This window comes from Cupressus sempervirens, chromosome 3 (genome assembly GCF_028749045.1).
Source record: "Cupressus sempervirens isolate cs-2001-9-10 chromosome 3, ASM2874904v1, whole genome shotgun sequence".
Classification (NCBI taxonomy): Eukaryota; Viridiplantae; Streptophyta; class Pinopsida; order Cupressales; family Cupressaceae; genus Cupressus; species Cupressus sempervirens.
This window is the reverse complement of record NC_143120.1, coordinates 790,566,726-790,638,814: the sequence shown is the minus strand read 5'-3', so window position 1 is coordinate 790,638,814 and position 72,089 is coordinate 790,566,726. Positions and strand designations below refer to the sequence as shown.

Here is a 72,089-nt window from a genome sequence, read left to right as displayed (position 1 = left end):
TGACGACTATTATGAGGTTATATGAGAACGTTGTGGGTAGATTCAGGACCCTTGAGGGTTTCTCACCTCCTATCCAGAGCACTATTGGGGTGAAACATGGTTGTTGTCTTTCCCCCACATTGTTTGGCATTTATATTGATGAGCTCGAGACCTTCCTCAGAGAGGCTTTGTTCCCAGGTGATGGTTGCTACTTACACCAAGTATTGATCTCCATTCTCCTTTATGCTGACAATGTGGTCCTTTTAGCATCTTCTCTCGAGAATCTTCAGAGGCTCCTTGATAGCCTAGGCTCCTTCTGTGACTTATGACAACTCACTGTGAACTTGAGTAAGATTCGGGTTATGGTATTCAAACGTCTAAAGAGCTCTGATATGCACTTTTATTTTTAGGGACATGAGATTGAGATCACCTCTTCCTACACATATCTTGGTGTCAAGTTTTTGAGACATCACTTCAGTATGAGACTAGCCATACAACCCAGAGTTGGCAAGGGGATGTGCTCCCTTGCTATGCTAGAGAGACAATGCTTCAGACACCACTTCCAGGATGCAATGTCCAAGTTGTCCCTTTTGGACTCCTTGGTTAGGCCGAAAATGCTTTATGGTTCAGTGGTTCAGGGCCGTCTCTTCTTGACTTAGACTGGGCCTCTATTGGGCGTGTTCAAACTTTGCTTCTCAAACGCATTATTAGATGTCATAGATTCATCCCCCATGACATTATTTTGGAAAAATTCAGAGCTCATCCTTTCAAACTTAGTCCCATTTTTTATTTGATCCAATTTCTTCATTGTCTCCATGGCTTTATGGACTCAGCAGCTGGTCGTCATCGATATTCTTATTTGGCCTATTGCTCCTATGTTGTCATTGCTGCCTCAGATCCCTCCCCAAGTGATCGATGTTGGTATGCTCAGGTGACCTCTTTGATGATCTCTATTGGGATTGATATTGATCACCTCCCTCCCTTCTAGTTTTCATTGCATGCTCCTGCCCATCTCCTCCCATCACCGTAGGAGTTGAATGGGCATGTCAAGACATATATTTATAGACAATATATCACCATGACCTGGAGTAACCCGACCAAGGGATTATGTCCAAAGATGGCCTTTTATGCTGAACACTTCTTGGTTATCACTGGTGGGGTTATTACACATCCTAGCTACTTATTGTGGCATTGGTGCCATGCCTTACGCATATCCCTCGAATCTTTCAGAGTCGGCTCCCACCAGTTACAAAAAGAAATTGATCATCATATGAGCAGAGAGGACCAAATTTGTGGTTTATGCTCCTTGTTTGAGGCCGAGATAGAGACCCATTTCATCTTTCACTGCTCGTCATAGTATGAGATTAGAGGAAGGTTCTATTGCCTATTTAGAGAGTGTAGTTCCCTTACAAATTTCTTCATGTATACGAATCAAAGATGCCTAACGCTCTATCTTAGGGAGGTGATGCATCTCTGAGACTCCACTTTGCAATGCTTGACCCCGTAGAAGGTCACGAATCAACCCCTCATCACCAAATTTAATACTAGTACTACTCTCACTCCTCAATGGCACCGCTCCAACAAGTAACAGTGACAGACCGGAGGTCCTTCATGCCCAGATTCATCTTGTTTGGTGTTGGAGTTCTTTCAGCGGAACAAGGGTCCCTAGTTCTTGCCTCCTTGTTGGCCCCTTGGTTGTTTTATTTATTTTGATCTCGCTTGCTCTTTCCCAGACACCGTTTGGTGTCTTGTAGTCCACTACTTCCTTGTTTGTATGCTTTTAGTCCCTTAGACCCTTGGTGGTCTTTTGTTGGACATTAATAGATTTATTTTATCTTTTCTTATCTCACTTGTTGGCCGCCTTCAGGCTCTTAGTGCAAAGAGGAAGCTCTTCTCTCTCCTCTTCAAGATAAATCTTGATAAAGATCTTACTAGATCACAGGTGAAAAAAATTAAGTAGACTCGGGCTCTTGTTGTAGCTATTTGACAGGAGGGTAAATGGTCAGCGATCAGAAACCTCAAGGTGGTGGTTCAAGACACTTTTCTTGCTAGTTGGGAGTCGAGGTTAGCCTCTACGACCAATTTCAACATGTCCTAGGGATGCATTCTAAGACACGTCCTTGGTGGCAATACTTAAGCAGGCTCGAGTTCTTGTCATGGATGCTTGACTGTTTAAACCTCATAGTTGAGACACTTTTCTTATAGTTTGAGAGTCAAGGTCAGCCTTTAGAGTCAAGGTCAGCCTTTAAGGCCAAATGACGTGCAAGCAACTTCACCACACTATCATGACCTTTTCGCCCTTATCTCTAGCTCAGGGTATGATGCATCCCTAGCATCAACCTCTCCAATTCCAGGTGACCCTGCGATGTATCTCTTCACCAGTAACACTCCTCCTGTTACACTCATTGACATCACAGTGCCCCTGGTCGTGCCCTGTCTGTTTAGTTGTTCAACCTTTTATTTCTCTCTTCTTTGAGAAAGGATCCCTACTCCTTGTCGGGGTGGTTCTCACTCTCTTCTTCGTCGTTTTCTTTTGTTCTTGTCTTGGGCCTTATCCTTCTGTGCAAGACTTCTTTGTACTAAGAAAGGATTGTTCATCTCTCTCTCTCTCTCTCTCTCTCTCGCTCTCTCTCTCTCTCTCTCTCTCTCTCTCTCTCTCTCTTCTTCTTGTTTGCCCTTTTTCTTGCTTTCCTATTTGGTGTTTTTTTTCCCTGGACGCCTTTTGGCGCTCCCACTGTTTTATTCTTCTCTACACTGTTGTATCTTTCAGCCCCATGGACCCTTGTTGGTCTCTTGTTGGACATTAATATCATTATCTTATCTTTTCCTTTAAGTATCTTCTATATTATCATTTTTATATTTCTCATTACTGTTCTTAGCTTAGTTTATATCCTATTTAATCGGTTAAGTCCTTTTTAGTATGGTTCTCATCCCTTGTCCATACAAGACAACACACCTTTCGCACTACTGTCTTGGGACAAAGAGCTCATGTAGTTCATCAATTGGTCTTCAATTCTTTCTTTAAGGTTATGTAGTTTTAAAATCTATACCACCTCATATCGTTATCTCTATGTTTATTGTTTATTTTCTAGTTAGCTTATTTCTCTTTAATTTAATTGTTCTCCCTAGCTTAGCAAAACATTATTAAAATTAAATTAGTATTGGGATATTTATCACTCGGGATTTCATTAATCTTGCAACTCCCCTTATCTACACTATTTTGTTGTAAGCATTTTAAAAAAAATCTTTCACCTTAAGTTGATATAATTGAGTAATGATATAAATGTTAGTTACAAGATTAAGTGGTTTGACTATTTATACAACTCTTTCAAATTGATGGATTTGATTTTGTATCACAAGAGGAGATTGCCTCAATGTCTTTACTTTATGCAAATTTTTAGATATGTAAATAAAATCGAGGCATTCAAGTTGAAAGAAAAATATATTGTTTCCCTGAGAAGGGTTGACTTAGGTTTAAGGCATTTGGATGAGGGAAACAACCAAGGTAGAGGGAATTTAAATAAATAAATAAATTGGGGTTGTAAATCTTTAAAAGGGAACCAACATATGGTTACTTGGTAGTGATCCCCTAATTAAGGGTCGTAACAAATTATTAATAATAATGAATTACTCGAGGGACATCTCCCTTTAAATGATATAATGATAAAAAAAGGTCATGCCTTTTCATCCTACCATGGAGGATGTAACAAAGAGGAATTCTTGATCGAGAAAGGCGTTAAATGACCAAGAAAGGGATACAAATATATATAATTTGATCTAAGGCTAGAATCAAATATCGATTAGCACCCAATAGATTAGAGATAATTTATGTTGATAAAGTTAAATTTTAGGTGTATATATACGTATTCATGCTATATTAATGTTCACAATAACTATTAAAACTTGAGTAATCTAAATGTTTCTCTTACTTATATGTAATAAACATTTTGTTTCATATTTTATTTTGAATTTAGGGAAATAGTTTCCAAATAGGAAGGATGCACAACCTTATGAGTTCACAAGAGCCATGTACACTACCTTAAGATGAATGTCATGTTCATGGTCCAAGGGGCTTGAAGTGCCCTTAGGCTCGAGGTCCCACCAAGTACACCACCTTGGGATGGGATGGATGACCAACCTTCCATGCACACGGACAAAGAGGTGAAATGGAAGATCAACCTTCCATGCTCTTGGGCTTGAACAAGGAGAAACCTCCAAGGTGAACTCAAAGGTGGAAGAGCAACCCACCTTCCATGTCATCGTACAAGGCCGATCAACCTTCAAAATATGGTTTGTAAACATTTCAATAAATTCCTAATAAGGTTATTATAGGAATCCACATTGGAATGTTATAGGGTTTCATAATTTATACTAATGATTAGTCAAAATAAATGTTATCTTGACCTTTCCAAGTAACTAATACTTTGTGTAATATGGATTTTTAAAAAGTATGAATCAATCAAAGATTTATCTTGTTACAAGAATTTCAATTGGTAAATTTGTACTACTAACTATATTGTATTCCTTATTTATAGTTAGAATTATGATTTTAGGGAGAACTATAAGAATATCCCGAATAGGGAAGTTACAACATATGTAGTGGATCAACCATAATTGTAGGCATGTCTAGGTCTACTGGATGTTGAGTCATGAACATGAAAGGGTATGAGGAATATGCAAGAAAAAAGAACGTGACAAAATCCCATGGTATATTGGGTATTATGATTTTTTTTAAACTAAAAAAATATACTCTTCTCTCAAATTGATCTATTAAATATAGATTTAGAGTGGCTATACTCAATGTGATTAGAGTTGAGAGACCTAGCTTGTGGGGTCCTTCCCTAGTAAATAACCAATACTCTTTAAAGCCACATCATTTGGGAAGATCCAAAAAAATGAGTTAACTTAGATAGAAATAGAAAATAATTAAATATTTTGATGTGTTACTATTTTAGACCTTAAAAGTAGGTTCACTTGCATCTATTTAGTAGGAGAGAAATATAATAGTTCACTTATACTGGTTTTATTGTTTTCATGGTACTTCGTGTTTTTTTTTCATGGTTCTATTAGTTTCACAAAAGAGGGAAGTTTAACATCTAGAAATATAGGAATATTATTTAACAATTGTATCACATATAGTTTTGTAGGGGCCTTAGGAAAAGGTAAAGAATTTCTTGTGTCACAAGAAAAGATCTCAACAAATTAAGAAAAAATATTATACTAAGCTTATGGAAGTGGAATGACTAAAACATACTTTAGAAAGGGGGTGATTCTTTTTGGAAGTGGATCAATTCAAACAATGATTACTATAATTAAAATTTATTACTATAATACAATTAGCCGAGGGATGATGGAAAAGATTGAATCTATTTTTGATATCTAAACCATTAGAGTCATTTCATGAATAAACTATATATTAAGGGAGAAAAAAAGAAGAAGACAACACATAGTCAAAAGTTGAAAAGTTTTGCACATTGCCCTATATACCACAAGATTAGAGGGAGATTTTATTGTTTGTTTAGAGATTGTAGATCCCTCTCAAATTTTTTCAGGTATATAGATTAGTGCTGCATTGCGCCCAATCTATGTGAGTCCTTACAACTTCGTGACCATACTTTACAACTATCATTTCTCGAGAGTTAGACCCAGGCACAACTTATTACGACCTTCTTCTCGCCCTTAGCTCTAGCTCGGGGTGTGAAGCGATCGTACATTTTCCCTAACATTGGCCATCCTAGATCTGTGAGACCCCACAAGGGATCTCATCACCAGCGACACTCCTCTCATAGCACTCAACTTCATCGCAAGGCCTCTAGTAGTCGTACAGATCAATCTTTGTTTGACTTTTTCCCTACGAGGACAGATACCTATTCTTTTCTGTTATGTCTCCTGCTTTCTTCTTCTTTTGTTGTACTTGTTCTTTTTTGGACATCATTTGGTACTCCGTTTGTCTGCTTTCTTCTTGGTGTAAGCTTCCAATCCCATAGACCCACATTGTGGTCTTTTGATGGAAATTAATAAAATTATCTTATCTTATCTTATCTTATCTTATCTATGCATAATGTTATTTTAAAAACATTTTGATTCAAGCATGTGTGATGAATTTCTAGCTTCAATAAGTTGTTGAAGCGGCAAGTTGTTATTGAAGTTGGCAACTTGATGTTTTTTAAAATAACATAAATGATGTTTGAGTAATTCTAGTAACTTTTGTTGTTGGCATAAACATTAAAGCATAAACAATCATACATGTTGCTAAAGCATAAGAAAAATTGCATAAAGGACACCACCAATATGTTATGGTTAAGTTTATTATGTTTTGAAGAGACATTGTAATATAAAAAAACATAAAAGAATTCCAAAATAAGAATTCCAATAAAAAATAATAATGAGTTACTATTGGTATGTTATGGCTACGTTAAGTGTGTTTAGAAGAGAGTGGGTTAGAATTACTTCACATGATAATAATACATTTTCAAAAGGAGGTGATAGATGATAACAATGTTACATTGATATTTCAAGCCATTGTTCGGTGTTGGATTTCTTTCAATGGAGGAAGGATCCCTAGTTCTTTCCTCTTCGTTGGCTCCTTTTGTTGCTTTGTTACTTTTGTTTCTCGCTTGCTCTTTCCCAAACACCGTTTGGTGTCTTGTTTTCCACTACTTCTTTGGTTATATGCTCTTAGTCCCTTAGACCCTTGGTGGTCTTTTGTTGGGCATTAATAGATTTATCTTATCTTATTTGATCAATCAATCTTTTTGTTTGTAATTTGATTGTAGGTAATATTATTCTTGTTAGATAAGTTTGCCATGGTTTGGCTTCAAAATGTTGCTTTATGTGCTAATGTAGTTTTGCCTAAGAAATAAAGGAATTGAGAATCTTAGAGTAAGTCATTGTTTGATTTTGTCTCATTATTTGTGGAAAATTATATTTTAATCATCTCTAGAGATATCTGTTGTTGTCAAGGAGATTAAAGTTTTGTCTTAGATGATGATGATCAATTTGATTGATGGTTTAAGATAAGATACGATAAGATAAGTTAAGATAAGATAAATTTATTAATGTCCAACAAGAGACCAGTGAGGGTTTAAGGGACTAGAAATAGTACAAAGGGCAAACTCTAGCAGGGGGAGCACCAAACAAGAAAGAAAAACAACAAAGGAAACAAGAAAAAGAAATAACAATAGCTAAGAACTTCTCACAGGCTAGAAGTAGTCCAAAATGGAAAGGCGGACATTAGGACAATCAGATACTTTGGAAGGTCACCTCTGAGGTCTACTAGAGGGACGTTGCTGAGTGTAATCTCTGCGAGGTTCGGAGATTTTAGCTATTATTCAATTTTAGATTTGGGAAACCTAGAGTTTGGTGCCTAGTTAAGGATTGGAATCATTGAAATATCAATTTTGAAAATTATATCCATAGTTCTACTCGTTTCTTTTTTAGCTTCTCTTGTAAATATTTTTAGGTTTTATGGCATCAATTTAGAGTTTTGAAGTAGATATTATCTAGAAGCTATCAGTCAAAATCTAGACGATTTGAAGGAAATATATATATATATATATATATATATATATATATATATATATATATATATATATATATATATATATATATATATATATAAACATGGCAAATAATATAGGCTAGAATCTTTCTTTTGCTCCAATTTAGCTCAAATGTTCACTTGACTAATTATTAGATTGTTCCTATTATATAGTTAAAAAGTGAAGAATAAACACACAAATATTACAATAGTTCTTCAAGGGTTCTTTTGGCTACAAATTTGGCCAAACACCAAACCATGTAGAAGCCACAATCATTGGTTGAAGCACTAAGCAAAGTTTCTAGGTTCTCTTTGTTCATAAGGTATTTGGATGAAGAAAGAGGTCTAAAAACTTTAAAATAAAATTCTACTTTGTAAAATGGATGATTTTTATTTTCTTTTGACCCTTTCATTTAATCTAGAAATATTTGTGAAGGTTACATATACAAGTCTCAACTAGCATAGACATGGAGGTTCTCAAGATTGACACTGACTATGGACTTTTTACATAGAATTTGTCCTAGTTTTCTTTTTTCTTTAACTATTTGATTTTCCCATTCACTATTATTATTGGATCAATATTTTTGCACTTTTGAGATCAATGGACACTTGTCTTGAATGTGTTGGATACAAGACAATGTAGATTTTAGATTTGTTTAGGTGTATAGGAATCTTTGGAGGCATTTCCAATGCTAAAGTTTTATTAGTTATTCCTTCAAAGGACAAGCAATAGAAATAAAACAAAAAGAGTAAGGTTGAAAATTTGTTGGATTTTACTCATTAGCAAAGGTACTTTCAAGATAGGTAATGGTTTTTGTTAGTAAGTATTTTCTTAATGGTTGACGAAGTTTCCTCTAGGTTAGAAATACAAGTCTTTACTTGGAATGTTAGGGACTTGGATACCCCTAACAAAAAACAAGTGGTGAAACACCAACCAAGTTGTCCAGATTCGATGCAAATTTCTTAAAGAAACTAGATTTTGAGTAGCAAACTAGGTTTGTGTTAATTGTTGTTTTCCTTTTAATCTTTGGAGGCACCCTTCTTTATGAGCTATGGAACCCTTATTTGATCCAATTACACTCCATCAGCTCACTGATCGCTTGACTACAATGGAGTCCACTAATGTTGTCCTACAAAATGTTGTTGCTCAGTCAACTTCACTCTATATTAAACTCATAGAATGGTTGGCTTTGTTGGAAGCTGAGAACAACACTGTATGAGATACGGTACAATCTCTAGTTGCTGAAAATACAAGCCTCAAGGCTAATCTAGACTCTGCTACCATGCAGCTCAGGGAGTTAGACACTATCAAAGAAAAACAATTGGAGATCGTGGATAGGCATTCTTCACTGTCAATGAAAACTGAATTGAAGGTGAAGTCTTGGGCTTCTTTATGTAACTCTGTGGTTGAGGCTCCTCTTTTAGGGGTTGAGAAGTTAGTACGAGGGAAGATGGATGATGAGTGGGTTAGGCGCTAAACCTACGAGTTTGTGGTCTCCCCTCCAATGATGATCCCTCAATTGCCGGATACTCTTTCCTCAAGGATCAACTGGACATTTCAAGCATCACTCTTGACAAGTGTTGGTTAGGCCCAGATGACACTCTCTTCATTTGGTTCTCCCTCTCTGGCAGGTTGTGGACTCTTAAGGCAAAGATAAAGTTATTCTTTCCCCTAAGATCTACCTAGATGAGGACCTCACCCAATCATAGGTGGCACTACTCAAGCAAGCTCGTGCCCTCGTTATGGTAGCCAGACAAGAGGGTAAATATGCAGTTAAAAGCAGTAATCCGCGACACCTTTTCCTATAGACTAGGTTTCGAGGGTGGCCTCTAAGGCCAAATGACGAGCTTAGCGGCAATTGAGCACAGGCTCTTTGTGCCTCAACTGCTGGAATGGTAATGGCATCCTCTAGCCTATGCTTAGCTTACTTAACGATGCTATTGGTTCTACCGACCTTTTAATTACAGAGACACATGAGTCCCATATGTCCTCTTCCCAATATTTTTGGCTATCTGTGGCTCTCCTCTTTTATAAACGAGGTCTAGTGCTCTAGTGGGGTCAAAGGTTTTGGTGGGGTGGCCTGTCTTATTCAGGACCATCTTTTCAATACTATTTCCTTGGTTCACTCCGACAACTATGCCAAGTTCATATGGATTCACATTGATTGAGGGACCTCACTCTATAGAGATACCTATATCACCGTTTGCTACTTCCCACCAACATCTTCGTACTATGCAGTTCACAACACTAAGGGTGGGGACCCCTATGAGGACCTTCATGAGCACATTACCAGATTCTTTTCCATGGGGGACATCATCATTTTGGGAGACTTTAACGTGCGGACCAAAGACCTACAACCTCCCCTCCTTGATTGTAGGGTTGATTCCATGTGTACGACTGCTTTCGATCCTAGTTTTGTGGGTTTGCATTGGCTCTCTGAGGATCGTCAGGGGCCCTTCACCAAGTATGGTTGATATTTATTTCTAATTTGTGAAACATCTGACTTAGTGATTTTGAATGGGGTCTCTTCCTTTCCTGGCTCCGAACTCTTCACTTGTTGGCCACATGGTGGGGGTGCTAGTGTTGTGAATTATGTTCTCTCTATGGCCTCTGTCATCCCTCTCATTTGTCACTTTAACATCTCTCACCTTCCTCTTGTTGACCATGCCCTCCTTAGCATCACCCTTCAGAGACCCCCCACAACACCTCTCCCTTGCTTATCCACTTCTTCTTGCCCCTCATCTTCTAGTGACCTCCACCCCTCCCTGTCCACCATGCTCACACTTCTTTTCGCTTCACTGATGGCGATGCGGAGTTCTTCATCCATCACCTCAGATGACTTCTTCCCCAAGACCCCTTCTTCGACTCCGAGGACATTAGCTACATGTTCCACTCACTTGCATTCGCCATGTGGGAATCTACCCTTCTCTCCATTCCCCACTGCAACTCCTTGCTCACGCCTCCCCCCACTTGCAGATCTTGCCCCATGAAAAAGTGGTTCAATGAGGACTGTAAATCCTTTCATTGCATGCTTCACTCTAGTCCACTCACTTCTTCCTCCTCTTCCTCTCAGTTGAGGCTCAACTACCGTTGCTTTCTTCGCCATAAGAAATAGAAGTTCACTTTGCTGCCAATGTAGATCTCTTTGTGCCACGTTCTTCTAGTCTCCAAAGCTCTTTTGGCGCACCATGTTTCCTCGCCACCCCCCCTCCACCCCACCAACTACTTTGGAACTTCACTCCCTTGCCTCCCACACCCCTACCCTCTATGATATTCCTCGCCAGCCCCCTCTCCATCTCATTCTCTCCCCCACCCGTTGTCACCTCTTCTCGTTTTCCCACATTTTTGAGCCAGTTAGAGTTATAAACAGTAGCAAAACTCCAAATAAGGAAGGATTCCAAGTTGAATTCTTCAAGTTGGGTATCTCTGTCATGGGTCCCTTTCTTACAGTGTTATTTAATTGAGTGGTTTGTCTCAGCTTTCTCGACTCTTGGTCATGACATATTATCTATCTGATCCATAAATTTGGGCCAGCTTCCAACCCCAGAACTACAGGACCATCATGGTTGGGCATACCTTCGTTAAAATCTATGCGACTATGATGAATGGTATCCTATCCAAAGAGCTCGATCAATGACATTGTTAGGCTAGAGGTCAGGTCGTACGGATTTCCAAGTTATGGGCCATCATTAAGGAGGTTGCCACCGCTCAGCGAAAGTTTACTACTATTTTGTTGAATTTTGCAAAGCCTTCGACTCTGTTCCTCGAGCGGCTCTCTTTTAGCATCTTACAGACATCGAGATCTCAAAGATGCTACTTACAGCTATTGTGAGGTTATACGAGTGTGTTGTGGGCAAATTCAGGACTTCGCGAGGCTTCTCCGACCCTACCCAAAGCACTATTAGGATGAAATAAGGCTTCCCTCTCTTCCCCACTCTCCTTGGCATCTACATCGACAAGCTTGAGGCATTTCTCTGTGATTGCTCACTCCCTAGTGATGGTTGTTACTTGCATCAGCTGTTGATCTCTATTCTCCTATTTGTTGAGGATGTATTTCTCCTAGCATCTTTCCTTAATGGTCTTCAGCGGCTCCTTGATGGCTTGGCCTCTTTTTGCGACTCACATGAGTTTGTTGTAAATCTTGGCAAGACTCGAGTTATGGTCTTCAATTGTTTGAGGACATCACAACTCCAATTTTACTTCCAGGGTACCAAGATTGAGATTGCATCTTCATATGCTTACTTGGGGGCTAAGTTTTTTGGACCTCGGTTCAACTTGAGACCAGCCATGCAGCCCAGAGTCAACAAGGGGCTCGACTCCCTTGCTATTCTTGAGCAACAATGTTTTTGACACCATGACTAAGATGTCCCTTCTTGACTCCCTGGTCAAGCCGATTGTCCTCTATGGCTCTAATGTTTGGGCCCCCTACCTCTTGGACTTTGATTGGGCCTTTGTTGAGAGAGTCCAAACTATTTTCCTTCGACGCATTATCAGGTGTCACTGGTCCACACCACACAACATCATTCTAGTAGAGTTTTGTGCTTACCCTTTTAGAATGGGGACCATCTTTGATTTAGTTTGACTTCTTCACTGACTTCGGAGCTTTGTTGGTTCCTCCGATGGTCGTCACAGATATTCCTACTTGGCTTATTGTTCCTCTATGGAGGTTGTGGGTTCGGACTCTAGACACAGGTCTCATTGTTGGTAAACCCAGGTCTCTGCCCTCTTGGGTTCGATTGGTATTAGTTTGGATTGTCTTCCCCCCTTTCAGTTTCTTCTGGAAGCTCCAACCCATCTTCTTCCACCTCAGCGAGAGTTGAATGAGCATGTTAGACTTGACATCTAAAGAAAGTCTGTTATCATGACCTAGAGGAATCCCCTTGGTGGGCTTCGCTCACATATGGCCCTCTATGCTGAGCACTTCCTTGATATCTAGGACGGGATCATTCTACGCCCCTCGTACCTCACTCGTCTTTGGACTCACACTCTTCACATTTCCTTGGGATCTTTTAGAGTGGAATCTCACCGACTACGTATTCAAACTGATCACTAGATCGACAGGGAGGACATGATCTGTTGGCTTTGTCACCTCGAGGAGGTTGAGACTAAGTCTCACTTTATTTTTCATTGTCCCATTTACTATGAGATCCAAGGGAGATTCTACTATTTGTTTAAAGAGTGTCGATCTCTTCCCTCATTCTTCAAATATATTGACCAACATTTTCTTGCACTCTACCTTCAGGAGACCATGCAGCTTCGCAAGCACACTATATAGCTCTAGCTTTGCTCGACATCGACCCCTACACAGCTCATCACCTCTTTCTTCAGTCTTATAGCCCCTACTTGAGGATTGAAGCGGCCTCCTTGTACTATCTCAGGTCACACAAGATCTGTGAGATCCCACAGAGATCACACTCGGTAATGACCTTCCAGAGTACCTGATTGCTCTAATGCCTACCTTTCCATTATGGATCACTTCTCCCCTGTGAGGAGTTCTTAGTTGTTGTTATTCCTTTTCTTGGTTCTTTTGTTGATTTTTTTTCACATTCTTTCTATGGACACCATTTTGTGCTCCCCCTGCTAGCGTTTGCCCTTTGTACTGTTTCCAGTCCCTTAGACCCTTGTTGGCTTGTTGTTGGACATTAATAAATTTATCTTATCTGATCTTATCTATCTAAAAAAACTATGCTTTTTGAAACTATTAGCTTTGGTGTCAACCTCTTGGAAATACAGGCAAAATATGTTGTTGAATGCCTTTAGGGTCTTTGGAGGTTTATGTAATATGCTCAGCCCCTTTGCAATTCAAGAGTCTTCTATAGGGAAAACAAATAACTAATATGTTCCCTTGTTGTGATAAGCCTTTTTAAGTTTTGAGTTGGTTGGTGACTATCATTCCTATCACCAGGGTTGCCCCTCTGCTAGGTTGGTGACTTGTTTCGCCTAGGTCTATTGTTTCTTTTAAGATAGTGCTTATTGAATATCTTTAGCTTTGTATAGGAATTCAGGTACCCTTCAAAACCTATTTTTCTTAATAAAAAACAAATAACTAATCAGACTTGTTGCTTGTTAAAGTTGCACAAGGAAAATATTTATGGCTTTATGCTTAGTGCCTATGGCGTCATTAACACAATTAGGAAAAGATTTTTTTTGTTGTATTATTCCTAAGTTTTTTGAAAGATCAAAATGTTCTAAGTGGATATTAGCAAATTAGGTAGTGGTGCCAATTGTTTCCAAATTAAATTAGATTTTAGCACCTTTTGAGACCGCAAACAATTGTATCAATAAAAAAAAGTGCAAACAATTGTTGGATATTCACCCCTAAGAAAGGTCATTTGACTTGGAACAATAAGGATATGAGCTTTTGATATGTAAGGGAAGATTGGATAAGTTTCTAGTTTCCCTATATTAGCTTGAGAAATGTGGCTCTTTAAATCAATAGCCCTTGATGTGGTTTTTTGTGATCATTTTCATATTTACTTGAATATTTGAATTAATACTTGCCTATATTTATAAGGAAATGGTGGTTAAAGAGCTCTCGTTTCAATACATATCTTATCTCTACTTGTTAGGAAGCTCAAGTTTATGAAAAAGTGTCATTTTACTTTGAAATAAAGTTGATAGGAATATCTATTGATGTAGTCACAATAGGAGGATCTTGAAAGAGGAGTCCAAACTATGCAACAAGAGTCACTCAACGAAAACAACAAGGAATAACAAGGAACAAGGAGAATGCAAGATAAGTTGTTTTCTTTATTATATATTTATGAAATCATGTACTATCGGCCAACAACATGCATGCTTACACTATAGGCATATAGGCTCGATAACAATTGGAAATCCAAACAATTCTTCAATTTGAACTTTCAAGAGGTTATCCCAAACTTAGCCATCTCGCCCCCCTACACAAGAAACAATTAGATCAATATATAGAGCCTCCACAAGCATCAAGTCAACCAAGAAAGACCACATTCTCCAAGGTGAGGAAAAAGTATTACCAAACATAAGTCGGGACCAAATCATGAAGAACCACCATAACGATCCAAAATGAAGGTCATCCACAAGCATAGGCACATCACACAATGAGCCACAAAGGATCACAAATCATGGAAATAGTTTGCAAGATCAGAAAAATCCATCAAGTTATGAAACGTGAAGAACAAATAGGTTTGAGCCAAGATCAAAGGGATCTCCACCAAACAGATCAAGATGTGAATCTAAACATAGATCCCACATAATGTTTAGCACATGACAGAAGGTTCACACAATAAAAATGAGCCAACTCAAAGGAACACCACAACAAACAAAAAAATTGACAAAATGGGAATATCTGGGAACAAATATTTTTGGTTAATGGAAGATTGCTTAGAACCCAAGGATGCTCCTTCATCAAACACCCCTGGTGAGAAAAGATGTTCCATGTGAGGAACTCATTAACATCTTACAATATTCGGGATGTAAATCCCATGCTCATTCTTGATCCAAATGTCTTCCTCATTTGTAGCTTTCTTCCTTCTTATCTATTTTCTTTCTTTTGTCAAACCCTTCAATTTATCCTTCTCTTCACCTTTTCTTTGCCTCGTATCAACATACGACAGTAATGAAATTTGACAACCACTTTCTTTCTTCTGCTTATTTGAGTTAACTCTTCCACATGACCCCATCTTATCTGCAACCGAAGTCTTCTATTGCATAACTCTACACCTATTACCATCTAGTATCATCTTGTTTTAATATCTAACCACAAGATCCTTATTAAAATCCATGCTCTCCTCTAGGATAATCTTTGTGTTTTGCTTCTTAGAACAACAACTCTTCACAAGACTCATGTTCCTTACTCCCTTCTCTCTTTCCTTCAACAGACCCTAAGTAAACTTTTGTCCATCCTTCTCTATAGTAACCATATTCCTTCTACAAGCATAGATAGATCCTCTACCAAATTGTCAGGGTCTACCCAACAAAACGTGACAAGCACTCATAGAGAAGACATTACACTAGACTTAATCTCTTAAATGGTCAATAGTAAAGTTTACCAAGCATTGTTCTTTCACTTCTACTACATGACCATCTTGCAACCAACTTATCTTATATGGACTAGGATGTTGAAGCCTCTTCAAACTAGGTCGTTCTACCATTTATTTAATACGAGGTTATCAATACTTTCATTGTCTACAAGAACCTTATAACACTTACCCCTTGATTTACATATAGTCTGAAAATTATTATTTCTTTATGTAGTTTTAATCTCCTCTTTCCTTTGCTCCATCAAAACTTTCCTAAACATAAGGGATTGTCCCAGCTTTGGTTCTATCATACTCTCATAGAAAACTTGGTGCACTTGGTCGTATTAGTGAGTGGTTATGAAAACTTGGTTTGGATAGTCGTTTGACAATGCAACGAAAAATAGTCCTTAGACTCATACTTCTCCATAAAGGGTGACTACACGACCCTCCCACTCTTTAGGAGCGTTACTAGCCTTTGTGCTAGTGTATTGTTTATTGTATTCTAACATATTATTTATATTCATGTGTTGTTATAGAGTCATTTATAGCCTATAAAAGCCATCACCCACATTTTTTTGTTGTTCTCTTTGAGGCCTTGGGTAGTTTTTCTCTGTTGTTAGGGTCTTGATCATTAAAAAAATCTTCATAGTAAAATGAAGCATGTTCGTAGATGAAAGGACCACATTCCAGACCTTAAGAAAATGTCATGTCTTGATCCATGTTGCCCATTACAAGAAGGATCCTCTACAAGTGGTGGCCTACTTATTGAATAAGGCAAAACAGGGAAGTAGAGAGATGAAATGGATAAGGTGATCTAGGTTCTCTCATATTTGAGTCTTATAATAAACTTTGGTTTTTTGTCGTGATTACATATAGAATTTGGCTTTTGTTTTGTACTTTTGTATTAGTTTCATGCTTTTGTGTTTGGTTTGCATAAATAGATTGTCTTTAATTAGACCATGTACCCACAATCATATGAATTGGTGTTATAGCCTCATTTGTTGTTACGTTATCAGAAGGGTTAACAATAATCCCACACTAGAAGTTTGCACGTGTTGCACTTCATATTCACCATAAGAGAAGATGGATTACGAAAGAATCAACACAAATCAAAGAGGAGAACATGATGATGAGTAAAATGATCAAGGGGGTGACATAATAATGAATTAGCTAGAATACAAGCAGCCATGCAAAAAAGGTTGACAATCCTTGAGCAAGTTGAAGATGTTAATGAATTTGAAAGACCAATTAGAGAATCATGCAACAAAGCACACTTTGAGTTAGGAGAGGAATTGAGTGTTGAAGATAAACTTGCTTGGACATTGATGAGAATGAGAGATAGAACAAAACTTAATCTCCTTTATTATTTAGTAGGTTTGGATCTATGATCTAGATAAATACTTAAAGAATGAATTTATATTAGAACCTAAAAGACTCAAGTACACAACAACTAAGTTTAAGGGGCATGAAGTCTAAAGTGAACCCTTTCCAATCATTTCTTGATTTTCTCTAAAATCCCCCTTTTTGGGTTTGAAGTCTACGTAGGAATTGTAATTTGTAATGGTTCAAGCTAAGATCGTGTTAGTTGTCCCATAATTATCATATGTTGTTATGCATCTAAATCATATTTAGCAATGATACACACTTAAGCATCAATACTTTACTCATCTTCTAATCACTAACCCTAATGCATATGGCATTACTATTATGCTCGGGTAGAAACAGTCTCCAAGAGGCTTCCTTGTGAACAAAGCCCATTTTGAGAATCTTCTCCACACTGTGATTGGATTACTCTCCTCTTTACAAGTTCTTTGTGCACTTGGTCGTATTAGTGAGTGGTTATGAAATTAGCTTAAGATATATATGCATATAAATATCAACATATACATAAGATAGCTCTTGAATTCTAAATACATATAAACATACTGTTGGAAATATAGATGGAGTAACTGAGAGGGGGGGTGAATCAATTACCACAAAAATATTTCAGATCCCTTGAATTCTAAATACATACATACATAATGTTGGAAATATAGATGGAGCAACTGAGAGGGGGGGTGAATCAGTTACCACAAAAATATTTCAGAACCCTTGGATGTTGACAATAAAACTGATTATTGCCATCACTCGGTAAACACGCAAAAAATGATGTAACTTGGTAAAAGCAATGTGATTTACTTTTAACTAATCTTAAACATTCATAGTGATTAACTTGCAAGCATAAAAGAAATTAACATGAACACATGAGACACCATGATTTAACGTGGAAACCGAATATGGGAAAAACCACCAATTTAACTAGTTACTGTTTTAAGTGTGCCCTGTTAGGAGTCAACCTAGTTAAAGGTTACAAAACACACTGTTAGGTGTGACCTTGTTAAAGTATTTAATCACCTTGTTAGGAGTGGCCTTGCAAGAGGTCTTAAAACAATTCAATAGGATTGTCACCAAGTTAGAGGATTTACAACTGGCTGTTAAACCAACTCTATTAAGAAATTTTCGAATCACTGCTACAATGGTAAGAAAGTAACAATGAAATGACCTAATTGTGATGCAACTGAATTGTTGATTACAGATCTATGTTCATGCTAGATCCTTCCTGATCGAATATTACTGTGCTGCTCCACAAGGATATCTGACCATCCTTCAAGTTCGCTTGCACACTTTCCTTCTCAATCAATCAATACACCTACATACACTCTCACACACATTAGAATCTCAATTTGACCTTTCATTTATACCATCTAGATTATCAAGTCGGCTCAAAATTACAAATTACAATGACCAATAAACATTACCATGGTCAACTAGAATCAATACTTGAAATAATTAAACTTCATATCCCAAATTCACAAAAATCCTTCATTAGTCGACCCTGCTCGATAAGCACTGGTCCTAAGATGATTTCCTGTGTTGACCAACGGATGCTTGGTTAACACTGCGAACTTGCAAAAACCTTTGGCAACCGAGTGAACTCGGTGGACACTGACTCTGACCAACTTTCCTTCGTTAACCATGAGAACTCGATTAACACTACTTTCTGTCGTAATTTATTTTGATGCCCAAGTGAGCTCAGTAGACACTGTCTTCAGAGTAATCCCCAGGAATGCTCAGTAGACAAGAAAAATTGTGTTGTTGACCAAGTGAGCTTGTTAAGCACGATTGACAACTGATATGACATTTGTGTAATATTAAAGACAACACACAATAAGACAATTGTATCCAACACATACATACATACATACATACATATAAAGTTATTTGAATATATAATTCCCAATATATATATATATATATATATATATATATATATATATATATATATATATATATATATATATATATATATAAAATTGATGCTCTTTTGTAGTAATGAAGGATATACGAAATTGGCTTCTTATCTTTTAACCAAAGAAATATCCCTTAGTCTTAAGAGTTGTAATACTTTCATATATTCTTCGTGAGAGTAGTCGTATTAAATTATGGACAATTATCTAAGTTAGACAATCATACTTAAGCTATAATTTTAAGGCCTTTGCAATACATGGGATAGCTAACTATTTACAAGGACTTATCATTGTCACCCTTAAAGTCCCAATCCTTTCTTCTGTCCTAAGGCATTTCACCCTTAACTTCTCCCCTTGCTTACTGTCTTGATTAGATGCAAGAGATCCTTCACATCACTAATTTGAATTATTCCCCATCTATTTGAATATCCTCCTAACTCATGGTAATCACTTTTTGGAATCTATGTTTTTGGCAGTTTTGCTAATATATTTTTGACAGATAAAGTTATTGAGATGAAGAGTGAGAATTTGTTCTTCCCACCATTCTATATTCCAACATATATGCATGAAGATGATGTTCTTTTCTTCAAACTGCACGTTGATCTTAGTATTTCCGTGTGTTTATGCCTCTGTCGCCCATGTGTCTTTTCATCATTTGATGGCTTCCATTATCTACCTTGTCAAGTTAGACAAAAGTCACCAACTGCCATTGAGGGTGATATGCCTTACCACATGTAGCAATGTGACTACCTATTCATTTGCTAGTGGGTACTTGCTTGGTTCTTTGACCGTCTCCTCTTCCTTAATATTGACGCACAAGAGTATATGGTTTTTTATTTGCTTTGTCTTTAGAGTCATTTGTATTATGATAAATTTTATATTAATCAATTATTATTAATATAAATGTTACATTTAGATTACTAATATTACTATTAATTGATAATATGATTAATCTTTAGATTAATATTATAATATGGATTAATATTGTATTGGTTAACTAACAATTATTAATTTGATTTTATTAACTATTAATTAGTTATCCCATTGCATTTTAATCAATTAAATATTAGCATTATATTGGTTAATAATATCATTTAGTATAAATTGTTAAATATTAGAATTTACTTGGATTTTTTAAGTAAAGACTTGGAAGTATTTGCATTAATTTATGTGCATACCCATATCAATTAAGATTTATGACAAAGTCCAAAACAAGGTGAATCTCTAAGTGGGATTAGTTGGTCCAATAATTTAAAGGCGTGGTTTTGGCTACGAATTACAATTTGGAGTTGTTCAAGAAGATTCAAACTTTGCAAAAAAAGAGATGATTATCAAGGAGTACAAAGTTTTATAAACTCGCCATCCAAAGAAGTTCTAAAGAGGATGACAAAAATAAGCTATAATAGTACTTGAATGGGTTCCAAACCACAATCAAAGTTGATCTTTATGTGTTGGCAAATCAATCCATTGAAAGTGCCTACAAATTGTGCTATGGAAAATGGAAAAACTATCCAGTAGCCAACAACGGGTATTTGATTGGCAAATGTGTACGAGGCAGAAAAACTTGATTGCATTTCATATCGAAGGTTATACAAATAAACTTTGGCATGATGTGATTATTGTAGATGCTTCTCTTGTGTTAATTAATAGACTATGGTAGTCTGATGTTTTCCCCACCCATAATGGGAGAAAAAACAAATTCGCCATTATCAAAGGTGAAAATAAGTTTTGAGTTGCAACTTATGAACGCTAAGGAAGAAGTTGCATAAGAGGTGGTCATTTATAACTAGCAAAAGATTCCATAAACTGACAATATCTATTTTGTCAAAATTCACTTCCATTTGTAAAGGTCATGCAAGTTTTAAGGCCTATAAAAGGAAAAACAAATAAATCAAGCTCTTGGTTCCACCATGGGACAACCAAAGCAATGAGTGCAAAATATAGGGCTCTTGGGTCGAGTGGAACTTAATAGACAATAACAGGCTCTCACACCACACAAGATCCAAAAAACCAAGTCCCTAAGGATCTCAACCCCTACTCCAACTCATAGTAGGCCACCACACATTGGAGGGCATATGCCACCACATGTGCATATGTAGGTTGATGGCCTTCCATAGGTTACATGAGCCTTTGTTGAAACTATAACTCATGGCACTAGATAATATAAATAACGAAAAACTCCCACAATCAACAAATTTGAGACTAATTGTTTTGCTCCCACTCCCGCGTCTGGTTCTACCTCTGCTCCGGCCTCTACGTTACTTCCGTCCAGGCAGGCCTCTTCCATGGGCGGTGTTGCTACTGGATATGGCTCAATGTCTTCCACATATGCTTCATTTGCTCTAGACTATGTCTTCTGCAATGCTCCCTAGCTGGATTTCAAATATTGTCTTCTCCCGCCCTTTCTCAAGCAGCCAATGGGGTTGGGTTTCATCTAACCATGGCTTTTGGCGGCCCCTCTGTGGTTTCTGCGCCCATGGGTCTTGCTGGGGTGACTCTTTCCCCAGTTGCTCTGCCTAGTGGTGCTGCGAGAAGATCCGCCATCTCTTGTGCAGATGTGGCTAGCATTGAAAGTCAAGCTATGCATTCAGGGCTTTGTGATGTTGTGCTCGTTGCTATTAGTAACCCAATTATGATTGATTTAGAGTCTGATATTGTTGATGAGATCTCCACTTATGTAGAGGACTTCTCTTCCACCGTTGCTATTTTTCATTTTAGAGGATTTTGGTCCTCTTTATTGGCTCTGCATGCTTGGATTTCCCGAGTTTGGGAGCCCATCATTTCGGAATTAGCTCAGATTTACCCCGTGGCAAGGAGTTTTTTCATTGTAAAATTTGCTACTATTAAAGATAGAAATGTCATCCTTCGTCGTGGTTTCTCTTGGGAGTTCCCCTTGATGGCTAAACCTTGGTATAAGGATTTTGACTCGTCGACAGAATCCTTTAATAAGATTCCTCTGTGGGTCAGGTTGCCAAATCTTCCCCTTCACCTATGGTTGGATCTAGTCTTGAGGCGATAGGGAGGCCCTCGAGGACTTCTTGCTGGTTCATACTACATCTTCCAATGTGTTTCGGATGACGTATGCTCACATTCTTGTGGAGATCGACGTCTCCAAGGGGCTCCCTGAAAAGATTAAGTTGGCCACCCCTCTTGGCTCTTGGATTTAGCTTCTTGATTATGAGGGTATCACCTTTAGATGCAAGAAATGCCATAAGACCGACCACCTTGTTACGTGCCGCTCCTCTGATAAGTCTAGATTGAAGAAGTCACCTTCTTGGTGGAAGGGGGTTTTGGATGATCACTACATGGTTCAGAAAGCCCCCTCTGTTGGGGATGGTGGCTCTTTTCAAGACTCTTTAGTGGTGGATTTGATTGTTGTCTTTGATGGTACAAATGTTGCCCCAACAGTGGTGACCTATTCGGTTCTCCCTCCTTCGGATTTTGTCATTGGTGATTCGATTGTAGCCCCTCTTGTGGCTTCATCTCAAGATGTTGTTGTCCCTTCTTTAGCTGCGATCCTAATGTCTTGTGGTGGTGGTTCTTCTCTTGCCGCAGGGGTTTTGGGGGCTGGTTGTAGTGTTGTTGACTTTGTGTGGCAGAAGACGGCTGGTTTGGTGGAGGATGGATGGAAAACTGTAAAAGGTAAAAAAGTCAAACCCTCCACTCCATCTTTTGATATGGCATTACGTTCTCAAAAGACGGGACCAAGAGGTGAATCTTGAGGCCTCGCATGTTTGTGGCTATACCATTTTTGGATCTCCTAGCTCTTTTGGCCTAATGTTCTTTGTAGTTTGAAATGGTTAGGGACTATTTCTCTATTTCTTTTGTAACCATGGGGTTTTAGGTGCCCGTTCAAAACCTATTTTGGTGGTTGATGAGTACTGTGTTATTTGTGGTGCCACCCTGGTCACCTTGTTTTGCTTGGTGACTTGTTTCACCTATGGGCTGTTGTATTTTTTGGTTTGGGCTTCATTAAAAATATTTTGATTTGTAAAAGGTTTCAGGCACCCTTCAAAACTTGTTTTCCTTAATCAAAAACAAATTTGAGACTTACATTCTCGATGCCCCATCCACTAATTTACAATTCATCTCAATAGGAAAGACCTATTCATAGGAATTGAAATCCTAAAATTGGCAAGATTTTGAAGGAACAATACTAAAGTCTACAAATAAAATGAAGCCATGAAACACAAACTTGCAAAAACCATGCTGACAACCCATTCTCTTGATGCCAAGGAAAATAAAACTGACCAATGGAGGATGGAGATGCTTGACCACCTAAACTTAATATGCAACCCAAACAAATGATGTTGCCAAAAATTAAAAAGGGCATTGCAAATCCCAAGGCAACACATATAGGTGATAGATAAGATAAGATAAATTTATTAATGTCCAATAAAAGACCAACAAGGGTCTAAGGGACTGGAAATAGTACACAGGGGCAAATGCCAACAAAGGGAGCACCAAACTGTGTTCGCCGAAAGAACGTGAAAGAAAAACAACAAAATAACCAAGAAAAGGGAATAATAATAGCCATGAACTCACAAGCGAGTAGTCCAGAATGGAAAGGTGGACAAGAGGAATCAGGTACTTTGGAAGGTTGCCTCTGAGGTCTACTAGAGGGACGTTGTTGAGTGTAATCTCAGCGCGGTCTCATAGATCTAGTGTGAATTGAGATAGTACAAAGAGGCCGCTTCAATCCTTAGGCTGGAACTGTAGGACTGAAGAAAGAGGTGATAAGCTACGTAGGGGTCGATGTCGACCAAAGCTGGAGCTGTATAGTGTACTCACGAAGCTGCATGGTCTCTTGAAGATAGAGTGCAAGACAATGTTGGTCAATATATTTGAAGAATGAGGGAAGAGACTGACACTCTCTGAACAAATAGTAGAATCTCCCTCGGACCTCATAGTAAATGGGACAACGAAAAATAAAGTGAGACTCGGTCTTGACCTCCGCAATGTGACAAAGCTAACAGATCTTGTCCTCCCTACCAATCTGGTGATCAATTTGAATACATAGCCGGTGAGAACCCACCCTAAAAGATCCTAAGAAGATGCGAAGAGTGTGAGTCCAATGATGACTGAGGTACTAGGGACGTAAGATGATATGGTCCTGGATCTCAAGAAAGTGCTCAACATAGAAAGCCATGCACAAACAAAGCCCATCTGGGGGATTCCTCTAGTCGTGATAACATAATATCTGTAGATATCAAGTCTAACATGCTCATTCAACTGCCACCGAGGTGGAAGAAAATGAGTTGGAGTGTCCAGAGAAAATTGGAAGGGGGGAAGATGATCCAAACTAATGCCAATCGAGCCCAAGAGAGCAAAGGCTCGGGTGTGCCAACAATGAGACCTATGACTAGAGTCTGAACTCGCCACCTCCATAGAGGAACAATAAGCCAAGTAGGAATTTCTGTAACGATAATTGGAGGAATCAACGAAGCTCCGAAGCCGGTGAAGTAGCCAAACTAAATCAAAGATGGTCAATCTGAAAGGGTGAGCACCTAACTCGGCCAGAACGATGTTGTGTGGTGTGAAGCAGTGACATCTGATAATGTGTTGAAGGAAAAGAGTTTGGATTCTCTCAATAGAGGCCCAATTAGACTCCAAGAGAGAGAGGCCCCAAACAATAGAACCATAGAGGATAGTTGGCTTGACTAGGGAGTCAAGAAGAGATATCTTACTTGTGGTGTCCTGGAAGTGGTGTCAAAAGCACTGTCACTCAAGAATAGCAAGGGAGCCGAGCCCCATGTTGACTCTGGGCTACATGGCTAGTCTCAGGCTGAATCGAGGTCCAGAAAACTTAACCCCTAAGTAAGTATATGAAGATGCAATCTCGATCTCAGTACCCTGGAAGTAAAAATAGAGATGGGATGTCCTTAAACAATTGAAGATCATAACCCGAGTCTTGCCCAAATTTACAACTAGCTCACGTGAGTCACAAAAAGAGGCCAAGCCATCAAGGAGCCGCTGAAGACCATTGGGAGAAAATGCTAGGAGAATTACATCATCAACAAATAGGAGAATAGAGATAAATACCTGATGTCAAATAACAACCATTGCCAAGGAGCAAACAATCACAGAGAAAAGCCTCAAGCTCGTCAATGTAGATGCCTAAGAGAGTGGGGGAGAGAGGACAACCTTGTTTCACCTTGATAGTGCTCTGGATAGGACTAGAGAAGCCCTGTGGAGTCCTAAATCTACCCACAACGCGCTCGTATAACCTCATAATAGCTATAAGAAGAATCTCTGAGATCCCGATGTCCGTAAGACGCTGAAAGAGAGTCGCCCAAGGAACAAAGTTGAAAGCTTTGCGAAAGTCAACAAAACAACAATAAACTTTTGCCGAGCGGTGGTGAGCCTCCTCAATGATGGCCCGTAAAGTCAAAATGTGATTAGTGGTTTGAAAATTTGAACGAAACCCAGCTTGACCTCTAGCCTGATAATGTCGTTGATTGAGCTCACTGGACAAGATATCGTTCAACACAGTCGCAGAGTTTGGAGAAAGTATGCCCAACCATGATGGTCCTGTAGTTTTTGGGGTTAGAGGTTGGCCCAGATTTATGGATCGGATAGATAATATGTCATGACCAAGAGTTGGGGAATCCAACACAAACCACTTGATTAAAGAGCATTGTAAGAAAGGGACCTAGGACTGAGATACCCAACTTGAAGAATTCAGCTTGAAATCCTTCATCATCTAGAGTTCTGCTACTGTTCGTAACTCTAACTGCCTCACTAATGTGGGAGAAGGAGAAGAGGTGACAACGGGTGGGGGGGGAGGATGAGATGGAGAGGGGGCTAACTAGGAATATTAGAGTGTGGAGGTGTGGGAGGCAAGGGAGTGAAAGTCTAGAGTAGAGGGAGGGGGGTTGGCGAGGAAACATGGTGTGCCAAAAGAGCTCTGGGGACTAGAAGAACATGGCACAAAAAGACTTACAATGCATTAAAGTGAACTTTTGTTTATTATGGTGAAGAAAGCAGTGGTAGTCTAGCCTCAATTGAGAGGAAGAGGAGGAAGAAGTAGTGGGTGGAGTAGAGCGAAGAATGTGATGAAAGGATTTATAGTCCTCATCGAACCACTAATTCATGGGGCAAGACCTACAAATGGGACAAGGGGTGAGCGAGGAGGCGCAGTGGGGAATGGAGAGAAGGGCAGACTCCCACAAGAGGAACGCAAGTGGAACATTAAGGTGATGTCCCCAAAGTCGGGGAAGGGGTCCTGGAGGAGAAGCTTTCTAAGGTGATAGATGAAGAGCTCTGCATCACCATCATAGAAGCGAAAATAAGTGTGAGCATGGGAAGAGGGAAGAGGGGGGCAAGTGTTACAAGATTCAAGAATTGGCAGATTAACGGATTTCTGGATGATTGATTGATTAACAGAGGAACAAATGTGTTCCTTATAAAGAATTACAAGGACGTTGTTTCTAAAAGAAACAACATAGACTGAAGATAAAATTAGAAACAAAATTGAAGACAAGATAGGAAACATTCCTATCTGGACTAAAGACAAAAGAGATAGGATAGGAAACATTTCTATCTGTATTGAAAGATGGACTACAGACAAGTAGTTGGCCATTATAGAAAGTATTTAACTAAGGAGATAATATCTTAATAAAGATATTAAAGATATTATCTTTATACCCTCCCTTAATGGTCAACATATGGATGTCGGAACATTCTGGGATAATTGAGACCCTCCCTGGACCTACAAAATGTTGAAACCAAGAAGCTTTGCTAAAAGAGTGCTATGACTCGAAATAGATTGCAATTACAAAACTTCGTTTTTGTGGAAAAAACGGTAAAACCCAGAATCTCACGCAACCTTGCATATTACAGACAACATGAAATGGATTTTGAGGAGAAAATCAACAAACCCAAAAAAAATAGAAATAGATTCAGAAGGAAAAAATGCAGCTTCACCTTAATCAGGAAGCTTGAAAACTTGTGTTGTTGGCTTGGTCGGAGGTCAGACGAGTCTTTGTGCCTAGAACAAGCTCATCCAAATGACGATACTCGAAGATGGTTAACATGCGCTACTTTCAGTGGTTATAATTGCGGCCATTGTATCATAGATTGCCCTCCAACATCAGATTAATAAAAAATGTCATTTGCATGAAGTTCAAGGCAATGTTGAGGCTAGCCCAAAAAAATGATAAGTACCCATAAGAGTAGACGAAAAACCCAGAAGGAATCTACAGTCACAATGTAAATCCACCGGCCGGAAAATCAAGGAACAAAAAATGAGGTACCTAGAAAATTTTGACGAAGACCTAGATGAGATCTCGAAAAATCCACCAAGAATCTGAGAACAAAAAAAAAATCCGAGTCCAAAAATTAGGGTTTTGAAAAAAAACTGCCCAGGCTGAAAAAAAATCAGATTTCTTGATAACAATGGTGAGTTTTCTTGAAGGATCAATGTGCATGGACGAATGGGGCTAGAGTGTGTTGAACAAACACCAAAAAAAGGCGTGAGTTTGCAGAGCCGAACACAAAAAATCGTCTGCAAAAAACTACATGTTTTTTAATTACTACTCCCATTTTTCACTAGCGGAGGGTCTCGGTTTTGCATCTGCCCTTAAAAAGTCATAACTTGAACACGCGAACCATTTGTAACTGAGTCGGAATCAAAAAACCCATGGTTTTTTTAGCACAAAAAAAAACATGAGTTCCTCAGCCACAAACAAAAGTTCAAAAAACACAAGAGCAAGAAAAAGAAAATTGCGAGTTGCAGATGAAATCGTCCACAATTTCCCTCGATTTGCAGACCTTGCAAAAAAAATCTTCCTACAATTTTAAAAAAAGAGACCTAGCTAAATTTCGAAAAATTTAAGCAAATAATTTTGAACGAAATTATATTTTTTTCAAAAAATTCAAGAACTAGGCTCTGATACCATGTTACAAGATTTAGGAATTGGTAGATTAACAGATTTCCGGATGATTGGTTGATTAATAAAGGAACAAATGTGTTCCTTGTAAAGAATTACAAGGACTTAGAAACAAAGTAGACTGAAGATGAAATTAAAAATTAGAAACAAAATTGAAGACAGGATAGGAAACATTCCTATCTAGACCGAAAGACAGACTATAGACAAGTAGTTGACCATTATAGAAAGTATTTAACTAAGGAGATAATATCTTAATAAAGATATTAAAGATATAATCTTAATAGCAAGAAGATGCAAATAAGCAAGGAGGAGAAGTTGTCAGGGGTCCCCGAAGGGTGATGCTAAGGGTGAATTGAATTGATAAAGGTTAAACAAATTCAATTAATGAAAAGTGAATGGACCTTGCAAATAGAAAAAATAAAAAGATAAATCAACAGTAGACTAAATGAGCATTGACCATGGTCGAAACCATGAATCCAACCAATGAAATTGTGTAGTGCAAATATTGTGATATGTGCAACAAAGCAACCAAAAAAAGTGTCAATCAACCAATAACATTGTGAGTGAAACCACTCAATTGAAGTGCCTACTAGTGATAAAATGTCAGTCCAACAAAAATTTCCACTACACATGGGCCTTACAAGAAATACACATGCCAATGGTCAAAATAGGAAGCGAATGGCATTGGTTGCCTGTAGGAGGGCACCCAACTAAGGAAGACGATTTGGAATTACCAAGATTGATATTCCTCTCTCTCATTGCACTATGAGAAAAACTCTTGCTTCTAGTATCTCTAAAAAGTGAAGACCAACATACCAAAAAGGCTTCCAAAAAACATCAACCATGAACAACACTCTAAAAAAGATCACGTCACACCAAAAACTTTCATCATTTCCAATCCTAGAACATTGCCTACAAGCCAAGACACATATAAATGAATTCTTTACATGCCAACTAGTTAGGGTGAATATTTCACCATCAAAACTAGACCAAAGAGAAAGGGTTTTTATCATCAACTTACAACAACAAAACTCTAAAATTCCATTAAACATCTCGTTAAGTTGACATATATGAATAATGAGAATGAGAGTCAACTCTCATATTTATTGAATGGGACGGAAGAATTAGGAAAACCAATTTGAATTTGATAACTTTCAATCACTTTTCACTTTTTCAAATATATGTAATATTTCCTCTTCTGGTGTCCTATTTTGAGCTCATAAAATAAACTTTGAAATCACCTAAGGTGGTCTCTTTCCCTAGGCATAACAATCAAGGACACAACATGAACACCTTAAGCCACTCAAGTTATAAGATAAATTCATTTTATAAAAAGAAATTAAGTGAAATCAATTAAATATTATTAATCAAACATTAGAACTCACCAAGGAACTGAAAAGAAAGTCACTTCAGTAATAATTTATATCAACACCATATATCTCTCAAGCACCAAAAGTTAGTTATGTTATTGAATAAAATAACTATGTTTTTTATTAAGGAAAATAGGTTTTGAAGGGTGCGTAAAACCCTTTACAAATTAAAAGATATTCAATGAAGCCCATACCAGATAAAACTATAGCCCAAGGTGAAACAGGTCGCCAACCAAGACAAGGTGACCAAGGTGACATCACAGATAATAGAGTACATTACAACCACAAAAACAAGTTTTGACCAGGCACCTGAAACCCCATGGAGAAAAGGGGAAAATACAGTAAGTCCCTACCCTACAAAGAACTACAAGCCAAAAGAGCCAGGAGAGCCAAAAATAGTACAGCCGCATCAACCTTTCCTTTTTGGTCCCTTCTTTTGAGAACGTAATGACATATCAAAAGAAATCAACAACCTTTTGCCATGCAAAATCAGCAACACCACAACTAGCCCCCAAAACCACCGAAGCCAAGGAAAAGACCACAGTAGAAGAAGGGACAACAGTATCCAGAGACGAACCAATAGCAACCTGAGAAGGAGCCACAAGAGGAGCCGTCATCGAATCACTAGTAATAGGGACAGCAAAATCCAAAGATAGGCCACCAACAACCTGAGAAGGAGCCACAGGGGGAGTTTTCGTAGGATCGCCGGTAACAGAATCCGAAAGAGGGTGAATAGACGAGGTCACCACCACTAGGGCAACAGATGGGCTATCAGAGGCAACAGTCAAATCCACCACCAAACTATCCTGAGAAGAGTCACCATCCCACACAGAAGAGACCTTTTGGGCCGTGTAGTGATCATCTGAGACCCCCTTCCACCAAGACGCAGACTTTTTCAGAGGAGCAACTAGCAACAAGGTGGCCTATCTTGTGGCATTTCTTGCAATGGATGGGGATACCCTCATAATCAAGATGTTGAATCCAAGATCCAAGAGGAGAGGCCAACTTAATCATTTTCGAGAGTCCCTTGGAAATGTCGATCTCAACCAAAATGCGAGCATACGTCGTCTGAAATACATTGGACGAAGCCGTATCAACCATCAAGAAGTCTCCAAGGGCTTCCCCCACTACCTCCAGGACAAAATCTACCCAAAGGTGAAGGGGGAGATTCGACAACCTAACCCACAGAGGGATCTTATTAAAAGATTCTATTAATGGGTCAAAATCCTTATACTAGGGTTTAGCCATCAAGGGAAACTTCTCACCCCATGAGAAACCATGACGCAAGATGGCTTTTCTATCTTCAGCAGTTTCAAATTTCACAATAAAGAAACCCCTAGCCAGAGGGTATATCTAGGTTGTCTCCGAAATGATGGGCTCTGAAACACAGGTAATCCAGGCGTGTAGATCCGATTGAGAGGGCCAAAAACCCTTAAAATGAAATATAGCAACAATTGATGAGAAATCATCCACATAGGTAGAGATCTCATCAACTATATCAAGTTCTAAATTAATCATTATCGAGTTACATACTGCAACTGGCATAGTATCAAGAAAACCCAAACGCATAGTCTGACCTCCAATGTCGACCTCATAAGTGACAACATCAACATAAAGATGGTAGAGCTTCCCATAGCACAAGTCGGAACATGAGTTGCCCCATCAGGAAGAAACGCAGATGGGATACCAAGAATAGCACCAAAAGTCGGAGAAAGAAGCCCATCTAGGGCACCGCCATGGCAAAAGGAATTAGGAGTGGAGGAAGCAAATGCAAGAGGCGTTGCAACAGCAACCACACCCTTGGAGAAGGTCCACACATAAACCTATACTAAGCTAGGAGCAGACACCTGTGCAGGAGGAGCAACCTTAGATACATTATGTTAAATATTTAATTTAAGTTAAATATTTTTAAGGCTATTTTAAATATTTCCTCTTAATGGTTTCCTATTTTGAGCTTATAAAATTAACTTTAAAATCACCATAGGTGGCCTCTTTCCCTAGGCATAACAATTGAGGACACAACATGGACACTTTAAGCCACTCAAGTTATAAGATAAATTTATTTTATAAAAAAAACAATTAAAAATAAATATTATTAATCAAAAATTAGAACTCACCAATGAACCGAAAAGTAAGTCACTTTAGTAATAATTTAAATCAACATCATATATCTATCTCTCAAGTGCCAAAAGTAAGTTATGTTATTAAATAAAATAACATTATGTTAAATATTAAATTTAAGTTAAATATTTTTGAAGGTTATTTTAAATAATATCTCAAACACCAAGTGGCCAAGAAATCCTTAAGCAATGTAATCATCGATGATCCTAGTAACACTACTAGAACCAAGTGAAGCAATTAGAAGATAGTTGATGTCAACACAAGGTCATCCTATGAATAACAATATTCTCCAAGCACCAACAAGAAAAAGTCAGTGACATGGAACCATTGCTACTAGTATAGATATCTTAAAAAAATCTATATAAAGAAATGTCAATAGATATCCACTACAAAATTATTAAAATTTAATTTACTGTAAGCAAAATTATTTATATATCTGCAAAGATTATAATTTTAACAAATATTTCATGTATTACAATAATAGATAAGACGTCTATTATTAGTTAATGGTTATCTTGTAAATATCTTTAGCTTTAGTTTGCTTTCGTTTTTTGCTTTCTCTGGAATAGAATGTTTCTATTATTTACGATCGTTTCCTAAAGAAACATCGTCTCTTCCTTTTGTATAAATTGACCTTTCGGTCTCTGTTATTAATAAGCAAGTATTTACCAATTACCTCGTAATATGGTATCAGAGCTAAATACTTAAATTTTTTTGGAAAAATTTATAATTTCTTCTTGAAATTATTTGTTTAAATTTTTCTAAAATTATTTCAGCTAATTTCTCCAAAACCCACCTAGGCTTTTTCTGCTTGGAGAAATTCTCGAATTACGGGTCTGCAAATCGCATGGAAATCGTGGCCATTTTTTGGAGAATCGCATTTTTGGGGTGAAAATCTGCATGTTTCTATTTCAAATCTTCATGCTCTTAGCCGTCTCAGTCTGTCATCGTGCTCTGGGAAGCAGATTCGACCATTTTTCATCAAGAAATCTGAAGTTTTTTCAAGCTTTTTTCAGCTAGGGCCTTTTTTTTCGAAACCCTAATTTTTGGGGTCGAAAAATTTTTTTGTTTGCAAATTCTTGGTGGGTTTTTCGAGAGCTCAACTGGGTTGTCGTCCGTTTTTTCTGGGTGCCTCAATTTTCAAGCAAGCGGATTCAAAAAACGACAGTAGATTCCTTCTGGGTTTTTTGAGCTCTCTTTTGGGTCATTCTCTGATTCTTCTGGGTCTTCCGTATTTTTGCCTCGAAGAATGTGCCTTCACAAATTTTCTCAAATTTTCATTGAAAAACGTGCCATGGCATCTCTAACAAATATTCTGCTCAAGCATAATTCCAAATTCAATGGTCGCAATTATGAAACTTGGAAGCAGCGCATCATCGCAATCTTCGAATATCAAAACACCGATCAACTTGTTCTGGGTGTTAAGCAGCGTCCGACTTCTCCGGGTCCTGGTCAAGATACATGGGATCTGAACAATTGAGAGGCAGTAATGCTTCTCAAACTCTCCATAGCTGATGACCAGCTTTCTCAGATTCCATCCGGCAAGACAGCGGCCGAAATTTGGACACATCTAAAAGGTCTTCATGAGACTTCCGACAAGAGTAGAGCCTTCTTTCTGAAAAACACTCTGTTTTCTATTGTCATGGATGAGCGCACCTCGCTCCAGGCACACCTGAATCGGATTCAAGAAATCCGTGATCAGTTACTTGCCATCGGTCGCAAGATGAAGGAAGAGGATATTGTGGTAATCGCTCTTTGGAGTTTACCAAATTCCTATGAGCATTTTATCGAGACTCTCAACATCACATCTACTGGTGTTGATCTAAAGTTCACTGATCTCTGCACCCTGCTACTTCAGCAAGATCGGTGGAAACAACAGTTCGGTAGCAGCTCCAGTTCCACCTCCACTGAGCAAGCCTTTGCTGCGAAATCCTTTCAGAAGGATAAGGGCAAGTTTCAGCAACCATCTCAGCAGAAGTCTTCAGCTCCAGCATCCGATGGTACCAAAAAGAAGAACATTCAATGCAACTATTGCCACAAGTATGGTCACATGAAGGTTGCATGTCGGAAACGCTTAGCTGCCCAGTCTAAGCAATCAGGTTCGCAACCCAAAGCGAACAGTGAAGAGCACACTGAGCAGGTGGAATTTGCCTTTTACACCTTCATGGCTAAAAGACCCGCAGATCATGTATAGTCATCTGCCTGGTAGATTGATTCAAGTGCCTCTCGACATTTCACTCAATGCAGAGACTGGTTTACTGACTACCAGCCTTATTCAGATTATGTTATCTTTGGTGCTGGAGAAGAGTACACGGTTGTTGGTAAAGGCAACATTCAAATTCAGTCTATTGGGAGGAAGCTCATATTCCTTGATGTGTACTACGTTCCAAGGATGGAACTAAATCTACTCTCGGTCAGTCAGTTGCTGCGGCATTCTCCACACTTGGCAGTCACCTTCAGTTCACATCAGTGCACCATCACTGATCGGGTGACTAAGTCTACTGTTGCAGTTGGTCTTGAGGATCATGGTCTTTTCAGACTTACTGATTCTGGTGATTCTCAGGACTTAGCTATGGCTGCTCGGCGATCTTCCATCAGCACACTTTGGCATCAGCGATATGGGCACTTAAATGTGCATTATCTCTCACAACTTGCTCGGGATGAGCTTGTTCTTGGTTTGCCAGAGATTCAAACCCAACACCTTGGAGTTTGTGACGCATGTCAGGCTGGGAAGCAACATCGCACACCTTTCCCCAGTGGCGATTCTTGGCGAGCTTCTCAATTACTTCAGCTTGTTCATGTTGATATCTGCGGCCCTATGGCCACTCCTTCTGTTCTTGGGTACAGGTATTTTTTGTTGTTTGTAGATGATTTCAGTAGAAAAATGTGGGTGTATTTCCTTAAAAAGAAATCTGATGCATTTATTGTATTTCAGAAGTTTAAACCCTTAGTTGAAAAAGAGTCTGGGAAATCTATTATTACTCTTAGATCAGACAATGGGGGGGAATTTTGTTCTAATGTTTTCTCCAGCTTCTTGGATACACATGGCATCCAACGCCAGTTCACCACACCCCACACGCCACAACAGAACAGTGTAGTTGAACGTCGGAACAGGACAATCACCGAGATGGCTCGTTCCATGCTCGAACACAGACATGTTCCGAAACGTTTTTGGGCAGAAGCAGTTAACACTGCAGTTTATCTGTTGAACCGGTCACCCACAGTGGCGGTCAAAGGTAAAACTCCGAAAGAGGCCTAGTCAGGTCGCAAGCCCAGAATCAGTCACCTGAATGTTTTTGGCTCTCTTGCTTTTGTTTGGATCCCTGATGCTTCACGCACCAAGTTGGATGCCAAGAGTCAGAAACTGATGCTTGCTGGATATAGCAGTCTTCACAAAGCCTACCGCCTTATTGATGTTGAGACATCTCGTCTCATATACAGCCGCGATGTAGTCTTTGATGAGCAGCGAGGACCATTCATGCCTGTTTCTCCTGTTCCTGATCCAGCAGACCAGCCTATGCAGGTTCATGATTTGGGAGTTCGGCTTCCATTAGGTCCACCTGATGGGAGGGCTCCAGTAGCTCCTACAGCTCCAGTCCTGCCAGTGATACCTGTACAGCCACCTCCGGCTTCTCCTGCAAGATCACCTCGTTTTGAAGATGCTTCACCTGAGTTTGATCCAGATTCTTTTGATCAAGATCCTGCTGATCAAGCATCTCCTAGTACTACTGTTGGTCATTCTCCTCTCCAGCCTAAATGGTGGGCTAAGACACTTGTTGATCTTCATGATGATGAGCTCATTGATGGGAGAACTACTCGGAAAAAGAGCAAAACTATATATTCTGTTAACTTTGCTCTTATGGCCAACATTCACAGTGTGTTTGAACCTCAAACATATTCTGAGGCTAAAGGAATTCCAGAGTGGGAACAGGCCATGCAATCTGAACACCAGAGCCTACTGAAGAACAACACTTGGGTCCTTTCTGATCTTCCCCCAGGGAAGAAACCCATTAGCTGCAAATGGGTCTACAAAATCAAATACAAATCAGATGGTACTTTGGATAAGTACAAAGCTCGTTTAGTGGCAAAGGGCTTTTCTCAGCGTCAGGGCATTGATTATGAGGAGACCTTTGCTCCTACTGCAAAGATGAGCACCATCAGATTAGTCCTAGCCATGGCAGCACAATTTGGCTGGAAGGTCTATGAGATGGACGTAAAGAGTGCTTTCCTGAATGGTGATCTCCATGAAGAGGTCTACATGACGCAGCCCCCTGGTTTCAAGGTTGCTGGTAAAGACCATCAGGTTCTCAGATTGGTAAAAGCTCTCTATGGTTTGAAGCAGGCCCCTCGGGCATGGTACATCAAGATTGATACGTACCTCAGTGATCAAGGCTTCAAGAGGAGTTCTTCAGACTCAAATCTGTATATCAAGACTACTGACAGTGACATCATCCTTCTGGTTATCTATGTGGATGATCTGATCATCACTGGCAGTTCGGCATCTTTGATTCAGGGAATCAAACAACACTTATGCCAGTCTTTTGATATGACTGACCTTGGGCTCATGCATTATTGCTTAGGTGTTGAAGTTTGGCAACAGTCTTCTGGTATATTCATCTCTCGGTCCAAATATGCCAGAGCCTTGTTAGACAAATTCTGAATGCAGGATTGCAAACCTGCATCTACACCTATGGAGAAAGGTCTCAAGTTATCAGCCAAGTCTGATTCTCATTCCATTGATGATACTACGTATAAGCAACTAGTAGGCAGCCTCATCTACCTATCTGCTACTAGGCCTGATATCAACTTCGCAGTCTGCTATATTTCACGCTTTATGACAGCTCCTAAGGCTGATCATTGGATGGCAGCAAAGCGTGTGCTTCGTTATGTGAAGGGCACTTCTGATTATGGACTTCTGTATTCTCAGAGTTCTAATCCTAAACTCAGTGGGTTCACAGATTCAGATTGGGCAGGCTCTGTTGATGATAAAAAGTCAACATCTGGATATGTGTTCAGTTTGGGATCCGGTGCAGTCACATGGACCAGCAAGAAGTAGCAGGCAATTTCTCTCTCTTCTACAGAGGCTGAATATAGAGGGACTGTTAAGGCAGGATGTGAAGCTGTTTGACTTCGTCGGATGCGTGGGGATATGCAGATGTCACCAGCAGGACCGACTACTCTGTTTGTTGATAACGAAGTTGTTATCAAGTTAGCACGGAATCCAGTCTTCCATGAACGAACCAAGCATGTGGATGTTCATTGTCATTACATACGACAGCTGGTTGAAGACGAGACTATAGATCTGCAGTATGTTCCTACCTCAGATCAGACTGCAGACATTCTCACCAAGCCTCTTGGTCCTGATAAGTTTGTCAAATTTAGAGGACAGCTTGGTGTGTTAGATAGATTAACCATTAAGGGAGGGTATTACAATAATAGATAAGACATCTATTATTAGTTAATGGTTATCTTGTAAATATCTTTAGCTTTAGTTTGCTTTCGTTTTTTGCTTTCTCTGGAATAGAATGTTTCTATTCTTTACGATCGTTTCCTAAGGAAACATCGTCTCTTCCTTTTGTATAAATTGACCTTTCGGTCTCTGTTATTAATAAGCAAGTATTTACCAATTACCTCGTAATATCATGTGGTTTTTATTGAATTATTTTTAACAGTATATTCTATTTATAATAAAATTTAAAATTTTGATGTCTAGATGGTTGTCATATTTAATATAGAACGATAAAAGTTAACATTAACACTCACATCACCCCACTCCACCCTTTCTGCCATTGTAGAATGCCTATCGACATTAATAAATAGCAACACTCTCTAGGGACCAAAGAGGTCAAACCTAGAAAAATCCAAAAACACATGTAAGCAATTAACATTGTTCAAGCACTTATTATCAATAGCAACTACCATTGAAACTCGCAAAAACTAAGAATTGAGCTCACCCAAAACTTAGGAACATTCCTCGCAAAACTAAAAACCTTTGGGAAACCCTATAAACTAGCTAATGTTGGCAAAAAAGGATGGCATAAAAATGGGGTCGTGACAATCCTCCTTCAAATAATGTTATTGCAATTGCTACATCCAATGGAGATTGAAACCAATAATGATCCTAGGGTCCAAAGTCAATCTCAAAGTAGTCCACTCTAATTTAAAAACTATAAAATCATCATGCAACAACACTCTTCTTTTTGTCTCACCCTAGCTCACACTTGCCTAACTCCAACTTGGTAGTTAGAAAGACCAAGGTAAGGCATCTTGGGCATTGGGTTGTCACGTGGATACCTTTGGCGCAACAAAAAACACTCCTCTCTGATGACCTAAAAAGCTAATCATCATCAAATCTTGAGAAGAGATACCTGAAACTTATGTTATGCTTAAGCATCCCAACAAGGTCCATAACTACAATTGATATACCTCCATGATCCTCGACAACTAAAAGAAGTATCTACTCAACCAAAAATAGTATTCCCCAGTATATCTCCTCAAGGTGTCCTGTATAATTATAATTGCAAATGCGAACTCCTCCAATATTCTTACAAAAAGGAAAGCAATCCTTTGTAGCTCAACAAACTCACCAACATAACACCAATAGATCTAACATACCTCCTTTGCACTCTTCAAATACAACCATGAACACTTGTGAAAACACTTATTGTTCCAAGACCAAGGGTCCTTTGACTAACGAACCAAAGCATGTGGAAGTTTGTTGTCCTAATTCCTCTCTTAAGAGAACACTATCAAATTTTACATCAGAAACCTTTATAAAATGAACTCTTTGAGTTAGAAAGTCTAAAGTAAACAACGACTATTGTTCGACAATGAAATCAGTTAAGTGCAATCTAATTGAAGTGTTCTCCACAAAGGACAACAGTAGTGCCAAAATAATTCCCAAGTATAAACATGCACAATAAGTATTGTGTTGCACCAAATCAATGTAGAAGTTGGCTAGGAAACACTTCCAAGTAATCTCTAACTGAAAACCTTCACTTTCTAGACAAAGAATAATGTGCTAACTCCCTTGAATGAGAGCAAACCAAAAAGTGAATTGGATAACCTGCAACCAAGCAACAAGTTCAAGTCTGAAGTTTGATCCATTATTTGCCAATGAACACACCCAAGAGTATCAATTGCTTCAATCCCTACTTAAAATCTCTCTCTAGTTCACTTGAAGACAAAAAAGTAGGCTGATAAGAAAAAGAGCAACACTATTATTTATGGAAATCGTTACTTCTCGCTCCAAAGATCACTCCTACCATCCTCAATAAACTTCAATTTCTTGTAGAAGATCTCAAGCATTGATACCCAACCAAGATTGATCTCTAACATAGCTAGAAAGGTACACATCATAACTCCAAGTGTCATCCAAAACATCATGTTGAACATGAAAGTTTGTGTCCTCTTTAGTAATCTCATGTAACCCATTCATGAAAGCATAAACCAAAGTGTAAGGAGCATTTTTTGTTTTCATAAAAGACCCCAAAAAAAGATTTAGTATGCGAAACATCTCTCAATCCAAAGGATGGATTATCAAACATGTAGATGTCGCATTAAGTCCTTTCTCCAAAGCATTATAAGCAAAAAAGCTTGAAACCCCCCATGCTTCTTCTTGTTTTAAAAATTCCAATGAGCTAAAAAGCAATGTTTGGAAACTTTTCAAAATCTAAAATATAGAAGTCCCTTTGAATCAATCCATCCTATTAAGAAGATATATTGCCAATTGCAATTGAAGGGCATGCAATACAACTCATCAACTCAAATAATTTGTAAAATGTCCCACCTATTGGCTAAATCCAAAACTCATTAGAAAATGTCATAGAAGAATGATGCAACTCAATGAAGTTACCAACAAAGAAAAAATTCTCAACTAAAATCATTAATTCGCATACTCAAGCTACTTTCGTGTTCCTCATGTGGTAAGGAATGATGATGCCTCCTATTTTCATCACCCCAAACACAATCTTCATCTATCTCATTGTTTGTACATTTCATATACAATGAGCTCCTAGTAGGGAAACCAATCACCTCATGAAGTGAGCATGGACGAAAACCAACCTAGGAACCACACTCCAACTTAAGTCATGGATCCTACACCCTTCTATTTTCACCAAGTCAAATGCTACAACCTAATGATGTTCCATCACCCAACTAAAAAAGTGGATTTCCATGAGCCATGTCAACATGCATCTCAAACAATGGGTAACTTATCAACAAACACCAAGCATTGACTATTCCAATTATTATACTGAAAAGAAACCAAACTGTTGCTACGATGAATACTAAAATCAGAACTTCTATATCTGTCATCAATGAGCCCAAGGTTGTCACAAATCACTTGTGCATCTCCATTATCATTTTCAGCAGTGAACAATGAATACAAATCAGCAAAATCAGCAAAAAAAACTCTACTAAAAGTCAACTTCATTTAATGATAAATCAGATTTGTGCACAAGAACATCAACCAAATCAACACCATCGATGCCATCCTCCATGCATTTAATATGTTTTAAATTCGAAAAATCATCACGATCAAGAGGAAATTCATCTCATTTAGGATCTTCATCACCTTTCAGGAAAGGTATGTATCTCATGTGTGATGAATTCTCTAAACAAATCACCCTCCAACTCATAGAAACTAAAACTATCGTGAACAACTCTCTCCACATGCTTCGTTTGAAAGTCAAAACCCAAAGCCACCTGAGTTAACATCACTAGAATAAGCTAAGGATCATCAAAAACTGTTTTGAAGTTGTCAAAGTTGTTGGAATATTTAATGTTTTGTTTGTCCCGTGAGCCTTCTGGGTGTCCACCTACCAAGTCAGACACTGCAGCAGCAACAATCAGACATTAAATGAGGTAGGTCAGTTTGAATTCGAAAATGAGAGAGAGATTTCGAGTTGACAACAAGAGACAAAAGGGGGGAATGTTCCTTCATTCTATAAGTCAAATTCAGACATTTTAAGAGAGTAAGTCAAGTTCAATAGAATAACAAATGCAGAAAGTTCTATCAAATCCAGCAACAACATGTGTGGATGACTTTCTGGATTTTTTGTGAAAGTGATGTTTTGTCATGTATGAGCAGTGATTGCTCCAAGTTTATTGTATGTAGCCATACATTACTGTAAGTTTGATTTAAGTTTTTAGATATTTTGTTCTTCTACGGTTTATAGTTTATTCTCTAGATTTGTATTAGTTTGATTCAGTTAATAGAAATCAAGCAAGCATACTTGCAAATCTCCAATCTATTGTGTTTTAGATCTTGTCTCCATTGATACATTCTGCTATGCATGTTAGTAGTTTTTAGGAAAATGGAGGAGAAACCATTAACCCTTTTACACTTTTTCTGCAACACCTTTGTTTCTCCGTGCATCACTCAGCTTCTGTTTGAACTGAGTAACTCGGCTTCCACTGACCAGGAACTCAGTCCCCTCTATTGAGCTCCCCTTTTTGGCAACCGAGCAACTCGGCACTGTCTCGCACCCTACCTTGCCAAGCAACTCGGCACTGCTTCAGCTCAGCTCCTTACCCTGCTGATTAGCTCAGCTTGTTCTGCAAGTTTGTGATTAACTCTTCATGTGAAAGTTTCTTCACCATGCTCTGAATAAACTTAAAGGAACTCAACCCAAGAAGCATCATAGAAGTCAGTCTCTGTAGCATCACCAGATAAATTTGAAATTGGATCAAATGTTGTTATGTATTTTCCTTCATGCGCAATGTAAACTGAAATAGCTGCATGCATGTCACAAAGTCCTTGTGTTTCAATTAAGATTCTCCATCCAAATGATTTTCTATGAGCTTCTTATGTTTGGCTCTTGTCACTATCTTAAGATACCTTTTAATGTCAAGATCCCTTCACTATAATAGAGAGGTTTTGCATCCATTTAAATACTTGTCAGCTGTAGACATCTTTCTAATTCTATTATACAATAGACTACTCCACAGGTTGGCAGGTCCACAAGCTATGATACTGATATCACTACAATGTTCACCCCTAATATTTTTGTCTTTGCTGATGTAAAGTTTAGCATCGGATGATTTACCAAAACAAAGGTTTCATAATAATCTGATCTGATTGTTTCCCAAGCATTCAAAGAAAACATACATATATAGAAAGTGGCGTAAACCTCATAAAAACTGAAATATAAGAGCTACAGGTACTGTTGTTCATAACATTAGAAATCTGTGTCTTTCGACTTTGTATTACAACAAGTAAACACTTCATGAGAAAGACTTAAGCATAAAATACATTCAGAAAGGTAACTCTACTCACTGTCTTAGGTCTGACACATCTTCAAAAGGCTCGTACGAGTAGGTATGGGTCTGTAATGAAGTTTCCAACTTATCACTTGTCATAAGTAAAAGAACAAGGTTCAGAATACTCTGAAATGTATCTCGGAGAGTCTGCAACAAGAAGATTTTAGGAAGAGTATTCGGACCACAATGGTCAGAAATACACACAATCAGCTTCCTTGTGCCAAGGCAAGAATGGAAGAAGGCAATTTGCAATAATAAACCATCCCTTCACCAAAAGAGGCATATAATACTTTGAAAAGAGAGACCCAGCTATGAGGAAGACAACTAACAAGCACCCAGGATGACATCTCTCTCACCAAGTTATGAGCAACACTATGGTTTCTATTGTCTCTGAAAATGGAGACTGGCATGCTCAAAAGGCTTCCACAAGCCACAAAACTTAAACAGTCACAAAAAGATCACATCACTCCAAAATCTCAATACCCATCCACATCAGAAACTTTTGAAAAGCTTCATCATTTCCAATCCCAAATCATCACCTAGAAGCCAAAACAGCTGAAACTTGAAATTTTCAACTCACAAATCAGCTAAGGTGGATTTCATCACCGAAAACAGTGCCAAAGAAAAGGGTTTTCATCCTCAACCAACAAAAACAGAACTCTCAGAGTTCATCCACCAGCATCTCATAAAGTTGTCAAATCTGAATAATGAATATGAGAGTCAGCTCTCATATTTATAGAATGAAGGGGAAAAATTAGAGTTTGAAAACTTTACCTCACTTTTCACAATTTTAAAACAATATAGTATTTTCTCTCCTCGGTGCCCCCTTTGAGCTCATGAGATGAACTTTCGCATCATTTCAGTTAACACATAGCACAAGGGAGCATACATGGATACTTTAAGTCATTCAATTTTAAGATGAAGTCATTTTATAAAAAGCACTAAGTGAAATCAATTAAATATCATCCATCCAACCGTAGAACTCAACCAGGCACTCAAAAGATAATCACTTTATGAATGATTTAAATCAACAGTTTATACCTCCCAAAGCATCAATATTAAGATAGTTTATTAAAATACTTAAATTTATACTAAATATTAAATTTAATATATAGATGCTTTTAACATTATTTTAATAATATCTCAAACATCAAACACAAATCATTGACTATCCCAAACTAATAACACTACCAAAACCAACTGAAGCAAGCAGAAGATTATTGATGCCCACATAAGCTGATCCTATAATACCAGTGTTCTCTGTGGACCGAAGAAAACAAACCCAGAAAGGTTAGTATCATGCAAACACCTACTATAAATAGCAATGTTCTTGGACATCACTTGCAATTAGCAACACAACTTCCTTCAACTCAAAATCTTCGCACCTTACAAAGGGAGCATTTCCCAATGCTAGTTTATCGATCTTTTGTTGGTATACACTATAATTAGAAATACGCGAGGAGTCTTTATTGTGTTGTAAACACGCAATCCCCACTACAAATATGGACGCCCTCTTTTGTCCACTTGCTAGCTTAGTTTGCCATGCATGTTAGTTTTGCTTAGCTTGGCAGTAATTTTGATCTTTTAGTCTGCTAGCGGTTGGAAAGGTTGTAGTGTCTTGTCAAGTCTGGAGGGAATTTTGATCAATCAGTAAAAGATGTATCGATAAGTGAGTAAAGCTGGGATTTGAGGACAAAGTTGTGAAAGTTTCACTAAGTGTAAAAAGTTGTCAGAATATTGTAAAGTTGTGGCAAAGTTCAGTATCAAGATCTTGAATATGAAATTCGAAAAAAGCTAAGTGGAAATGAAAATTCAAGACAAGTTGCTAGGTGAATACCAAATCCTTGGTCAAACCATGCAAAAAAATTAGGCAAACGAGAAAAAAACTGGTCCATTTCCAGCTCCATTTCTAATTCGCGCCCAAATTATTAAGGAATTCCAGCATATGGGTGAAAACCAGCCCAAGGTAGGAGGCCATTTTCAGCTACCTAATGGAAATCTGCCGAAAGTCCATTGAAATTCCCAGCTTACTTGATGAAATCCGACCATCCTTGCAAGTATTTCCAGCTTCCTTCCTCAAATCCAACCAAGGAAAATGTGATCTTTTGAGGTGAAAATGAAAGGGTAAGCTAACATTTGATGCAAAATCAAAGAACACAAATGAGATTTTAGATGGGTGAAGGAGGAGATTTCAAAAGTGAAAAGTTGTCCAAAACATCCTCCATTTCCAGCTTCATAAAGGAATTCCAAACACATTTAAGGCTCATCTTCATCTCCTATTAAGAATTCTGCCCAGCATGTTGACAGATCCTAAATGCACTCAAAGAGAATGTTATTTCCAGATTACTGCATGAACCCCCCTACGGAAATGAATGAACATTTCAAGGAAGCAAGTTAAATTTTGATTAAAAAAAAAGTAAATTTCGAGTGGAGAAGTGAAAGGGGGTTTGTCAAGAACATCATTTCCAGCTCCATGTCTCAAACCCTCCCTAAAAGATTCAAGGATTAAAATGATGAAGACAAAAAAAAATATTGATTGAATAATCAATCCTTATGCAATTGTGCCATGAAAAGATAAATTGCATTACAAAAAATCATTTCTAGCTCCCATTAGGAATTCCGCCCTAGCATTTGTGCATGTCCATCTTACTCTTAGAAATCTGCCCAAGCCTTTTGCCATTTCCAGCTTTCCCTCTCATTTCTGCCCAAGGAAATCAACATTATCTGCTGATTTGCATTTTTGAAAGGCCTTAATTAGGCTAGCCATGAGCAAGGGAGTAATCAAATTTTGAATGCAAATAAAAGGTATAGGTCAGCCCTTAATGAAAGAAATAGAAAACTTATGTTGAGAGCTATAGAAGGAAGAAGGAAAAATAAAAGTCAAGCATTATAAATGAACTGAGAGCAGACAAGTGTGAATTTAAGGGAAGGGGTAAATTGGTTGACAGCATAATTAGTTTTAGAATCTGCAAGTGTGAGATACATTTTGGAGTTTGAGCTGCACTTGCATTTATATCATTCGAAGATGGCAAGATTCATGAAGGAATGCTAGCTGACCTGACTTGGAAAATCCCTCCAAAATGTAAAGACAAAGGTGTTTACTTGACAGAAGAATAAATAATGTTTTGTTTAATAAATGGCAATGTAATGTATTGTAGTTCTCAGGTAGTTGTTAGTTGCTGGTGGTTGGCACTCTTAACCAATCATTGAGTGCTATATATTGTTGGCCTGTATCACGAAATGGGACACTATTTTTGTTAGTTGTTACAACTACACATTACATATAATAATAAAGTTACATCTTTCTGCCCATATTGATGTGTTCTTATGAGTCATTGTGTTGAATATGTTCATTATTACATTCCTGTTTACTTTATAAGTTAAAGAACTCATCATATGGACTAAACATTTTTGTGTCGCTGCCTGTTTGAACTTGGAGATCTGACCCATTGACACTAGGCAAGATGGCAGAGTGATGGGTTGCCCATTTGAAGAGCAAGTGTTAGTTAAAAAAACTGACAATCAGGAAGGAGCACTGGAGAATCGGTTGACAAAGGACTTTGTACACTTGAGGGAAGTTTCGGCCATTCAATATGTGTAGAGGGAAGCTCAAGGAGTGAGCAGTCCCTTAAGACACAGTTTATGAAGAACTTACAGTGAACCTTGCAGTCTTCAATCTGCTGTAGAAAATACCGAGGTTGTTGGCACGAAATCTTTTTGAATTGCAAAACCCATGTGAGGAAAGGCACCAAGAGCAAAATTGCCAACAGCTATTGAAACACTATGAAGAAAGGACTGGAAGGGAGGAAATTGAGCGAGATACTGGTTGATGTCATATCCCTTGCAATTAATGCCCCTACAACCAAATAAGGATAAGCAATATACCAAATATAATCAGGAGGAAGGAGCGGTATGAAGATCTCTTTGTCTAAGAGAACAAAGTGAGAGGAGGTGGACTACAAAAAATCACCAAAGAAAGTTTCGAGTCCAATGAGAAGAGTCATAGTGTCAGCTGAAGTTGTAGTTAAGAGAGGGCAAGATTGCGTACGTGGAGTGAGTTGGAAGAGGTTGCCAAAAACCTACCACTCTCGGATGACGAAGTGAGTGAATATCTTGTTGACCAAGTAAGTAACCAAGCAGCAGACTCTGCTTCCAACGAAGACTCCACATCTACAAAAAATACTAACAACATTAGCATATTCATGTTCAGACGAAAGGGAAGAGTGGAACCTCCACAACGAGGTTGCCAATATTCTTGAAACTAATTTACACTCTATTGAGAATCTATCCCTTGAAGAACCTAGTATAGGAGGATCAATGCCAACAACTTTGAGAGATGCAAGTAGATATGTAGTGAGTTTGTGCATGGTCGAGAGAGAGACATTCTAATCTGCTCATATAAATATGGTACCTATTGAGCAAGAATAATAGTGAATACCACAGAGAGGCAAAAAATCCCCAAATTCACAAGGAACAGATCGAAGGATCTCGTACACCATTGCAAAATCTGCGTAACCATATAAGTGGTGAGTGCACAAGATGACAAAGAGTACTAATTAAAAATATTTCCTACCACAGTATAGGGGATCGTCATTCACTAATACATGGATCTAGAAAGTGCACATAAGACAACATGGAACAACCTCAAAAAGGCATTTCAAGAAGAGTTTAAACTAAAAGAAATTACACTGAAATTGTTGCAAAAATCTACAACACAAACGAAGGGAAGCGTGTGTATGTACAAGCTTACAACCGTAGGCTTAAGGAAGTATTGAGCAAGTTAGAGAATCAACTAGCCAATGGATTGAAAAAGAGGTGGTTCAATAAGAAGTTAACTCCCTCATTGTGCAAAAAGATGAAGGTAGCACCTCTATCCTCATACACTGATGCATATAATAAGCCAATGGCAATCAAGAGCAAGAGTACAAGATCGAGGGGAATGAAGATTAGTGATGATAATTCGGATGAGAGAGACAAAGAAAACAAGATTGTGCAAGCCCTATGGAGGTACATGTTACAAATGATAGAGTTGAATGTAGAAAAGGAAAGTACCAAGGAGGGTAAAGAGTTCTAGTGCACCAACTCCAAAGTAGGACACACGAAGGCTGCAAACCTAAATAAACCACTCTTCGACATTTATCAAGGACATTCCATCAAGAAATGCATGTACGATTAAAAGGCAGACAAAAATTCAATGGTCGCAATTACAACACATGAAAGTAGCACACGATGACAATCTTTGAATACAAATGTCTTCACAAAATTGTTTTGGGACTACTCGTGCTACAAATGAAGGCAAAGATCAGGATAATTTTGATGAGCAAAATAAAGAAACTATTATGCTCATCAAACTTTTGATCAATGTTGATCAACTCCCACATGTTCCTTTTCGTAAAAATAGTTGCACAAAGTTGGAGTCATCTAAAGGTTTACATGAAACCTCAAATAAGAGTTATGCATTCTTCTTGAAAAACATGCTCTTCTTGATCATGAAGGATGATCAAGTATCCCTGCAGGATCATTTCAATAAAATCAAGGATATTTGAGATCGATTGGAAGCCATTAAACACAAAATGGAAGATGTGGTGGTGATCGCCTTGAAGAGTCTTTCATCTTCCTATAAGCACTTTGTTGAAGCTCTCAACATTACTTCCACTCATTTAGATGTTTCGTTTTCAAATCTTTGTATGATGCTTCTACAACAAGAGTGTTGGAAACCTGGAAACAACAATTTGGCAATAGTACCAGCTCATCTTCAAACACTCAAGCCTTCTCAGCAAAAATCCACATGCAACTATCAGTTCTCTCAGTGTTCTCTGTAGATTTTTTCGCTGAGACATTAGAAGGCCCGAACAAAAAAAAGTTCAATGCAACTACTGCCATAAGTTTGGTCATTTGAAGTTGGAGTATTGGAAATGCTTAGTTGCTCAATCAAGAAATCTAGTTAACAGCCTCAAGCACATGTTGCAAAGCATTAGGTGAATTGTCCTTTTACACCTTCATAGCTAAAAGACTTAGAAATCATGTATAAAAAAATTCCTGATATATTGGTTTAGGTGCCACCTACCACTTCACTCGTCATCAGGATCGGTTCATGGATTTCCAACCATTCTCAGATTCAGTTAATTTTGGAGAAGAGTACATCATTGCCAGAAGAGGCAATATCTGAATTAAGTCTAGAGAAAGAAAAATAGTTTCCTTGATGTGTACTTTGCTCGAAGCTAGGAACTCAATCTTTTCTCCATCAGTCAAATTCTAAGACATTATCCTCGGCTTGACATGACCTTCAGTTCACATCAATGCAATATCATTGACCAAGAAACCCCAATCCACAATTGTCATTGGTGTTGAAGATCATGGTCTTTTCAAACTTGTTGACTTTAAGGATTCTAATGAGCTTGCTATGGCAGCTCATTGCTCCTCTATTAGTACACTCTAGCATTAGCAATATGGGCACTTAAATGTGCGCTATCTTTCTTAACTTGTTTGAAAAGACCTTGTAATTGGACTATCGAAGATTCAAACACAGAATCTTGGAGTTTGTGTAGCATGTCAAGTTGGGAAGTAACACTACACTCCTTTTTCAGATGGCGACTCTTAAAGAGCTAAGGTATTACAACTGGTCCATATTAATGTTTGTGGAGTGTGGACCTACGACTACTATCTCTATTTCTAGTTCCAAGTATTTTGTACATTATGTTGATATTTTCAGTCAAAAAATGTGGGTGTATTTCCTTTATCACAAATTAGAGCTATTTGTTGTACTTCAAAAGTTTATGCCAATTAACAACACCAAAAGAAAAACAATGCCATTGAGCCTTGCAAGTTCATAATCACCAAAATGGCCCTGTCTATGCTTGAATGCAAGCATGTTCTAAAGAATTTTTGGGCTGAAGCTATCCATATTGTCCTCTATCTTCTTGTAGTGCCTACCCCTAGTTTGCTTTTATATTATATTGCCGAATTATTTTAGGTTAGCTTTCACGGTTACGTGATTTGATTTAGTGGTATTTGGTTACCTGATTTGGTTGATACTATTTACATGTTTGGATTATATATTTGATGAGCTACTTTATACTCGGATATTTGATGTCTTCATGGTTATTCTTTTAATGATGATGGTGTGCATACTTCATATAGTGATTTCAGTTGCTTTCATGATGACAATTATATGGATGATTTATATGTGATTTTATGGCTACTTACCCCATACTTGCATGTATATGGTGTACATGTATGTTTTACCTAATGTCTGACGTATCTGATGTGGTTGAGGGAGGGAGTCATAGTCACTTGCTAGTCAGGATCTACACGATGCACCACTCCCCGCCAATGCCTGTTTAGTTCAGATATATATGCATATGTACATGTTCGGTTTTTATGTAGATTGCAAGTGCTGGGCATCAACTTTTGTGAATTGCCAAGATGAGCATGCCTTATCGCAGTATCTCAATAGTTCATTTTAACCAATGAAAGAGTTGGTAATCGGAAATAGAAGACTTGGTTTTAATTAAAAATTGGCAGGACCCACCAAACTCCCGCTGTGATATAACAGAGTTGATGACTCATTTTCAATTTAGGGACCCACCAAACTCATGTTCTGTAGATAGTAAGTCAAAGATATACATAACCAATGAAGGAGCTAGCAATCAGAAATAGAAGACTTGGTTTTAATTGAAAATTAGCAGGACCTACCAAACACCTGCTGCAATATAACTGATGACCAAACTTTGTATTGACTTTGTAGAGTCATTTTCAGCCGATGGGTTTCTTTCTTAAAGGAAGATTTGATAGAACCCAAGTGTTTTTTTCTCAACAAGTTATAATGCTCAATTTGCATAGCTTCTTCCCACTTAGGTGTCTCTTTTGTCATTGTGTTTGTTTGAAATTCATACACATTGTGAACGCTGGCAATGGGAGCAAAATTTATGAAATCAGAAGGTTTGCTCCTCTCCTAAACAAATCTAGGCTCGATGAGTTCATCATCATGAAGATTGCCAATCATCTTAGCCCACCATTTATGTTATTTTTATCAGATTTATTTTTTATCATGTATTTGTACAAAGAAATTTTATTTCCTTTGTCAGTATATATTTATATTATTCTTATATTAACAATGTTATGCTGTTAATATCAATGATGTTTGATCGGTAAGAAAATCCACGTTGAGAATATATATCGAAGACTTTATATTTTATGTGTTATTGTGATCACAGTTTAAAAACTAACTATGGCAATGTCGAGCAGAGCATAGATAATAAAGAAGACTAAATTAATAATATGTTCTGTAGATAGTAAGTCAGAGATATACGTAACCAATGAAGGAGCTGGTAATCGAAAATAGAAGACTTGGTTTTAATTAAAAATTGGCAGGACCCACCAAACTCCCACTGCGATATTCAAGGAAGTTGATATGCATATATATCTAAACTAAAAAGCCAATGGATGAGAGAGATAATGGAGTCCTCATCCAATGGAGCACTGAGATAGTAGATAGACAGATGATCCCATTGCACCTCCTACTTGAAATACTTGAATGGAATCATGGACTAGTTTCCTCAAACCTTGAGTCAAATGTGTAGGTTTTGAACAATCATATTAAATTAAATAACTAACTTCCCATTCACCCACTCCATGCTAAACAACAAGAAGCTGATTTGGGAGCAAAGTTAGTTTTACTTCCTTAACACTTAATTTTAATTTATTTGTATTTTGAAGTTCAAATTTTAATTATTATATGTGTTTTTCAAATGCATCCTCTCATATTTATATTGAGCATAGGTCATGAATAGACATGTCCAAGGGTCATGTCTATTCAATAATCAAATAATTAATATTAATCATCGTTATAGTTATATATATATCTATATATATATTACATCTCTTTTATAATTATATATATATATATATATAGGTTTATCTGACAGAAGCTATTAAACATCATCTGTTACCACCCCAATATCCTCAAAACATGGAGAAATACTACAACAAACAAACAAACAAACATGTATAGATGAAGTGGAAAAATGATAGATACAAAGGAAAGGTGAATCGTGAAACTATGTAGGTATGTGTCAAACCAATCAAAACAGACAGTAAATATAATAACTTACAAAATATGGTAAAAAGTGCTGAGTATATAAATCTTGTCTACCCCAAAATTCCTTCTCATGCAAAAAAATAAAAAATTGGCAGTTTGCAAGACTTAACCCCAAAGTTTATTACAATAATAGATAAGACATCTATTATTAGTTAATGGTTATCTTGTAAATATCTTTAGCTTTAGTTTGCTTTCGTTTTTTGCTTTCTCTGGAATAGAATGTTTCTATTCTTTACGATCGTTTCCTAAGGAAACATCGTCTCTTCCTTTTGTATAAATTGACCTTTCGGTCTCTGTTATTAATAAGCAAGTATTTACCAATTACCTCGTAATATGGTATTAGAGCTAAATACTTAAATTTTTTCGGAAAAAATTATAATTTCTTCTTGAAATTATTTGTTTAAATTTTTCCAAAATTATTCAGCTAATTTCTCCAAAACCCACCTAGGGTTTTTCTGCTTGGAGAAATTCCCGAATTACGGGTCTGCAAATCGCGTGGAAATCGTGGCCATTTTTTGAAGACTCGCGTTTTTGGGGTGAAAATCTGCATGTTTCTGTATCAAATCTTCATGCTCTTAGCCGTCTCAGTCTGTCATCGTGCTCTGGGAAGCAGATTTGACCATTTTTCATCAAGAAATCTGAAGTTTTTTCAAGCTTTTTTCAGCTAGGGCCGTTTTTTTGAAACCCTAATTTTTGGGGTCGAAAATTTTTTTTGTTTGCAGATTCTTGTTGGGTTTTTCGAGAGCTCAACTGGGTTGTCGTCCGTTTTTTCTGGGTGCCTCGATTTTTGAGCCAGCGGATTCAAAAAATGACAGGAGATTCCTTCTGGGTTTTTCGAGCTCTCTTTTGGGTCATTCTCTGATTCTTCTGGGTCTTCCGTATTTTTGCCTCGAAGAACGTGCCTTCACAGATTTTCACAATTTTTCATTGAAAAACGTGCCATGGCATCTCTGACAAATATTTTGCTCGAGCATAATTCCAAATTCAATGGTCGCAATTATGGAACCTGGAAGCAGCGCATCATCGCAATCTTCGAATATCGAAACACCGATCAACTTGTTCTGGGTGTTAAGCAGCGTCCGACTTCTCCTGGTCCTGATCAAGATACATGGGATTTGAACAATCGAGATGCAGTAATGCTTCTTAAACTCTCCGTAGCTGATGACCAGCTTTCTCAGATTCCATCCGGCAAGACAGAGGCCGAAATCTGGACACATCTAAAAGGTCTTCATGAGACTTCCGACAAGAGCAGAGCCTTCTTTTTGAAAAACATTCAATTTTCTATTGTCATGGATGAGCGCACCTGCTCCAGGCACACCTGAATCGGATTCAGGAAATCCGTGATCAGTTACTTGCCATCGACCACAAGATGGAGGAAGAGGATATTGTGGTAATCACTCTTCGGAGTTTACCAAATTCCTATGAGCATTTTATCGAGACTCTCAACATCACATCTACTGGTGTTGATCTAAAGTTCACTGATCTCTGCACCCTGCTACTTCAGCAAGATCGGTGGAAACAACAGTTCGGTAGCAGCTCCAGTTCCACCTCCACTGAGCAAGCCTTTGCTGCGAAATCCTTTCAGAAGGATAAGGGCAAGTTTCAGCAACCATCTCAGCAGAAGTCTTCTGCTCCAGCATCCGATGGTACCAAAAAGAAGAACATTCAATGCAACTATTGCCACAAGTATGGTCACATGAAGGTTGCATGTCGGAAATGCTTAGCTGCCCAGTCTAAGCAATCAGGTTCACAACCCAAAGCGAACAGTGCAGAGCACACTGAGCAGGTGGAATCTGCCTTTTACGCCTTCATGGCTAAAAGACCCGCAGATCATGTACAGTCATCTGCCTGGTACATTGATTCAGGTGCCTCTCGACATTTCACTCACCGCAGAGACTGGTTTACTGACTACCAGCCTTATTCAGATTCTGTTATCTTTGGTGGTGGAGAAGAGTACATGGTTGTTGGTAAAGGCAACATTCAAATTCAGTCTGTTGGGAGGAAGCTCATGTTCCTTGATGTGTACTACGTTCCAGGGATGGAACTAAATCTACTCTCGGTCAGTCAGTTGCTGCGACATTCTCCACACTTGGCAATCACCTTCAGTTCACATCAGTGCACCATCACTGATCGGGCGACTAAGTCTACTGTTGCAATTGGTCTTGAGGATCATGGTCTTTTCAGACTTACTGATTCTGGTGATTCTCAGGACTTAGCTATGGCTGCTCGGCGATCTTCCATCAGCACACTTTGGCATCAGCGATATGGGCACTTAAATGTGCATTATCTCTCACAACTTGCTCGGGATGAGCTTGTTCTTGGTTTGTCAGAGATTCAAACCCAACACCTTGGAGTTTGTGACGCATGTCAGGCTGGGAAGCAACATCGCACACCTTTCCCCAGTGGCGATTCTTGGCGAGCTTCTCAAGTACTTCAGTTTGTTCATGCTGATATCTGCGGCCCTATGGCCACTCCTTCTGTTCTTGGGTACAAGTATTTTCTGTTGTTTGTAGATGATTTCAGTAGAAAAATGTGGGTGTATTTCCTTAAAAAGAAATCCGATGCATTTATTGTATTTCAAAAGTTTAAACCCTTAGTTGAAAAAGAGTCTGGGAAATCTATTATTACTCTTAGATCAGACAATGGGGGGGAATTTTGTTCTAACGTTTTCTCCAGCTTCTTGGATACACATGGCATCCAACGTCAGTTCACCACACCCCACACGCCACAACAGAACAGTGTAGTTGAACGTTGGAACAGGACAATCACCGAGATGGCTCGTTCCATGCTCGAACACAAACATGTTCCGAAGCGTTTTTGGGCAGAAGCAATAAACATTGCAGTTTATCTGTTGAACCGGTCACCCACAGTGGTGATCAAAGGTAAAACTCCGGAAGAGGCTTGGTCAGGTTGCAAGCCCAGAATCAGTCACCTGAAGGTTTTTGGCTCTCTTGCTTTTGTTTGGATCCCTGATGCTTCACACACCAAGTTGGATGCCAAGAGTCAGAAACTGATGCTTGCTGGATATAGCAGTCTTCACAAAGCCTACCGCCTTATTGATGTTGAGACATCTCGTCTCATATACAGCTGCGATGTAGTCTTTGATAAGCAGCGAGGACCATTCATGCCTGTTTCTCCTGTTCCTGATCTAGCAGTCCAGCCTATGCAGGTTCATGATTTGGGAGTTCGGCTTCCATTAGGTCCACCTGACGGGAGGGCTCCAGTAGCTCCTACAGCTCCAGTCCTGCCAGTGATACCTGTACAGCCACCTCCGACTTCTCTTGCAGGATCACCTCATTTTGAAAATGCTTCACCTGAGTTTGATCCAGATTCTTCTGATCAGGATCCTACTGATCAAGCATCTCCTAGTACTACTGTTGGTCATTCTCCTCTCCGGCCTAAGTGGTGGGCTAAGACACTTGCTGATCTTCATGATGATGAGCTCATTGATGGGAGAACTACTCGGAAAAAGAGCAAAACTATAGATTCCGTTAACTTTGCTCTTATGGCCAACATTCACAGTGTGTTTGAACCTCAAACATATTCCGAGGCTAAAGGAATTCCAGAGTGGGAACAGGCCATGCAATCTGAACACCAGAGCCTACTGAAGAACAACACTTGGGTCCTTTTTGATCTTCCCCCAGGGAAGAAACCCATTAGCTGCAAATGGGTCTACAAAATCAAATACAAATCAGATGGTACTTTGGATAAGTACAAAGCTCGTTTAGTGGCAAAGGGCTTTTCTCAGCGTCAGGGCATTGATTATGAGGAGACCTTTGCTCCTACTGCAAAGATGAGCACCATCAGATTAGTCCTAGCCATGGCAGCACAATTTGGCTGGAAGGTCCATCAGATGGACGTAAAGAGTGCTTTCCTGAATGGTGATCTCTATGAAGAGGTCTACATGACGCAGCCTCCTAGTTTCAAGGTTGCTGGTAAAGACCATCAGGTTCTCAGATTGGTAAAAGCTCTCTATGGTTTGAAGCAGGCCCCTCGGGCATGGTACATCAAGATTGATACGTACCTCAGTGATCAAGGCTTCAAGAGGAGTTCTTCAAACTCAAATCTGTACATCAAGACTACTGACAGTGACATCATCCTTCTGGTTATCTATGTGGATGATCTGATCATCACTGGCAGTTCGGCATCTTTGATTCAGGGAATCAAACAACACTTATGCCAATCTTTTGATATGACTGACCTTGGGCTCATGCATTATTGCTTAGGTGTTGAAGTTTGGCAACAGTCTTCTGGTATATTCATCTCTCGGTCCAAATATGCCAGAGCCTTGTTAGACAAATTCCGAATGCAGGATTGCAAACCTACATCTACACCTATGGAGAAAGGTCTCAAGTTATCAGCCAAGTCTGATTCTCCTTCCGTTGATGATACTACGTATAGGCAACTAGTAGGCAGCCTCATCTACCTATCTGCTACTAGGCCTGATATCAGCTTCGCAGTCAACTATATTTCACGCTTTATGACAGCTCCTAAGGCTGATCATTGGATGGCAGCAAAGCGTGTGCTTCGTTATGTGAAGGGCACTTCTGATTATGGACTTCTGTATTCTCGAAGTTCTAATCCTAAACTCAGTGGGTTCACAGATTCAGATTGGGCAGGCTCTGTTGATGATAAAAAGTCAACATCTGGATATGTGTTCAGTTTGGGATCCGGTGCAGTCACATGGACCAGCAAGAAGCAGCAGGCAATTTCTCTCTCTTCTACAGAGGCTGAATATAGAGGGACTGTTAAGGCAGGATGTGAAGCTGTCTAGCTTCGTCGGATGCTTGGGGATATGCAGATGTCACCAGCAGGACCGACTACTCTGTTTGTTGATAACGAAGTTGTTATCAAGTTAGCACGGAATCCAGTCTTCCATGAACGAACCAAGCATGTGGATGTTCATTGTCATTACATACGACAGCTAGTTGAAGACGGGACTATAGATCTGCAGTATGTTCCTACCTCAGATCAGACTGCAGACATTCTCACCAAGCCTCTTGGTCCTGATAAGTTTGTCAAATTCAGAGGACAGCTTGGTGTGTTAGATAGATTAACCATTAAGGGAGGGTATTACAATAATAGATAAGACGTCTATTATTAGTTAATGGTTATCTTGTAAATATCTTTAGCTTTAGTTTGCTTTCGCTTTTTGCTTTCTCTGGAATAGAATGTTTCTATTCTTTATGATCGTTTCCTAAGGAAACATCGTCTCTTCCTTTTGTATAAATTGACCTTTCGGTCTCTGTTATTAATAAGCAAGTATTTACCAATTACCTCGTAATAAAGTTAACATGACATATCAAGAATGGTCAATACAGTTGAAAATTTCTTTTAATAGTATAATTTTTTTTAATTTCCAAACAGTATATTGCTATTATTATACCTCACCCTAAGGAATCAACACTAAAATGGTAAAATTATTTACCAACTATAACCCAAGCAAACAAGAAGGGATTCATTTAACACCCTAATAAGATTCAAGAAGACAATAATAATAAAAAGAGTTCCCACAGAAAATGAAATTTCAAAAGCCTTAAAATAATAACTGGTGAGTGAAATAAGTGACATGAACTTGTACAGAAGCCTTGAAAGCATAAACTGAATGGTAAGTCATTAAAGACACAAATATTGGTCACTCTTTCAAACCCAAAACTAATGCTTAGAGTGGGGCTAGCCTCCAACCAAATCATAGGTGTTAATTAATGTGTAAGAAACCTAGGGATGCATCAACTACCATTGCTAATAATTTTATTTTTTTGAAGTTGAGACCATAGAGAAATTGTAGGAAATGTCAAAACAGGACCACCAGTTCTCCATAAAGAGTATACAAAATCTAGACTCAAATGAATAAAACTCCATATAAGTTGATTGGTAACCCAGTATGACCCTATGACCCAAACTAAAGCTATATCATTAGTTCTCAAGATGGAAGCTAGAAGCAACTATTAGACTCAATTCAAATACCGCATGAAATAAAATATTCAACATAATACAATAAATGGAAAAAAGAGAAACAAAGACCATGAAACATGAAACCTAGCTATTGTTGCCTAAAGTAGAATAAAAATTATTGGAGACCAAAATTGATCCAAGCGGATCCTCTGAAAGATGAAAATTCAAAAATGTGATGTAAAAAACTAAGAAAGTATCATACAAATAGACACATCATTGTTTATGAATCCAAACTGAGCATGGCGAAGGAAAAGTTGCTTGTCTTTCCATCTTTCACACCTCAGTTCTTCAAACTGAATTATTGTATCACTTTTTCTTATGTTACAAGTTTAGAAGTGAAGAATAGAAAAGTTCCTGGGGCAGAGCAAGAAGACTTTGAATAGGAACCCATGATGAAGAATCTCATTCTCTTGCCCAAGATGTGCCATAGCCACGTCATACCTGCATAATTGATCTTAAAAAAGCCAAAAAGACTATCTTTCAGGCTGGTTTTCTCCGTTCAGGATCTCCAGGATAAATGCTTCTATCAATTTTGTGGTGAATATTTTCCTTCATTATTTGCACTTAAATTACTACTCTAATTTACTATTAAATTGATGGTAATTCAATGATGGAATAGGGGTTGTATATTAATTGCAAGAAAAGCAACTTCACAAAATAATGACATTGCAGATCAAAAAGGAAAAAGGAAACAAACAATAAGACAGGGATAACCCATCCAAAGACAAGACAGAGATTAGCACTGCAGCTTGCATATATTAAAACTCAGTGCAGTCAAACCCCAAATGGTGAAAGACAACTTTTGAGAGATGCAAAGAAATCCAGCACTAGTGACGGGAATAACTTTTTCTGTTGCTATGATAAAAAGACCAAAGCAATCAAATCCAAAAGTGTAACCAAGCCCTTACAAGATTCCAATCAACTGAAATCTTCCCCATTAGAGATATACTAACAATGTAGAGGTGTGCATCATAGCAAATTTAGGCTATACATGAAATTGCATCTCTACCAATTTCACTAAAATACTCACAATTCCAAAATTATACTAGATGTAACCATCAGTTAAAGCAGAAAACATGGCTACTGCCAGAATGATGGGATACCTAAGCAGTGAGTAACAACATTAATATAGATATCAAACAATATAGGAATAATTAAGATTTCAATTTTCAAAAAAAAAAAAGGAAGATGTGACATAATCCTGACATTAAAGAACACCCAACCATGACACTACACATCCATATAAAAGATCACATGCACAATTTTCAAAAAGGAAACAGAATCAAACTTCAAGGAGATGGAGACAATGTAGCCATAAAATTGTTAGTTTTCATGTGAAACTTTTGTACCGCACAAAAACAGGAATTTAATTCATCCTTGACCACCTGATGAATTATGGAGTGCTGCTTTTATAAAACTAGCATGATGCTTGAAAAACAAACTATTTAAATGAGATCTAATTATGGAATTTTGAAAGTGGCAAAAGAAATAAAATACGTACAGACTTCACAGGTTTTTCAGTCTCCCACTGAACAGAAGAAACTGAATATGGCAGACGATAAACTCTCACAAGGAATTGCTTACCTCTTCTTACGGGCATGGAAACTACATAATTCAACCCAATGAGCTCTGTTGAATGAAGCTATATGTGCTGGGTCTTAAAAAGCAGTTTCACTTCGTATCTTATCAGGTAATTTGCATTCTAAAATACCTAGGACCATTTTTCCCTCTTGGGTTTGTAAAAATATAGATAAGATCCTTGCATCACAGGTAGAAGCTTTTCATTCCCAAGACCTGTCCTCAATGGTCATGGTGCTAACGAGGCACATTATAATGCATTTATAATAAGATATACAACAAGATATATTAATTCCATTTAAATGTATTCTTGGAGCCAAAACAGAAGTTCTGAAGCTCAACAAGTTTTATATGACCAAAGATTCAGTTACATTCCAGCATCTAAAGCACAAGAAAGCTAGCTATAAAGTTATAAACCAAATATCAGCACTTTTTCTGTCCATCTTCAGTGTCATAACAAGCAAAGCCCATTTTAAAATCGGATAAAATAGGAAAAGGAACCGAAGTTGGAAGTTTCTGCTTAAATGAGAGGAACAATCTTTGGAAGCTTGATTACATAGCATTTAAAAGATATCACCAGAACAGTGCTGCGACTCTATTAATGCTATCCCTATTTACCAACTTATACAATCCAATATTTACATATTTTTAAATGCATTGTTCCATTGTCCAAGATTGATGTTTCTTAATTCAACAGGTTACTGTATTCCATGCTGGTTGGATTGGCAACTACATATTACGAAATACAAGTTTAGGCTTCAAGAATCGAAACGAATATGCAGATATGTTCTGAACATTTTGGTAGGACCTACCCTAATCAGACAAATCCCGGCATAAATCAGCATCCCAAAACAGACCTGAATGGATAAGAAATCTAAACTATAAACTCGTTAGATTTTAACGAACCATGTGTAAATGTGCTACATAATTATGAATGCCAGAAAGAAGTAACACATTCGAAGTCTCAAATTCAAACATCATCATGATATTGTAACATATTCTGTGGCAAACTCACAGCATAAAGATTAATTACTATACATATTATTCTTTGTGATTATGACACATTACATAAATATACATAGGATATAACAGCTGTATAGTTATGGATCATCAAAAGTATTTTAACCCCTAACCGAGATGACCGGCCTTGCTGCCATGTTATCAAGATCTTGATTGCCAGAAAACAGACAACGGCAACTCTTTTTCCAAAGCAAGTCTTATAGACCAACTGAACTTTCCGTTCGGTCTATCTAAACCTGGTTTTATTCAAACCGACCAAGTCCCTCCCCGCTTTACCCTCGCATTTTCCACAATCCATCCACCTAATGTTTTCAATACGAAGACAACACACGCTGGGTTTCGCCCTTTACAGTACATTCAGATTTTTATTCTCACATTTGCTAATATATAAATCGAGATTATACAACCGCTTCATTTGGTGAATTCTACCATTAACAAATTTATTAAGAATCAAGAACCCACCTCTGTTCCTCTTGAGTAATACATTTGTCCATGGATTAGGGTATCATTTATGTGTATAATATGGTTCTCCATTAATTTTGAACCAACTAATTAGTGCAAGAAAATGATTGAAAATGTAAAACAAATCAATGAATAAAACCAACTTCGGCATTATTAAGAAGTTTATCATTTCCGTACTAGATAAGCAATAGGCCTCTGCCCAGATCGAAATCAAAGTACCCAGATCAAAAGCATGCATAACTATAGGAAAACAAAACAAAGGACTATTATAGAATCAGATCTTCTTGTTGTGGTACCTGTACTTTTTTCGAATATGCTGTGATGGTGTGAAAGCAATGTGACCATAAGATAGTGTGCGGAATGAGGTTGCGATCTTGGGACCTGTTTTCATCATCTCTGATTTCTACAAAATAGTTACCTCAAAATATTGTTAGGGATAAAATTTAACCGATACAAATATTGTGTAAAATTTATCAAGTTTAATCCCCTACTAAATGCATATCCTGCACATCTTGTGATCGTTTTGGAACTCTCTTCGCCCAGCTGTCCTCCTGCTGATGACTTAAAGAATACGATTGTTCTATTTTACCAAATAATTTGAATTTATTCGGGACATTTTGATTTTTGGTATGCTCGTTTTCCATCTAGGCCAGATTTATAAGGAACAGGAGCATAAAAATGGTTCAATTTTTTTATGACATCTTCTTGGACTAGTTAACTGTTTATAACTAAGGTTTTAAGTCGCTGTCAAAATTGATATTAATTTTATGTATTCAGGGTAATCTTTAACAAACTTTCTTAGAAAAAGATATAAAATATTGTCGAATTTCTCAATTTTTTAATTTTCAATATTGTTTATATAGGCGATTATTTTATAATCATAATTTTTGTGTAGAAAATATTGGCAAATCTCAATAATAATAGGAAGTTCATTAATCACTATAGAATATTACAAATCAAAATTGAATATTTTTATTATACTTTAAATCAATAGTGAAAACTAGATATTGGTGATATATCCCTAAAGTAACTAATAATTATGATAATTATTGGTGAATTAATTTTAATTTCTCCAATAATATATAATATTTAGGTAAATCAAATCTAATATATATAGAATATTGTGGCTAATCTTTGAGTTTAATTTTTTTAATAGAATAAATTATTAAGCGATTTAAAATATTTTAGAACTAGATTTTATAAAAATGTGGCAATTTAGGTTACATTAAATCTTAAATTATTAGCCAAATTAGTAGTCAAAATTTTCTAAAATTAGCCAATTGACGAATATTAGCCACTAAAAAAGTTCTTATATGTATTGTAGTAAAATGTGTTTAAATTGGCATTTCTCTAACCTCGTAGATAGCATGGTCAATACTACCTATAATCCTTAACTGACTATGTCCCAAAACATGCACATTTTATCACATTAAATTTCAACACGTGATTAATATATACACCCAATATTTATTAATTGAACAATATAATATTTATATTTAAATTAATATGTTCTACCTTTATTTACTAATAATCTAATCATTTGACGAGGATCACCTCGCAATGTGATGATTAAGCCACGAGCCTCATAAGTGTTAGGTCTGATATTCAAGCCCTGCCCACCCCATTGCATTGTTGTGTATCACAAATGTTTTTCATTGATGTTGCATATGTCTATTGGGAATTGTTGGATTATTGGCTGGTGGTAATTTGTCCTTGTCGTTGATGTTGCCCTCGTCCCATGTGCCCCTAATTTTTTAGAAAAACTAGTTGGTGCCTCCCTAATATGTGCTCGATGTTGAGTTGGGATTGGTCTCGGTGTGTTGTTTGTTGGCCGGGCCCATGGTTTGTCTGATATCATCGTGATATTTGTGTTGCCTTGATATTCTTCCTACATACCCTCTCATGTCTAATTGGTTGTTGTTCATTGTCCTCAATGCTTGATTGGAGTGATAAGTTCTTGATTGGAGTGATAAGGTGGTGCTTTGGAGTTAATAGGTGACAGAGTGATAAGGAGTTGGAGAGATAAGGCATTGGATTGATAAGGAGATGGAGGGATTTGGGTTGTTGTTGAACTATGCGTACTTGCTTGGTAGGTGTGTATCTTGACTTGATTATTCTTAAGGAATTGTTGACTGTGCGGTCTAATTATATAAATAAATAGGTGTTAATGTCTGGGTAGTGAAATAAATAAATGATTGCATGATCCACCTAGGGATGGGGACCCCCAGATGTGTTCCCATTGGTTCAAAGCTCCAGTAGAAAGTGATTATCGATGAAACAAAAAAATATATAATCATTCAACAAATATTATCGTATCACTAATAATTTTAAACCTAGAAATTAATTAAAAACTCATTTTTTTAAATTTGTTTTTGACCTAACCCTAAAATTGTTTTCCTATTGTTATGCTAACATATTCATATCCTATGTCGTTGCTTATTACTATGTAATGATGCCTTGTGTCACAACATGATAAATGAATCATCATAGAAGAGGCCACAATATGCAAGTTCATTTTTAGCTTGTAGATTTAAACTCTCATCACACAGATTATGATCAAGCCTACAAATCTCAACGAAGATTCACTTTTAGTATCTAGAGGTCGTGCATAGGTTTAGGTTGCTCTGTATGAAGTTCGTGGCCCACTCAACTCGTAGATGTAATGGTTTCTAAATAATGATATTCACCATGGTTTCTAAGGAATAATATTCACCATGGTTTCTAAAGAATAATATTCACCTCTTTCTAAAGGCATTTTAGTTTGCTTCCATCTCTATACCATGCCATGTTAAACTCTAGGATAATTTTTTCTCTGTATGGCTCATGTTTGTTTTCCTCAAGTTCTTAAGTTTCTAAAAATGTGATTCTTTATTCCAACATAGGGATTGTAATGCCTACCCCTAGTTCACTTTTCATGTTTTCTTGCCGAACTCTTTTAGGCCATTTTTATGATTATATGTTATGATTAGCGGTACTTGGTTACCAGATTTGATTGGATATTATTTCAGACTCTGTTTACTTATGTGATGAGTTACTTAATACTTAGTTATTTCCTATGTTATTGTTTATTCTTTCGATGATGATATTTGTGTGTTCATTTAGTGATTTTCAGTTACCTCGTGATGATAGTTAGATGGATGATCTATATGTAGTTTCTATGGTTATGTATCTTATAGTTATATGTGTATGGTGTACTTGTATGTTTTACTTTATGATTGACATTTTTGATGTGGTTGAGGGAGGGAGTCATAGTCACCTGCTAGTCAGGATCTACGCGATGCACCGCTCCTTGTCATTGCCTATTTAGTTTAGATTATACGTGTATGTACATGCTTGAATTTTATGCAAATTACAGGTACCAGGCATCGACTTCCCTGAATTGCCAAGATGAGCGTGCCCTATTATAGTATCTCAATGATAAAAGAGGGGAGATAATTCTCAAGTCCAAATCCTAACTTAAAGCCAATTGTCCTAGAAAGTAGGACAAGTACACTAAGTTATTTACCCTTCTAAATTTGTCAAGTGATGAGAATTCATGATTTTGACCCTTGAGTTTGGTCTACTATTATGTTATTTATAATGGGTTTTCTTATTTAGTTTTGTGAGTCTGTTGTGATTTTCAGTTATAATTAAATCAAATAAAAGACTATTAAATGATTTAATTTAACAAAGATTTTATTAAAAAAAATCAATATTTAATTAATTGAGAAATTAATAAAAGAAAAGAATTAAATAAAAAAAAATTATTTAAATTTCTAAATTTGGCATAGTTATATTTATTTAATTTAACAATAATTTATTTAGGAGTTTCATTTTTATAATAAACTCTAAATATGATTATTATTATTTATTAGTAAGAGGTCGAAGCCAAGATTAATCATTACTATTATTATGTTTTGTTATTAATTATTGTTGTTTATTAATTTCGAGTGGATTCAAACCCAAGACCTCCCAATTAAGAGACTCATAATTTTACCATTATGTTGTAGGCTCTTGCCTAACTCTAAATATTATTATTAGTTAAAATTTAATAAATATTTTATTAAAGATGTCTTGTGTTTTAATAAAAGAGAGAAGAAATAGATTTAATAAAGTTTATTTTAATTAAAATGCAGAAAGTTTTCACATGAAATTAAAATAAAGCAAAATAATAAAGGAAAAGGTTTTGCGTGATTGCAAAACTGAAACCCTAATCGGAGAAAGCTCTTTATAAAGAAATTAGAGCTCATTTCTCCACATACAAGTTTGGAGGAGCCAATTTTTGGGAAAAGAGTTTTCGAAAGAAAAGGAATTTGCTTGCGAGCTCTGTGCATTCGACGGTTGGCATCAAATCTAGGTAGGATCTTGTTGAAGTTTTGCGTAGTAATTCTTCTTTTGAAATCTCTATCTTCTTTGTGTTCGTGGATTTGTATTCAAAACTTAAGTGGGTTGAAACCCTTGTTTATGAATTTATTGTTCTTCGTTTTGAAAACATATATAAATGAATTGAAGATCGGAACCCTTGTTTGTTAAATTTTAGAGATTCATAATTTGATTGATTAAAATTGGGATGGAGGTTTGGAAAACAAAAAATCAAGATTTTATTTAATGAATTTGATCGATTGCAATTATTTACTCTATCAGATTTATATATATATGTACATATATATATATATATATATATATATATATATATATATATATATATATATATATATATATATATATGTACATATATATCTATATATATATGTACATATATATATACATATATATACAGATATATATATATATATATATACATATATATATATATGTATGTATACATATATATATATATATATACATATATATATATATATATATACATATATATATATATACATATATATATATATATATGTATACATATATGTATACATATATACATATATATATATATATATACATATATATATATATATACATATATATATATATGTATATATGTACATATATATGTATATATGTACATATATACATATATGTGTACATATATACATATATGTATACATATATACATATATGTGTACATATATACATATATATGTACATATATATGTATATATGTATATATGTACACATATATGTATATATGTATACATATATGTATATATGTACACATATATGTATATATGTACATATATACATATATATGTACATATATATATATATATGTACATATACATGTATATATGTATATATGTATATATACATATATATATGTATATACGTATATATACATATGTATGTATATACATATATATACATATGTATGTATATATGTATATACATATATATGTATGTATATATGTATATATATGTATATACATATGTATGTACATATGTATATACATATACATATGTATGTACATATACATATGTATGTACATATACATATGTATGTACATATACATATGTATATATATATATATATATATATATATATATATATGGGCATATGCACTGAGTTGTGGTGCCAAAAAGGTGACAAGGAAATTTTTTTTTCCTATTTTTAAAAGTGTGTACGCACTTTTAAAAAATAAAAAGTATATATGATGGGTTGCAAACCCGCAACCCATCATTTTCATCAGCATTTTCTTCTACTCCTACAGCGAGCAGCACGTACGTGAGTTGAAGACTCAACATTTGCACCACCATTTGCCAAAATGCCTCCTCGTCGACGAAATCCAAGACCACAAGCGAACCCACGACGACGTCGTAAGTGATATAAACCTAACTTTGCATTGTTTGATATATTTTTCATATTGTTTTGTAAGTTTTTTTATATTCTTTTGTAGGGTTTTTACAAATTTCATTTAGATTTGTTTATTTATTTGAATTTCAATTTTTTTTTATCAGAAAATGTTCATAATCAACCAGAAAATTCACAAGAACATCAAAACCCTCAAGAACCCCAAAACCAAAACCCTCCTCAAGAAGAAGAACAAATTCCACAACCCGAACAAATTGCAAGACCTCCACCAGGCACACAAGAAAATATAAGAAATGAAATAGAGAGAGGCAAAACTGAATTAGAAGGAATCATTGCTCGGTTGAAAGAATCCAGATAAACCAATCCAATGAGGGCTCAATTGGCATCATCCCTCGAATCCATTAACACTCAGATAGCCTCAGTTAGTGGTCAGTTAGATATTTGGCGGGCTAAGAGGGATGAACAAAAAAGATTTTATGCAAATAAATTGTCATATGAAGATGTTAGAAAAAAGGAAATACCAAAAGGTAGTATATGTGCATTATTTAGAAAACCCGGTGAGCAAAATACTGTTAGAGAGGGTACTAAACGATTCCCCATCCATTGGTGCATACATGATGCTATTAGAAATAATTTTTGGGATGGATGGTGGATGGTTTTTGATGCCCCTCCTTGCAACAATCATGAGGTCCCCATGTATTTTTTGAAGAAATTATATTATGAGTTTGTCCTTGGGGAGATCCCCAATTATTTTGATATGTTAGACTCCCAGGGTAGAGGTGGGGGGTCATCATTTGAGAGGCCAGGAGCACGTTGTGACCCTAATGTAGTTAGGGCAGTCGTGGTCCATCCACAGCGCGAGCATGTGATTATTCCTTCAATTGTGAAGGAACATGCAGAGGCCAGCACTCTAGGGACCATTAATGCTTTGACGCAGACCCTCATCCATTCCATGAGCCCATTAGTTGAGGGGGAGCCTTCTATAGGTCGTGGTCACATGTGCACTTCATGCGGATCCCTATGCACATTTGGCACTCATGTCGGAGATGGTGCAGATGATGGGCTTGTCACCGATCAGTTCCTAAACGAGACATTTGGCATTGACACACAGGTAAATTACTAATTTGATCACATTTCATACATATAGTGAATGATTAATTAATTAGGATTTATTGACATTGTTCAAAATTTAGGGTCAAAGTGTTCCTGGGCCTAGCAGCGATCCTCCAGGCCCATTTTTTGTCCCTTCGACGAGTCCTGAGGTATGTATCAATTTAATCATTTTAATTAATACATATATTTATTACATAATCATATTAAGGATTGACCAAAAAAAATATGCATGTGCATCAGTTCTCCACAGGACCCTCAACCTTTACCACAAACGCAGAGCAGAGACATCATACAAGCTTCACACAGGTACAGTTGTTTCATGTTAATTTAATTCATTTGATTATATTTATTCCATGTTTCATGTTAGATATAACGTGTATTGTATGACATGCAGCTCATGATGTCGGACACACCTCCTCATCTGCGACAGTCTGTTGATAGTGGAGTGGCCGTAGCTGTGGTTAGCTCACAGCCACTGACGGAGGTATGAAAGAATTTTCTTCGTTTTAGTTGTTGTTTATAATAGTTAATCTCAAAATTTCTAATGTTATTTATAAGTGATTATATTTATTGAATTGTTGTAGGGTCTTGTCACGCCTAATCGTCCACGAGCATTTGAGGTGGACTTACAGAGTGACTATTTGTTGGCGATAAGAAAATAATTGATTTTGTGAGTACATATATTTGATTTCAACGTATAATAAATATTGATTCATATCTACTTTCTTTGTATCAGTTGGACCTGGAGAAGAGCCTCAACAAGAGGTCAAGTGAGCGTGTCAGGAGGGCCCCGTCATCTCCACTGTCTCCCTCCACATGACGACAGAGGATGTCGAGAGACTTGTTTCCTTCCCCTCGTGGGAAGGAAAAGATGTAGTTGAGATATATATATATATATATATATATATATATATATATATATATATATATATATATATATATATAGACTTGTTTCCTTCCCCATGTATATATATAGGCATCTGAGAGACATATTCGATACACATTTGATGTACATATGACATTCTATATTTGATGTATGACATTATTGGTTAATATATGATATGTTTGTTCATATACGATATTATTGGTTATCATAATATATTATGTGTTTGTTAATGTATATGACATTATTGGTTATCATTTTATATTATATGTTTGTTCATGTATGACATTAAATTAGATATGTTCGTGTATGACATTAAATTAGATATGTGCATGTATGAAATTAAATTCAATTGCTAGAGAGTTGCCATTATGTCTACCAACTAGTAGATGTTCTTTTTTGCTTTATTAGTATTTCTCAAAAACTGCAAAGAAGCTGTTTCTGGTGAATAGTTGTAAACAATTGTGATCATCGACTTCATGTACTCATGGCTTTGGCTGCGAACACTTGTAACTTTGGCTATAAGCATCCATGGCTTTGGCTATGTGCATTAGTGGCTTTGGCTGTGAGCATTTCTAGCTTTGGTTGTAGGCACAATATAGCCTTGGCTGTAGGTTGTCTTTCTTGCTGCATGTCGAAGTTACCTTCAAGAATATCATTAGTCTAAGATCATTACAATTAAAATACTATGACATAATACCTTGAAAATAATAGTCTTTAACCCATTACTTTATTTGTTAAAACATCATGTAGTATCTACTGTAGTCCTTCTACTCAAATATGTTTTCAAAAATACTTAGTATGGCAAAGAAATGTCTATGGAAAGCTTGTCAAATAGGATATTGAAGAACTAAATGTGGATAGTCATTAGTACCCATCAATAAGAACACGAACATCTTTCTCAAGCAAGCCATATGACATTAGCAAGTAATTTATAAATTACCTTTGCAAATAACTAGAAGATGCTATGAATCTTAATACAGAGTTAATCATGAACTCATTATTCCATCCAAGAAGCATATATCACCCTAAGCCAATTAACCGACAGGATAAAAATTAATTCAATTTCAACAAAATTTTGAGTATAACAAGCATCTTAGGGATTCTTACAAGAATTAACACGATGTTCACAAGAGCATTACAAGTTCTTGTAATGCTATTTCACATATTGTAATCATATTCAGTTTTGAATGGCCATTTGTGTTACAAGCATAAATGTTCTTTGAGGTCTTTTAATTCTAGACATGAATTTTATTATGAAGCTTTTTTATGACAACCCACTCAATGCATATATTGTTGTTCCACATTATGCTAATTTGACTTTCATTAGTTGATTTGGGTCTAGACATGACGTTATTCACTACCTTTTTTATATATTATTTTTTTGTAGTGAGGTTATGGCCTGAATGAATGTATTAATCATCGAAGTTGTGAACCTTGGTCGAGATCCTTACAAATATATTTTCAAATTGGACCTCAAATAGTTTTCTCAGTCACCCCCTGTACACAGATACTGAAATTGTAGTTAATTACAAAATTAATATTGAATTAACACAAGTTTAATTGAGAAGTATTATGTTCCTCAATAGGCTAGATTATTATTGACCGGGAAGCTTTATCTTAGAGCATTTGGTTTCCTAAATCTTTAGCGTAATGACAGTCTTATGGAATGTGGAATTAGGTCTGCTAGCTAAGGAATGTTCTTTAAAAGGTAGAGGAAACTCAAGACTCACGTGTTTCCAATTAATATAAATGTTTAAATCGCTTCTCTAATTTTTTCTATTTATGATCTTCTTAAAACTTAACTTTCTAAATGCATTGATGGGGAAATAAAGATCTTCTAGGAACTAAAGGCTAATCATGTTTAATACTTACAATTCTCTATTTTTATCTAATAATTTAAAAAAGATTGTACAAGTGTTTTCAAAGAGCAACACTTGTCACTAACATCATAAGAAGGAATATCCAAGGAGATTTACCACTGATCCCCCACCACCAAATTCAAGAGAAAACAAAATTCCACTACTAAAGAGATAGTAACAATGATCATCCCTAGTCCCTCCCTTATCACAAAATGATTACCATCAAAATTTGCATTTCCAATTGCGTCATGTGCGTTGAAGCGATAGTAACATTTTCACTCTCTTACCTAATGTCTCCCATTTCTGGAACTCCTGGGGAAGGGCAAGGCCATCTTCTCAGTACTTCAAAATACAACGAGTTCCATTTTTTCACATATTGATAATCGTTGACTTAAAGTATAGTCGAAGTATTGACAGCCCATAGTTATGCCCCATCAAAGATCGCAGCCTTGTGGCATTTAGTGACCCTTAGAGACATTCTGGTTTAGCGTGCCTGAGAACGTTCGAGCATTGAAGGGGATAGGAAGAGGTTGGGGATAGGGTTTACCCGGCCACCCGAAGCTAATGGAGTAGACAGTTTGATCCCACGATGAAAGATGAGAGAGATTTGGCAGTTGGCAACTTTGTACTAGCCAACACTACAAGTTTCAGCATCACCCGAGATGGCATTGTAGAATGAAAACGGAATGTGATCTCCAAAAAGAGAGAGAGGTTATTGTAGGTCTCTGCAACACAATTTTGTAAGAATTGGAATCTCATCCATATCTCGCACGAGCTTTGAGATATGCCCCATCAAAGATCGCAACCCGGTGGCATTTAGTGACCCTTAGGGACATTCTGGTTCGGCGTGCCTGAGAACGTTTGAGCACTGAAGGGGACAAGAAAAGGTTGGGGCTAGGGTTTACCCGACCACTTGGAGCTAATGGAGCAGACAGTTTGATCCCACGATGAAAGATGAGAGAGATTTGGCAGTTGGCAACTTTGTACTGGCCAACACTACAAGTTTCAGCATCACCTGAGATGGCATTGTAAAATGAAAAAAAAATGTGATCTCCAAAAAGCGAGAGAGGTTATTGTAGGTCTCTGCAACACGGTCTTGTAGGAATTGGAATTGCATCCATACCTCGCACGAGCTCTGAGATATGCCCCATCAAAGATCGCAGCCCTATGGCATTTAGTGACCCTTAGGGACATTCTGGTTCAACGTGCCTGAGAACGTTCGAGCACTGAAGGGGACAGGAAGAGGTTGGGGATAGGGTTTACCGGGCCACCCGGAGCTAATGGAGTAGATAGTTTGATCCCATGATGAAAGATGAGAGAGATTTGGCAGTTGGCAACTTTGTACTAGCCAACACTACAAGTTTCAGCATCACTCGAGATGGCATTGTAGAATGAAAATGGAATGTGATCTCCAAAAAGCGAGAGAGGTTATTGTAGGTCTCTACAACACGGTCCTATAGGAATTGGAATCTCATCCATATCTCACACGAGCTCCGAGATATGCCCCATCAAAGATCGCAGCCCTGTGGCATTTAGTGACCCTTAGGGACATTCGGGTTCGACGTGCCTGAGAACGTTCAAGCATTGAAGGGGACAAGACAAGGTTGGGGATAGGGTTTACCCGGCCACCCGGAGCTAATGGAGCAGACAGTTTGATCCCATGACGAAAGATGAGAGAGATTTGGCAGTTGGCAACTTTGTACTGGCCAACACTACAAGTTTCAGCATCACCCGAGATGGCGTTGTAAAATGAAAACAGAATGTGATCTCCAAAAAGAGAGAGACATTATTGTAGGCCTCCGCAAAATGATCCTGTAGGAACTAGAATTGCATCCATACCTCGCACGAGTTTCGAGATATGCCCCGTCAAAGATCGCAGCCCTATGGCATTTAGTGACCCTTGGGGACATTCTAGATTAGCGTGCTTGAGAACGTTTGAGCACTGAAGGGGATAGGATGAGGTTTGGGATAGGGTTTACCCGACCACTCAGAGCTAACGGAGTAGACAGTTCGATCCCACAACGAAAGGTGAGAGAGATTTGGCAGTTGGCAACTTTGTACTGGCCCACACTGCAAGTTTTAGCATCACCCGAGATGGCGTTGTAAAACAAAAATGGAGTGTGATCTCCAAAAGTGAGAGAGGTTATTGTAGGTCTCCGCAACATGGTCCTGTAGGAACTAGAATCACATCCATACTCACATGAGCTCCGAGATATGCCCCGTCAAAGATCGCAGCCCTATGGCATTTAGTGACCCTTGGGGACATTCTGGTTTGGCGTGCCTGAGAACGTTTGAGCACTGAAGGGGATAGGATGAGGTTGGGGATAGGGTTTACCTGGCCACGTGGAGCTAACAGAGTAGACAATTCGATCCCACAAGGAAAGGTGAGAGAGATTTGGCAATTGGCAACTTTGTACTAGCCGACATTGCAAGTTTCAGCATCACCCGAGATGGCGTTGTAAAATGAAAACGGAGTGTGATCTCCAAAAAGTGAGAGAGGTTATTGTAGGTCTCCAAAAAGAGTGTTTAAAAATGCAAAAACAGCGGGGGGGTCCTTTGTATGGTTTGGGAGTTTGACCGTTAAAACTAGAGATTGTCCTAGTAGTAAGTGCTGGTAACAGTTTTGAAATTTGATTGTTGAGTGTTGAGAAACCTCAAGTTTGGGATTTTTCTTGTTGGTTTGAGTCTATAATAACCATTTCCATCTAAAAAGTCCAGTTTTGAAACCATTTAAGAAGTATTTGCATAGTTTTCCCTAAAATTTGAGTGCATAAAAAGGGGTATGTGATTGCTCCCAAGGTGGATTTAGTGTTTTCTCCAAACAAGAGTTGCATTTTATGTTTGAATTCATCTAATATAACCAAAGTGAAGGTGTTTGAACCATTTTGGGGTTCTAGAGACGTTGCAAAGTAAGAGTTCTAGAAAGCCCT

The 72,089-nt window shown here is 37.5% G+C and overlaps 1 long non-coding RNA gene across 1 annotated transcript; it reads right to left on the bottom strand.

Annotated features, from left to right (window-relative positions):
• Nucleotides 1–39,602: 39,602 nt before the first annotated feature.
• On the bottom strand, nt 39,603–60,244 carry LOC149569166 (uncharacterized). Its single transcript, XR_016362713.1, has 2 exons — nt 59,864–60,244; nt 39,603–40,023 (listed from the first exon to the last, which is right to left on the bottom strand). It is a non-coding gene; the product is annotated as an uncharacterized LOC149569166 (long non-coding RNA).
• Nucleotides 60,245–72,089: the final 11,845 nt, after the last annotated feature.